Source organism: Bombus terrestris, chromosome 6, assembly GCF_910591885.1.
Source record: "Bombus terrestris chromosome 6, iyBomTerr1.2, whole genome shotgun sequence".
Classification (NCBI taxonomy): domain Eukaryota; kingdom Metazoa; phylum Arthropoda; class Insecta; order Hymenoptera; family Apidae; genus Bombus; species Bombus terrestris.
Window position 1 is genome coordinate 19,314,394 of NC_063274.1, and position 72,089 is coordinate 19,386,482.

The following is a 72,089-nucleotide window of genomic DNA, read 5'->3' on the forward strand; positions in this document are numbered from 1 at the left end:
ATGTATAACGTTATATACGATAACGATATAACGTATAACGTTATGTACTTTAACGATATAACGTATAACGTTATATACGATAACGATATAACGTATAACGTTAAAAACTATATCGTTATAACGTATAACGTTATATACTATATGGATATAATGTATAACGTTATATACTATAACGATATAACGTAAAACGTTATATACGATATCGATATAACGTATAACGTTATATACGATAACGATATAACGTATAACGTTATGTACTATAACGATATAACGTAAAACGTTATATACGATAACGATATAACGTATAACGTTATGTACTATAACGATATAACGTATAACGTTATATATGTTAACGATATAACGTATAACGTTATAAACTATATCGTTATAACGTATAACGTTATGTAGTATTACGATATAACGTATAACGTTATCTACTATAACGATATAACGTAAAACGTTATATACGATAACGATATAACGTATAACGTTATAAAATATATCGTTATAACGTATAACGTTATATACTATAACGATATAACGTATAACGTTATATACGATAACGATATAACGTATAACGTTATATACGATAACGATATAACGTATAACGTTATATACGATAACGATATAACGTATAACGTTATATACGATAACGATATAACGTATAACGTTATGTAGTATTACGATATAACGTATAACGTTATGTAGTATTACGATATAACGTATAACGTTATGTAGTATTACGATATAACGTATAACGTTATGTAGTATTACGATATAACGTATAACGTTATGTAGTATTACGATATAACGTATAACGTTATGTAGTATTACGATATAACGTATAACGTTATATGCTATATCCATATAACGTATAACGTTATATACTATAACGATATAACGTAAAACGTTATATACGATAACGATATAACGTATAATGTTATGTACTATAACGATATAACGTAAAACGTTATATACGATATCGATATAACGTATAACGTTATATACGATAACGATATAACGTATAACGTTATGTACTATAACGATATAACGTAAAACGTTATATACGATAACGATATAACGTATAACGTTATGTACTATAACGATATAACGTATAACGTTATATACGATAGCGATATAACGTATAACGTTATAAACTATATCGTTATAACGTATAACGTTATGTAGTATTACGATATAACGTATAACGTTATGTAGTATTACGATATAACGTATAACGTTATATACTATAACGATATAACGTATAACGTTATGTACTATAACGATATAACGTATAACGTTATATACGATAACGAAATAACGTATAACGTTAAAAACTATATCGTTATAACGTATAACGTTATATACTATATGGATATAATGTATAACGTTATATACTGTAACGATATAACGTATAACGTTATATACTATAACGATATAACGTAAAACGTTATATACTATATCGATATAACATATAACGTTATGTACTATAACGATATAACGTAAAACGTTATATACGATAACGATATAACGTATAACGTTATGTACTATAACGATATAACGTATAACGTTATATAGGTTAACGATATAACGTATAACGTTATGTATGATAACGATATAACGTATAACGTTATATGCTATATCCATATAACGTATAACGTTATATACTATATCGATATAACGTATAACGTTATATGCTATAACGATATAACGTATAACGTTATATACTGTAACGATATAACGTATAACGTTATATACTATAACGATATAACGTAAAACGTTATATACTATATCGATATAACATATAACGTTATATACTATAACGATATAACGTATAACGTTATGTAGTATTACGATATAACGTATAACGTTATGTAGTATTACGATATAACGTAAAACGTTATATACGATATCGATATAACGTATGACGTTATATACGATAACGATATAACGTATAACGTTATGTACTATAACGATATAACGTAAAACGTTATATACGATAACGATATAACGTATAACGTTATGTACTATAACGATATAACGTATAACGTTATATAGGTTAACGATATAACGTATAACGTTATAAACTATATCGTTATAACGTATAACGTTATGTAGTATTACGATATAACGTATAACGTTATGTACTATAACGATATAACGTATAACGTTATATACGATAGCGATATAACGCATAACGTTATATACCATAACGATATAACGTAAAACGTTATATACTATATCGTTATAACGTATAACGTTATGTAGTATTACGATATAACGTATAACGTTATGTAGTATTACGATATAACGTATAACGTTATATACTATAACGATATACCGTATAACGTTATATACTATAACGATATAACGTATAACGTTATGTAGTATTACGATATAACGTATAACGTTATGTAGTATTACGATATAACGTATAACGTTATATACGATAACGATATAACGCATAACGATATATACCATAACGATATAACGTAAAACGTTATATACGATAACGATATAACGTATAACGTTATATACGATAGCGATATAACGCATAACGTTATATACCATAACGATATAACGTAAAACGTTATATACTATAACGATATAACGTATAACGTTATAAACTATATCGTTATAACGTATAACGCTATATACTATATCGATATAATGTATAACGTTATATACGATAACGATATAACGTATAACGTTATGTGCTTTAACGATATAACGTATAACGTTATATACGATAACGATATAACGTATAACGTTAAAAACTATATCGTTATAACGTATAACGTTATATACTATATGGATATAATGTATAACGTTATATACTATAACGATATAACGTAAAACGTTATATACGATATCGATATAACGTATAACGTTATATACGATAACGATATAACGTATAACGTTATGTACTATAACGATATAACGTAAAACGTTATATACGATAACGATATAACGTATAACGTTATGTACTATAACGATATAACGTATAACGTTATATATGTTAACGATATAACGTATAACGTTATAAACTATATCGTTATAACGTATAACGTTATGTAGTATTACGATATAACGTATAACGTTATCTACTATAACGATATAACGTAAAACGTTATATACGATAACGATATAACGTATAACGTTATAAAATATATCGTTATAACGTATAACGTTATATACTATAACGATATAACGTATAACGTTATATACGATAACGATATAACGTATAACGTTATATACGATAACGATATAACGTATAACGTTATATACGATAACGATATAACGTATAACGTTATATACGATAACGATATAACGTATAACGTTATATACGATAACGATATAACGTATAACGTTATGTAGTATTACGATATAACGTATAACGTTATGTAGTATTACGATATAACGTATAACGTTATGTAGTATTACGATATAACGTATAACGTTATGTAGTATTACGATATAACGTATAACGTTATGTAGTATTACGATATAACGTATAACGTTATGTAGTATTACGATATAACGTATAACGTTATGTAGTATTACGATATAACGTATAACGTTATATGCTATATCCATATAACGTATAACGTTATATACTATAACGATATAACGTAAAACGTTATATACGATAACGATATAACGTATAATGTTATGTACTATAACGATATAACGTAAAACGTTATATACGATATCGATATAACGTATAACGTTATATACGATAACGATATAACGTATAACGTTATGTACGATAACGATATAACGTAAAACGTTATATACGATAACGATATAACGTATAACGTTATGTACTATAACGATATAACGTATAACGTTATATACGATAACGATATAACGTATAACGTTATAAACTATATCGTTATAACGTATAACGTTATGCAGTATTACGATATAACGTATAACGTTATGTAGTATTACGATATAACGTATAACGTTATGTAGTATTACGATATAACGTATAACGTTATATACTATAACGATATAACGTATAACGTTATATGCGATAGCGATATAACGTATAACGTTATATACGATAGCGATATAACGTATAACGTTATATACTATATCGATATAACGTATAACGTTAAAAACTATATCGTTATAACGTATAACGTTATATACTATATGGATATAATGTATAACGTTATATACTATAACGATATAACGTAAAACGTTATATACGATATCGATATAACGTATAACGTTATATACGATAACGATATAACGTATAACGTTATGTACTATAACGATATAACGTAAAACGTTATATACGATAACGATATAACGTATAACGTTATGTACTATAACGATATAACGTATAACGTTATATATGTTAACGATATAACGTATAACGTTATAAACTATATCGTTATAACGTATAACGTTATGTAGTATTACGATATAACGTATAACGTTATCTACTATAACGATATAACGTAAAACGTTATATACGATAACGATATAACGTATAACGTTATAAAATATATCGTTATAACGTATAACGTTATATACTATAACGATATAACGTATAACGTTATATACGATAACGATATAACGTATAACGTTATATACGATAACGATATAACGTATAACGTTATATACGATAACGATATAACGTATAACGTTATATACGATAACGATATAACGTATAACGTTATGTAGTATTACGATATAACGTATAACGTTATGTAGTATTACGATATAACGTATAACGTTATGTAGTATTACGATATAACGTATAACGTTATGTAGTATTACGATATAACGTATAACGTTATGTAGTATTACGATATAACGTATAACGTTATGTAGTATTACGATATAACGTATAACGTTATATGCTATATCCATATAACGTATAACGTTATATACTATAACGATATAACGTAAAACGTTATATACGATAACGATATAACGTATAATGTTATGTACTATAACGATATAACGTAAAACGTTATATACGATATCGATATAACGTATAACGTTATATACGATAACGATATAACGTATAACGTTATGTACTATAACGATATAACGTAAAACGTTATATACGATAACGATATAACGTATAACGTTATGTACTATAACGATATAACGTATAACGTTATATACGATAGCGATATAACGTATAACGTTATAAACTATATCGTTATAACGTATAACGTTATGTAGTATTACGATATAACGTATAACGTTATGTAGTATTACGATATAACGTATAACGTTATATACTATAACGATATAACGTATAACGTTATGTACTATAACGATATAACGTATAACGTTATATACGATAACGAAATAACGTATAACGTTAAAAACTATATCGTTATAACGTATAACGTTATATACTATATGGATATAATGTATAACGTTATATACTGTAACGATATAACGTATAACGTTATATACTATAACGATATAACGTAAAACGTTATATACTATATCGATATAACATATAACGTTATGTACTATAACGATATAACGTAAAACGTTATATACGATAACGATATAACGTATAACGTTATGTACTATAACGATATAACGTATAACGTTATATAGGTTAACGATATAACGTATAACGTTATGTATGATAACGATATAACGTATAACGTTATATGCTATATCCATATAACGTATAACGTTATATACTATATCGATATAACGTATAACGTTATATGCTATAACGATATAACGTATAACGTTATATACTGTAACGATATAACGTATAACGTTATATACTATAACGATATAACGTAAAACGTTATATACTATATCGATATAACATATAACGTTATATACTATAACGATATAACGTATATCGTTATGTAGTATTACGATATAACGTATAACGTTATGTAGTATTACGATATAACGTAAAACGTTATATACGATATCGATATAACGTATGACGTTATATACGATAACGATATAACGTATAACGTTATGTACTATAACGATATAACGTAAAACGTTATATACGATAACGATATAACGTATAACGTTATGTACTATAACGATATAACGTATAACGTTATATAGGTTAACGATATAACGTATAACGTTATAAACTATATCGTTATAACGTATAACGTTATGTAGTATTACGATATAACGTATAACGTTATGTACTATAACGATATAACGTATAACGTTATATACGATAGCGATATAACGCATAACGTTATATACCATAACGATATAACGTAAAACGTTATATACTATATCGTTATAACGTATAACGTTATGTAGTATTACGATATAACGTATAACGTTATGTAGTATTACGATATAACGTATAACGTTATATACTATAACGATATACCGTATAACGTTATATACTATAACGATATAACGTATAACGTTATGTAGTATTACGATATAACGTATAACGTTATGTAGTATTACGATATAACGTATAACGTTATATACGATAACGATATAACGCATAACGATATATACCATAACGATATAACGTAAAACGTTATATACGATAACGATATAACGTATAACGTTATATACGATAGCGATATAACGCATAACGTTATATACCATAACGATATAACGTAAAACGTTATATACTATAACGATATAACGTATAACGTTATAAACTATATCGTTATAACGTATAACGCTATATACTATATCGATATAATGTATAACGTTATATACGATAACGATATAACGTATAACGTTATGTGCTTTAACGATATAACGTATAACGTTATATACGATAACGATATAACGTATAACGTTAAAAACTATATCGTTATAACGTATAACGTTATATACTATATGGATATAATGTATAACGTTATATACTATAACGATATAACGTAAAACGTTATATACGATATCGATATAACGTATAACGTTATATACGATAACGATATAACGTATAACGTTATGTACTATAACGATATAACGTAAAACGTTATATACGATAACGATATAACGTATAACGTTATGTACTATGACGATATAACGTATAACGTTATATATGTTAACGATATAACGTATAACGTTATAAACTATATCGTTATAACGTATAACGTTATGTAGTATTACGATATAACGTATAACGTTATCTACTATAACGATATAACGTAAAACGTTATATACGATAACGATATAACGTATAACGTTATAAAATATATCGTTATAACGTATAACGTTATATACTATAACGATATAACGTATAACGTTATATACGATAACGATATAACGTATAACGTTATATACGATAACGATATAACGTATAACGTTATATACGATAACGATATAACGTATAACGTTATATACGATAACGATATAACGTATAACGTTATATACGATAACGATATAACGTATAACGTTATGTAGTATTACGATATAACGTATAACGTTATGTAGTATTACGATATAACGTATAACGTTATGTAGTATTACGATATAACGTATAACGTTATGTAGTATTACGATATAACGTATAACGTTATGTAGTATTACGATATAACGTATAACGTTATGTAGTATTACGATATAACGTATAACGTTATGTAGTATTACGATATAACGTATAACGTTATATGCTATATCCATATAACGTATAACGTTATATACTATAACGATATAACGTAAAACGTTATATACGATAACGATATAACGTATAATGTTATGTACTATAACGATATAACGTAAAACGTTATATACGATATCGATATAACGTATAACGTTATATACGATAACGATATAACGTATAACGTTATGTACGATAACGATATAACGTAAAACGTTATATACGATAACGATATAACGTATAACGTTATGTACTATAACGATATAACGTATAACGTTATATACGATAACGATATAACGTATAACGTTATAAACTATATCGTTATAACGTATAACGTTATGCAGTATTACGATATAACGTATAACGTTATGTAGTATTACGATATAACGTATAACGTTATGTAGTATTACGATATAACGTATAACGTTATATACTATAACGATATAACGTATAACGTTATATGCGATAGCGATATAACGTATAACGTTATATACGATAGCGATATAACGTATAACGTTATATACTATATCGATATAACGTATAACGTTATATACTATATCGATATAACGTATAACGTTATATACTATATCGATATAACGTATAACGTTATATACGATAACGATATAACGTATAACGTTATGTAGTATTACGATATAACGTATAACGTTATGTAGTATTACGATATAACGTATAACGTTATGTAGTATTACGATATAACGTATAACGTTATGTAGTATTACGATATAACGTATAACGTTATGTAGTATTACGATATAACGTATAACGTTATGTAGTATTACGATATAACGTATAACGTTATGTAGTATTACGATATAACGTATAACGTTATGTAGTATTACGATATAACGTATAACGTTATATGCTATATCCATATAACGTATAACGTTATATACTATAACGATATAACGTAAAACGTTATATACTATATCGATATAACATATAACGTTATATACTATAACGATATAACGTATAACGTTATGTAGTATTACGATATAACGTATAACGTTATGTAGTATTACGATATAACGTATAACGTTATGTAGTATTACGATATAACGTATAACGTTGTATACGATAACGATATAACGTATAACGTTATAAACTATATCGTTATAACGTATAACGCTATATACTATATCGATATAATGTATAACGTTATATACGATAACGATATAACGTATAACGTTATGTACTATAACGATATAACGTATAACGTTATATACGATAACGAAATAACGTATAACGTTAAAAACTATATCGTTATAACGTATAACGTTATATACTATATGGATATAATGTATAACGTTATATACTGTAACGATATAACGTATAACGTTATATACTATAACGATATAACGTAAAACGTTATATACTATATCGATATAACATATAACGTTATATACTATAACGATATAACGTATAACGTTATGTAGTATTACGATATAACGTATAACGTTATGTAGTATTACGATATAACGTAAAACGTTATATACGATATCGATATAACGTATAACGTTATATGCGATAACGATATAACGTATAACGTTATGTACTATAACGATATAACGTAAAACGTTATATACGATAACGATATAACGTATAACGTTATGTACTATAACGATATAACGTATAACGTTATATAGGTTAACGATATAACGTATAACGTTATATAGGTTAACGATATAACGTATAACGTTATATATGATAACGATATAACGTATAACGTTATATGCTATATCCATATAACGTATAACGTTATATACTATATCGATATAACGTATAACGTTATATGCTATAACGATATAACGTATAACGTTATATACTGTAACGATATAACGTATAACGTTATATACTATAACGATATAACGTAAAACGTTATATACTATATCGATATAACATATAACGTTATATACTATAACGATATAACGTATAACGTTATGTAGTATTACGATATAACGTATAACGTTATGTAGTATTACGATATAACGTAAAACGTTATATACGATATCGATATAACGTATAACGTTATATACGATAACGATATAACGTATAACGTTATGTACTATAACGATATAACGTAAAACGTTATATACGATAACGATATAACGTATAACGTTATGTACTATAACGATATAACGTATAACGTTATATAGGTTAACGATATAACGTATAACGTTATAAACTATATCGTTATAACGTATAACGTTATGTAGTATTACGATATAACGTATAACGTTATGTACTATAACGATATATTTAAAACGTTATATACGATAACGATATAACGTATAACGTTATAAAATATATCGTTATAACGTATAACGTTATATACTATAACGATATAACGTATAACGTTATATACGATAACGATATAACGTATAACGTTATATACGATAACGATATAACGTATAACGTTATATACGATAACGATATAACGTATAACGTTATATACGATAACGATATAACGTATAACGTTATGTAGTATTACGATATAACGTATAACGTTATGTAGTATTACGATATAACGTATAACGTTATGTAGTATTACGATATAACGTATAACGTTATGTAGTATTACGATATAACGTATAACGATATGTAGTATTACGATATAACGTATAACGTTATGTAGTATTACGATATCACGTATAACGTTATATGCTATATCCATATAACGTATAACGTTATATACTATAACGATATAACGTAAAACGTTATATACGATAACGATATAACGTATAATGTTATGTACTATAACGATATAACGTAAAACGTTATATACGATATCGATATAACGTATAACGTTATATACGATAACGATATAACGTATAACGTTATGTACTATAACGATATAACGTAAAACGTTATATACGATAACGATATAACGTATAACGTTATGTACTATAACGATATAACGTATAACGCTATATACGATAACGATATAACGTATAACGTTATATACTATATCGTTATAACGTATAACGTTATGTAGTATTACGATATAACGTATAACGTTATGTAGTATTACGATATAACGTATAACGTTATATACTATAACGATATACCGTATAACGTTATATACGATATCGATATAACGTATAACGTTATATACGATAGCGATATAACGTATAACGTTATATACTATATCGATATAACGTATAACGTTATATACTATATCGATATAACGTATAACGTTATATACTATATCGATATAACGTATAACGTTATATACGATAACGATATAACGTATAACGTTATATACGATAGCGATATAACGCATAACGTTATATACCATAACGATATAACGTAAAACGTTATATACTATAACGATATAACGTATAACGTTATGTAGTATTACGATATAACGTATAACGTTATGTAGTATTACGATATAACGTATAACGTTATATACGATAACGATATAACGCTTAACGATATATACCATAACGATATAACGTAAAACGTTATATACTATAACGATATAACGTAAAACGTTATATACGATAACGATATAACGTATAACGTTATATATGATAACGATATAACGTATAACGTTATATGCTATAACGATATAACGTATAACGTTATGTAGTATTACGATATAACGTATAACGTTATGTAGTATTACGATATAACGTATAACGTTATATACGATAACGATATAACGCATAACGATATATACCATAACGATATAACGTAAAACGTTATATACGATAACGATATAACGTATAACGTTATATACGATAGCGATATAACGCATAACGTTATATACCATAACGATATAACGTAAAACGTTATATACTATAACGATATAACGTATAACGTTATGTAGTATTACGATATAACGTATAACGTTATGTAGTATTACGATATAACGTATAACGTTATATACGATAACGATATAACGCATAACGATATATACCATAACGATATAACGTAAAACGTTATATACTATAACGATATAACGTAAAACGTTATATACGATAACGATATAACGTATAACGTTATATATGATAACGATATAACGTATAACGTTATATGCTATATCCATATAACGTATAACGTTATATACTATATCGATATAACGTATAACGTTATATGCTATAACGATATAACGTATAACGTTAAAAACTATATCGTTATAACGTATAACGTTATATACGATAACGATATAACGTATAACGTTATATACTATATCGTTATAACGTATAACGTTATGTAGTATTACGATATAACGTATAACGTTATGTAGTATTACGATATAACGTATAACGTTATATACTATAACGATATACCGTATATCGTTATATACTATAACGATATAACGTATAACGTTATGTAGTATTACGATATAACGTATAACGTTATGTAGTATTACGATATAACGTATAACGTTATATACGATAACGATATAACGCATAACGATATATACCATAACGATATAACGTAAAACGTTATATACGATAACGATATAACGTATAACGTTATATACGATAGCGATATAACGCATAACGTTATATACCATAACGATATAACGTAAAACGTTATATACTATAACGATATAACGTATAACGTTATGTAGTATTACGATATAACGTATAACGTTATGTAGTATTACGATATAACGTATAACGTTATATACGATAACGATATAACGCATAACGATATATACCATAACGATATAACGTAAAACGTTATATGCGATAGCGATATAACGTATAACGTTATGTACGATAACGATATAACGTATAACGTTATGTACTATAACGATATAACGTAAAACGTTATATACGATAACGATATAACGTATAACGTTATAAACTATATCGTTATAACGTATAACGTTATATACTATAACGATATAACGTATAACGTTATGTAGTATTACGATATAACGTATAACGTTATGTAGTATCACGATATAACGTATAACGTTATGTAGTATTACGATATAACGTATAACGTTATGTAGTATTACGATATAACGTATAACGTTATGTAGTATTACGATATAACGTATAACGTTATGTAGTATTACGATATAACGTATAACGTTATGTAGTATTACGATATAACGTATAACGTTATGTAGTATTACGATATAACGTATAACGTTATATGCTATATCCATATAACGTATAACGTTATATACTATAACGATATAACGTAAAACGTTATATACTATATCGATATAACATATAACGTTATATACTATAACGATATAACGTATAACGTTATGTAGTATTACGATATAGCGTATAACGTTATGTAGTATTACGATATAACGTATAACGTTATATACGATAACGATATAACGCATAACGTTATATACTATAACGATATAACGCATAACGTTATATACTATATCGATATAACGTATAACGTTATATGCTATAACGATATAAAGTATAACGTTATATACTGTAACGATATAACGTATAACGTTATATACTATAATGATATAACGTATAACGTTATATACGATAACGATATAACGTATAACGTTATGTAGTATTACGATATAACGTATAACGTTATATGCTATATCCATATAACGTATAACGTTATATACTATAACGATATAACGTAAAACGTTATATACGATAACGATATAACGTATAATGTTATGTACTATAACGATATAACGTAAAACGTTATATACGATATCGATATAACGTATAACGTTATATACGATAACGATATAACGTATAACGTTATGTACTATAACGATATAACGTAAAACGTTATATACGATAACGATATAACGTATAACGTTAAAAACTATATCGTTATAACGTATAACGTTATATACTATATGGATATAATGTATAACGTTATATACTGTAACGATATAACGTATAACGTTATATACTATAACGATATAACGTAAAACGTTATATACTATATCGATATAACATATAACGTTATATACTATAACGATATAACGTATAACGTTATGTAGTATTACGATATAACGTATAACGTTATGTAGTATTACGATATAACGTTATACGTTATATACGATATCGATATAACGTATAACGTTATATACGATAACGATATAACGTATAACGTTATGTACTATAACGATATAACGTAAAACGTTATATACGATAACGATATAACGTATAACGTTATGTACTATAACGATATAACGTATAACGTTATATAGGTTAACGATATAACGTATAACGTTATATATGATAACGATATAACGTATAACGTTATATGCTATATCCATATAACGTATAACGTTATATACTATATCGATATAACGTATAACGTTATATGCTATAACGATATAACGTATAACGTTATATACTGTAACGATATAACGTATAACGTTATATACTATAACGATATAACGTAAAACGTTATATACTATATCGATATAACATATAACGTTATATACTAAAACGATATAACGTATAACGTTATGTAGTATTACGATATAACGTATAACGTTATGTAGTATTACGATATAACGTAAAACGTTATATACGATATCGATATAACGTATAACGTTATATACGATAACGATATAACGTATAACGTTATGTACTATAACGATATAACGTAAAACGTTATATACGATAACGATATAACGTATAACGTTATGTACTATAACGATATAACGTATAACGTTATATAGGTTAACGATATAACGTATAACGTTATAAACTATATCGTTATAACGTATAACGTTATGTAGTATTACGATATAACGTATAACGTTATGTACTATAACGATATATTTAAAACGTTATATACGATAACGATATAACGTATAACGTTATAAAATATATCGTTATAACGTATAACGTTATATACTATAACGATATAACGTATAACGTTATATACGATAACGATATAACGTATAACGTTATATACGATAACGATATAACGTATAACGTTATATACGATAACGATATAACGTATAACGTTATATACGATAACGATATAACGTATAACGTTATGTACTATAACGATATAACGTAAAACGTTATATACGATAACGATATAACGTATAACGTTATGTACTATAACGATATAACGTATAACGCTATATACGATAACGATATAACGTATAACGTTATATACTATATCGTTATAACGTATAACGTTATGTAGTATTACGATATAACGTATAACGTTATGTAGTATTACGATATAACGTATAACGTTATATACTATAACGATATACCGTATAACGTTATATACGATATCGATATAACGTATAACGTTATATACGATAGCGATATAACGTATAACGTTATATACTATATCGATATAACGTATAACGTTATATACTATATCGATATAACGTATAACGTTATATACTATATCGATATAACGTATAACGTTATATACGATAACGATATAACGTATAACGTTATATACGATAGCGATATAACGCATAACGTTATATACCATAACGATATAACGTAAAACGTTATATACTATAACGATATAACGTATAACGTTATGTAGTATTACGATATAACGTATAACGTTATGTAGTATTACGATATAACGTATAACGTTATGTAGTATTACGATATAACGTATAACGTTATATACGATAACGATATAACGCATAACGATATATACCATAACGATATAACGTAAAACGTTATATACTATAACGATATAACGTAAAACGTTATATACGATAACGATATAACGTATAACGTTATATATGATAACGATATAACGTATAACGTTATATGCTATAACGATATAACGTATAACGTTATGTAGTATTACGATATAACGTATAACGTTATGTAGTATTACGATATAACGTATAACGTTATATACGATAACGATATAACGCATAACGATATATACCATAACGATATAACGTTATACGTTATATACGATAACGATATAACGTATAACGTTATATACGATAGCGATATAATGCATAACGTTATATACCATAACGATATAACGTAAAACGTTATATACTATAACGATATAACGTATAACGTTATGTAGTATTACGATATAACGTATAACGTTATGTAGTATTACGATATAACGTATAACGTTATATACGATAACGATATAACGCATAACGATATATACCATAACGATATAACGTAAAACGTTATATACTATAACGTTATAACGTAAAACGTTATATACGATAACGATATAACGTATAACGTTATATATGATAACGATATAACGTATAACGTTATATGCTATATCCATATAACGTATAACGTTATATACTATATCGATATAACGTATAACGTTATATACTATATCGTTATAACGTATAACGTTATATACGATAACGATATAACGTATAACGTTATATACTATATCGTTATAACGTATAACGTTATGTAGTATTACGATATAACGTATAACGTTATGTAGTATTACGATATAACGTATAACGTTATATACTATAACGATATACCGTATAACGTTATATACTATAACGATATAACGTATAACGTTATGTAGTATTACGATATAACGTATAACGTTATGTAGTATTACGATATAACGTATAACGTTATATACGATAACGATATAACGCATAACGATATATACCATAACGATATAACGTAAAACGTTATATACGATAACGATATAACGTATAACGTTATATACGATAGCGATATAACGCATAACGTTATATACCATAACGATATAACGTAAAACGTTATATACTATAACGATATAACGTATAACGTTATGTAGTATTACGATATAACGTATAACGTTATGTAGTATTACGATATAACGTATAACGTTATATACGATAACGATATAACGCATAACGATATATACCATAACGATATAACGTAAAACGTTATATACTATAACGATATAACGTATAACGTTATATGCTATAACGATATAACGTATAACGTTATGTAGTATTACGATATAACGTATAACGTTATGTAGTATTACGATATAACGTATAACGTTATATACGATAACGATATAACGCATAACGATATATACCATAACGATATAACGTAAAACGTTATATACTATAACGATATAACGTAAAACGTTATATACGATAACGATATAACGTACAACGTTATATATGATAACGATATAACGTATAACGTTATATGCTATATCCATATAACGTATAACGTTATATACTATATCGATATAACGTATAACGTTATATGCTATAACGATATAACGTATAACGTTATATACTGTAACGATATAACGTATAACGTTATATACGATAACGATATAACGTATAACGTTATATACTATATCGTTATAACGTATAACGTTATGTAGTATTACGATATAACGTATAACGTTATGTAGTATTACGATATAACGTATAACGTTATATACTATAACGATATACCGTATAACGTTATATACGATATCGATATAACGTATAACGTTATATACGATAGCGATATAACGTATAACGTTATATACTATATCGATATAACGTATAACGTTATATACTATATCGATATAACGTATAACGTTATATACTATATCGATATAACGTATAACGTTATATACGATAACGATATAACGTATAACGTTATATACGATAACGATATAACGCATAACGTTATATACCATAACGATATAACGTAAAACGTTATATACTATAACGATATAACGTATAACGTTATGTAGTATTACGATATAACGTATAACGTTATGTAGTATTACGATATAACGTATAACGTTATATACGATAACGATATAACGCATAACGATATATACCATAACGATATAACGTAAAACGTTATATACTATAACGATATAACGTAAAACGTTATATACGATAACGATATAACGTATAACGTTATATATGATAACGATATAACGTATAACGTTATATGCTATAACGATATAACGTATAACGTTATGTAGTATTACGATATAACGTATAACGTTATGTAGTATTACGATATAACGTATAACGTTATATACGATAACGATATAACGCATAACGATATATACCATAACGATATAACGTAAAACGTTATATACGATAACGATATAACGTATAACGTTATATACGATAGCGATATAACGCATAACGTTATATACCATAACGATATAACGTAAAACGTTATATACTATAACGATATAACGTATAACGTTATGTAGTATTACGATATAACGTATAACGTTATGTAGTATTACGATATAACGTATAACGTTATATACGATAACGATATAACGCATAACGATATATACCATAACGATATAACGTAAAACGTTATATACTATAACGATATAACGTAAAACGTTATATACGATAACGATATAACGTATAACGTTATATATGATAACGATATAACGTATAACGTTATATGCTATATCCATATAACGTATAACGTTATATACTATATCGATATAAGGTATAACGTTATATACTATATCGTTATAACGTATAACGTTATATACGATAACGATATAACGTATAACGTTATATACTATATCGTTATAACGTATAACGTTATGTAGTATTACGATATAACGTATAACGTTATGTAGTATTACGATATAACGTATAACGTTATATACTATAACGATATACCGTATAACGTTATATACTATAACGATATAACGTATAACGTTATGTAGTATTACGATATAACGTATAACGTTATGTAGTATTACGATATAACGTATAACGTTATATACGATAACGATATAACGCATAACGATATATACCATAACGATATAACGTAAAACGTTATATACGATAACGATATAACGTATAACGTTATATACGATAGCGATATAACGCATAACGTTATATACCATAACGATATAACGTAAAACGTTATATGCTATATCCATATAACGTATAACGTTATATACTATATCGATATAACGTATAACGTTATATACTATATCGTTATAACGTATAACGTTATATACGATAACGATATAACGTATAACGTTATATACTATATCGTTATAACGTATAACGTTATGTAGTATTACGATATAACGTATAACGTTATGTAGTATTACGATATAACGTATAACGTTATATACTATAACGATATACCGTATAACGTTATATACTATAACGATATAACGTATAACGTTATGTAGTATTACGATATAACGTATAACGTTATATACTATATCGTTATAACGTATAACGTTATATACGATAACGATATAACGTATAACGTTATATACTATATCGTTATAACGTATAACGTTATGTAGTATTACGATATAACGTATAACGTTATGTAGTATTACGATATAACGTATAACGTTATATACTATAACGATATACCGTATAACGTTATATACTATAACGATATAACGTATAACGTTATGTAGTATTACGATATAACGTATAACGTTATGTAGTATTACGATATAACGTATAACGTTATATACGATAACGATATAACGCATAACGATATATACCATAACGATATAACGTAAAACGTTATATACGATAACGATATAACGTATAACGTTATATACGATAGCGATATAACGCATAACGTTATATACCATAACGATATAACGTAAAACGTTATATACTATAACGATATAACGTATAACGTTATGTAGTATTACGATATAACGTATAACGTTATGTAGTATTACGATATAACGTATAACGTTATATACGATAACGATATAACGCATAACGATATATACCATAACGATATAACGTAAAACGTTATATACTATAACGATATAACGTATAACGTTATATGCTATAACGATATAACGTATAACGTTATGTAGTATTACGATATAACGTATAACGTTATGTAGTATTACGATATAACGTATAACGTTATATACGATAACGATATAACGCATAACGATATATACCATAACGATATAACGTAAAACGTTATATACTATAACGATATAACGTAAAACGTTATATACGATAACGATATAACGTACAACGTTATATATGATAACGATATAACGTATAACGTTATATGCTATATCCATATAACGTATAACGTTATATACTATATCGATATAACGTATAACGTTATATGCTATAACGATATAACGTATAACGTTATATACTGTAACGATATAACGTATAACGTTATATACTATAACGATATAACGTATAACGTTATACGATAACGGTATAACGTATAACGTTATATACTATATCGATATAATGTATAACGTTATATACGATAACGATATAACGTATAACATTATGTACTATAACGATATAACGTATAACGTTATATACGATAACGATATAACGTATAACGTTAAAAACTATATCGTTATAACGTATAACGTTATATACGATAACGATATAACGTATAACGTTATATACGATAGCGATATAACGCATAACGTTATATACCATAACGATATAACGTAAAACGTTATATACTATATCGTTATAACGTATAACGTTATGTAGTATTACGATATAACGTATAACGTTATGTAGTATTACGATATAACGTATAACGTTATATACTATAACGATATACCGTATAACGTTATATACGATATCGATATAACGTATAACGTTATATACGATAGCGATATAACGTATAACGTTATATACTATATCGATATAACGTATAACGTTATATACTATATCGATATAACGTATAACGTTATATACTATATCGATATAACGTTTTACGTTATATACGATAACGATATAACGTATAACGTTATATACGATAGCGATATAACGCATAACGTTATATACCATAACGATATAACGTAAAACGTTATATACTATAACGATATAACGTATAACGTTATGTAGTATTACGATATAACGTATAACGTTATGTAGTATTACGATATAACGTATAACGTTATATACGATAACGATATAACGCATAACGATATATACCATAACGATATAACGTAAAACGTTATATACTATAACGATATAACGTAAAACGTTATATACGATAACGATATAACGTATAACGTTATATATGATAACGATATAACGTATAACGTTATATGCTATAACGATATAACGTATAACGTTATGTAGTATTACGATATAACGTATAACGTTATGTAGTATTACGATATAACGTATAACGTTATATACGATAACGATATAACGCATAACGATATATACCATAACGATATAACGTAAAACGTTATATACGATAACGATATAACGTATAACGTTATATACGATAGCGATATAACGCATAACGTTATATACCATAACGATATAACGTAAAACGTTATATACTATAACGATATAACGTATAACGTTATGTAGTATTACGATATAACGTATAACGTTATGTAGTATTACGATATAACGTATAACGTTATATACTATAACGATATAACGTATAACGTTATATACGATAACGATATAACGCATAACGATATATACCATAACGATATAACGTAAAACGTTATATGCGATAGCGATATAACGTATAACGTTATGTACGATAACGATATAACGTATAACGTTATGTACTATAACGATATAACGTAAAACGTTATATACGATAACGATATAACGTATAACGTTATAAACTATATCGTTATAACGTATAACGTTATATACTATAACGATATAACGTATAACGTTATGTAGTATTACGATATAACGTATAACGTTATGTAGTATCACGATATAACGTATAACGTTATGTAGTATTACGATATAACGTATAACGTTATGTAGTATTACGATATAACGTATAACGTTATGTAGTATTACGATATAACGTATAACGTTATGTAGTATTACGATATAACGTATAACGTTATGTAGTATTACGATATAACGTATAACGTTATGTAGTATTACGATATAACGTATAACGTTATATGCTATATCCATATAACGTATAACGTTATATACTATAACGATATAACGTAAAACGTTATATACTATATCGATATAACATATAACGTTATATACTATAACGATATAACGTATAACGTTATGTAGTATTACGATATAGCGTATAACGTTATGTAGTATTACGATATAACGTATAACGTTATATACGATAACGATATAACGCATAACGTTATATACTATAACGATATAACGCATAACGTTATATACTATATCGATATAACGTATAACGTTATATGCTATAACGATATAAAGTATAACGTTATATACTGTAACGATATAACGTATAACGTTATATACTATAATGATATAACGTATAACGTTATATACGATAACGATATAACGTATAACGTTATGTAGTATTACGATATAACGTATAACGTTATATGCTATATCCATATAACGTATAACGTTATATACTATAACGATATAACGTAAAACGTTATATACGATAACGATATAACGTATAATGTTATGTACTATAACGATATAACGTAAAACGTTATATACGATATCGATATAACGTATAACGTTATATACGATAACGATATAACGTATAACGTTATATACGATAACGATATAACGTATAACGTTATGTACGATAACGATATAACGTATAACGTTAAAAACTATATCGTTATAACGTATAACGTTATATACTATATGGATATAATGTATAACGTTATATACTGTAACGATATAACGTATAACGTTATATACTATAACGATATAACGTAAAACGTTATATACTATATCGATATAACATATAACGTTATATACTATAACGATATAACGTATAACGTTATGTAGTATTACGATATAACGTATAACGTTATGTAGTATTACGATATAACGTAAAACGTTATATACGATATCGATATAACGTATAACGATATATACCATAACGATATAACGTAAAACGTTATATACTATAACGATATAACGTAAAACGTTATATACGATAACGATATAACGTATAACGTTATATATGATAACGATATAACGTATAACGTTATATGCTATAACGATATAACGTATAACGTTATGTAGTATTACGATATAACGTATAACGTTATGTAGTATTACGATATAACGTATAACGTTATATACGATAACGATATAACGCATAACGATATATACCATAACGATATAACGTAAAACGTTATATACGATAACGATATAACGTATAACGTTATATACGATAGCGATATAACGCATAACGTTATATACCATAACGATATAACGTAAAACGTTATATACTATAACGATATAACGTATAACGTTATGTAGTATTACGATATAACGTATAACGTTATGTAGTATTACGATATAACGTTATACGTTATATACTATAACGATATAACGTATAACGTTATATACGATAACGATATAACGCATAACGATATATACCATAACGATATAACGTAAAACGTTATATGCGATAGCGATATAACGTATAACGTTATGTACGATAACGATATAACGTATAACGTTATGTACTATAACGATATAACGTAAAACGTTATATACGATAACGATATAACGTATAACGTTATAAACTATATCGTTATAACGTATAACGTTATATACTATAACGATATAACGTATAACGTTATGTAGTATTACGATATAACGTATAACGTTATGTAGTATCACGATATAACGTATAACGTTATGTAGTATTACGATATAACGTATAACGTTATGTAGTATTACGATATAACGTATAACGTTATGTAGTATTACGATATAACGTATAACGTTATGTAGTATTACGATATAACGTATAACGTTATGTAGTATTACGATATAACGTATAACGTTATGTAGTATTACGATATAACGTATAACGTTATATGCTATATCCATATAACGTATAACGTTATATACTATAACGATATAACGTAAAACGTTATATACTATATCGATATAACATATAACGTTATATACTATAACGATATAACGTATAACGTTATGTAGTATTACGATATAGCGTATAACGTTATGTAGTATTACGATATAACGTATAACGTTATATACGATAACGATATAACGCATAACGTTATATACTATAACGATATAACGCATAACGTTATATACTATATCGATATAACGTATAACGTTATATGCTATAACGATATAAAGTATAACGTTATATACTGTAACGATATAACGTATAACGTTATATACTATAATGATATAACGTATAACGTTATATACGATAACGATATAACGTATAACGTTATGTAGTATTACGATATAACGTATAACGTTATATGCTATATCCATATAACGTATAACGTTATATACTATAACGATATAACGTAAAACGTTATATACGATAACGATATAACGTATAATGTTATGTACTATAACGATATAACGTAAAACGTTATATACGATATCGATATAACGTATAACGTTATATACGATAACGATATAGCGTATAACGTTATGTACGATAACGATATAACGTAAAACGTTATATACGATAACGATATAACGTATAACGTTAAAAACTATATCGTTATAACGTATAACGTTATATACTATATGGATATAATGTATAACGTTATATACTGTAACGATATAACGTATAACGTTATATACTATAACGATATAACGTAAAACGTTATATACTATATCGATATAACATATAACGTTATATACTATAACGATATAACGTATAACGTTATGTAGTATTACGATATAACGTATAACGTTATGTAGTATTACGATATAACGTAAAACGTTATATACGATATCGATATAACGTATAAAGTTATATACGATAACGATATAACGTATAACGTTATGTACTATAACGATATAACGTAAAACGTTATATACGATAACGATATAACGTATAACGTTATGTACTATAACGATATAACGTATAACGTTATATAGGTTAACGATATAACGTATAACGTTATATATGATAACGATATAACGTATAACGTTATATGCTATATCCATATAACGTATAACGTTATATACTATATCGATATAACGTATAACGTTATATGCTATAACGATATAACGTATAACGTTATATACTGTAACGATATAACGTATAACGTTATATACTATAACGATATAACGTAAAACGTTATATACTATATCGATATAACATATAACGTTATATACTAAAACGATATAACGTATAACGTTATGTAGTATTACGATATAACGTATAACGTTATGTAGTATTACGATATAACGTAAAACGTTATATACGATATCGATATAACGTATAACGTTATATACGATAACGATATAACGTATAACGTTATGTACTATAACGATATAGCGTAAAACGTTATATACGATAACGATATAACGTATAACGTTATGTACTATAACGATATAACGTATAACGTTATATAGGTTAACGATATAACGTATAACGTTATAAACTATATCGTTATAACGTATAACGTTATGTAGTATTACGATATAACGTATAACGTTATGTACTATAACGATATATTTAAAACGTTATATACGATAACGATATAACGTATAACGTTATAAAATATATCGTTATAACGTATAACGTTATATACTATAACGATATAACGTATAACGTTATGTAGTATTACGATATAACGTATAACGTTATGTAGTATTACGATATAACGTAAAACGTTATATACGATATCGATATAACGTATAACGTTATATACGATAACGATATAACGTATAACGTTATGTACTATAACGATATAACGTAAAACGTTATATACGATAACGATATAACGTATAACGTTATGTACTATAACGATATAACGTATAACGTTATATAGGTTAACGATATAACGTATAACGTTATATATGATAACGATATAACGTATAACGTTATATGCTATATCCATATAACGTATAACGTTATATACTATATCGATATAACGTATAACGTTATATGCTATAACGATATAACGTATAACGTTATATACTGTAACGATATAACGTATAACGTTATATACGATAACGATATAACGCATAACGATATATACCATAACGATATAACGTAAAACGTTATATGCGATAGCGATATAACGTATAACGTTATGTACGATAACGATATAACGTATAACGTTATGTACTATAACGATATAACGTAAAACGTTATATACGATAACGATATAACGTATAACGTTATAAACTATATCGTTATAACGTATAACGTTATATACTATAACGATATAACGTATAACGTTATGTAGTATTACGATATAACGTATAACGTTATGTAGTATCACGATATAACGTATAACGTTATGTAGTATTACGATATAACGTATAACGTTATGTAGTATTACGATATAACGTATAACGTTATGTAGTATTACGATATAACGTATAACGTTATGTAGTATTACGATATAACGTATAACGTTATGTAGTATTACGATATAACGTATAACGTTATGTAGTATTACGATATAACGTATAACGTTATATGCTATATCCATATAACGTATAACGTTATATACTATAACGATATAACGTAAAACGTTATATACTATATCGATATAACATATAACGTTATATACTATAACGATATAACGTATAACGTTATGTAGTATTACGATATAGCGTATAACGTTATGTAGTATTACGATATAACGTATAACGTTATATACGATAACGATATAACGCATAACGTTATATACTATAACGATATAACGCATAACGTTATATACTATATCGATATAACGTATAACGTTATATGCTATAACGATATAAAGTATAACGTTATATACTGTAACGATATAACGTATAACGTTATATACTATAATGATATAACGTATAACGTTATATACGATAACGATATAACGTATAACGTTATGTAGTATTACGATATAACGTATAACGTTATATGCTATATCCATATAACGTATAACGTTATATACTATAACGATATAACGTAAAACGTTATATACGATAACGATATAACGTATAATGTTATGTACTATAACGATATAACGTAAAACGTTATATACGATATCGATATAACGTATAACGTTATATACGATAACGATATAACGTATAACGTTATGTACGATAACGATATAACGTAAAACGTTATATACGATAACGATATAACGTATAACGTTAAAAACTATATCGTTATAACGTATAACGTTATATACTATATGGATATAATGTATAACGTTATATACTGTAACGATATAACGTATAACGTTATATACTATAACGATATAACGTAAAACGTTATATACTATATCGATATAACATATAACGTTATATACTATAACGATATAACGTATAACGTTATGTAGTATTACGATATAACGTATAACGTTATGTAGTATTACGATATAACGTAAAACGTTATATACGATATCGATATAACGTATAACGATATATACCATAACGATATAACGTAAAACGTTATATACTATAACGATATAACGTAAAACGTTATATACGATAACGATATAACGTATAACGTTATATATGATAACGATATAACGTATAACGTTATATGCTATAACGATATAACGTATAACGTTATGTAGTATTACGATATAACGTATAACGTTATGTAGTATTACGATATAACGTATAACGTTATATACGATAACGATATAACGCATAACGATATATACCATAACGATATAACGTAAAACGTTATATACGATAACGATATAACGTATAACGTTATATACGATAGCGATATAACGCATAACGTTATATACCATAACGATATAACGTAAAACGTTATATACTATAACGATATAACGTATAACGTTATGTAGTATTACGATATAACGTATAACGTTATGTAGTATTACGATATAACGTTATACGTTATATACTATAACGATATAACGTATAACGTTATATACGATAACGATATAACGCATAACGATATATACCATAACGATATAACGTAAAACGTTATATGCGATAGCGATATAACGTATAACGTTATGTACGATAACGATATAACGTATAACGTTATGTACTATAACGATATAACGTAAAACGTTATATACGATAACGATATAACGTATAACGTTATAAACTATATCGTTATAACGTATAACGTTATATACTATAACGATATAACGTATAACGTTATGTAGTATTACGATATAACGTATAACGTTATGTAGTATCACGATATAACGTATAACGTTATGTAGTATTACGATATAACGTATAACGTTATGTAGTATTACGATATAACGTATAACGTTATGTAGTATTACGATATAACGTATAACGTTATGTAGTATTACGATATAACGTATAACGTTATGTAGTATTACGATATAACGTATAACGTTATGTAGTATTACGATATAACGTATAACGTTATATGCTATATCCATATAACGTATAACGTTATATACTATAACGATATAACGTAAAACGTTATATACTATATCGATATAACATATAACGTTATATACTATAACGATATAACGTATAACGTTATGTAGTATTACGATATAGCGTATAACGTTATGTAGTATTACGATATAACGTATAACGTTATATACGATAACGATATAACGCATAACGTTATATACTATAACGATATAACGCATAACGTTATATACTATATCGATATAACGTATAACGTTATATGCTATAACGATATAAAGTATAACGTTATATACTGTAACGATATAACGTATAACGTTATATACTATAATGATATAACGTATAACGTTATATACGATAACGATATAACGTATAACGTTATGTAGTATTACGATATAACGTATAACGTTATATGCTATATCCATATAACGTATAACGTTATATACGATAACGATATAACGTATAACGTTATGTACGATAACGATATAACGTAAAACGTTATATACGATAACGATATAACGTATAACGTTAAAAACTATATCGTTATAACGTATAACGTTATATACTATATGGATATAATGTATAACGTTATATACTGTAACGATATAACGTATAACGTTATATACTATAACGATATAACGTAAAACGTTATATACTATATCGATATAACATATAACGTTATATACTATAACGATATAACGTATAACGTTATGTAGTATTACGATATAACGTATAACGTTATGTAGTATTACGATATAACGTAAAACGTTATATACGATATCGATATAACGTATAACGTTATATACGATAACGATATAACGTATAACGTTATGTACTATAACGATATAACGTAAAACGTTATATACGATAACGATATAACGTATAACGTTATGTACTATAACGATATAACGTATAACGTTATATAGGTTAACGATATAACGTATAACGTTATATATGATAACGATATAACGTATAACGTTATATGCTATATCCATATAACGTATAACGTTATATACTATATCGATATAACGTATAACGTTATATGCTATAACGATATAACGTATAACGTTATATACTGTAACGATATAACGTATAACGTTATATACTATAACGATATAACGTAAAACGTTATATACTATATCGATATAACATATAACGTTATATACTAAAACGATATAACGTATAACGTTATGTAGTATTACGATATAACGTATAACGTTATGTAGTATTACGATATCACGTAAAACGTTATATACGATATCGATATAACGTATAACGTTATATACGATAACGATATAACGTATAACGTTATGTACTATAACGATATAGCGTAAAACGTTATATACGATAACGATATAACGTATAACGTTATGTACTATAACGATATAACGTATAACGTTATATAGGTTAACGATATAACGTATAACGTTATAAACTATATCGTTATAACGTATAACGTTATGTAGTATTACGATATAACGTATAACGTTATGTACTATAACGATATATTTAAAACGTTATATACGATAACGATATAACGTATAACGTTATAAAATATATCGTTATAACGTATAACGTTATATACTATAACGATATAACGTATAACGTTATGTAGTATTACGATATAACGTATAACGTTATGTAGTATTACGATATAACGTAAAACGTTATATACGATATCGATATAACGTATAACGTTATATACGATAACGATATAACGTATAACGTTATGTACTATAACGATATAACGTAAAACGTTATATACGATAACGATATAACGTATAACGTTATGTACTATAACGATATAACGTATAACGTTATATAGGTTAACGATATAACGTATAACGTTATATATGATAACGATATAACGTATAACGTTATATGCTATATCCATATAACGTATAACGTTATATACTATATCGATATAACGTATAACGTTATATGCTATAACGATATAACGTATAACGTTATATACTGTAACGATATAACGTATAACGTTATATACTATAACGATATAACGTAAAACGTTATATACTATATCGATATAACATATAACGTTATATACTAAAACGATATAACGTATAACGTTATGTAGTATTACGATATAACGTATAACGTTATGTAGTATTACGATATAACGTAAAACGTTATATACGATATCGATATAACGTATAACGTTATATACGATAACGATATAACGTATAACGTTATGTACTATAACGATATAGCGTAAAACGTTATATACGATAACGATATAACGTATAACGTTATGTACTATAACGATATAACGTATAACGTTATATAGGTTAACGATATAACGTATAACGTTATAAACTATATCGTTATAACGTATAACGTTATGTAGTATTACGATATAACGTATAACGTTATGTACTATAACGATATATTTAAAACGTTATATACGATAACGATATAACGTATAACGTTATAAAATATATCGTTATAACGTATAACGTTATATACTATAACGATATAACGTATAACGTTATATACGATAACGATATAACGTATAACGTTATATACGATAACGATATAACGTATAACGTTATATACGATAACGATATAACGTATAACGTTATATACGATAACGATATAACGTATAACGTTATGTACTATAACGATATAACGTAAAACGTTATATACGATAACGATATAACGTATAACGTTATGTACTATAACGATATAACGTATAACGCTATATACGATAACGATATAACGTATAACGTTATATACTATATCGTTATAACGTATAACGTTATGTAGTATTACGATATAACGTATAACGTTATGTAGTATTACGATATAACGTATAACGTTATATACTATAACGATATACCGTATAACGTTATATACGATATCGATATAACGTATAACGTTATATACGATAGCGATATAACGTATAACGTTATATACTATATCGATATAACGTATAACGTTATATACTATATCGATATAACGTATAACGTTATATACTATATCGATATAACGCATAACGTTATATACGATAACGATATAACGTATAACGTTATATACGATAGCGATATAACGCATAACGTTATATACCATAACGATATAACGTAAAACGTTATATACTATAACGATATAACGTATAACGTTATGTAGTATTACGATATAACGTATAACGTTATGTAGTATTACGATATAACGTATAACGTTATATACGATAACGATATAACGCATAACGATATATACCATAACGATATAACGTAAAACGTTATATACTATAACGATATAACGTAAAACGTTATATACGATAACGATATAACGTATAACGTTATATATGATAACGATATAACGTATAACGTTATATGCTATAACGATATAACGTATAACGTTATGTAGTATTACGATATAACGTATAACGTTATGTAGTATTACGATATAACGTATAACGTTATATACGATAACGATATAACGCATAACGATATATACCATAACGATATAACGTAAAACGTTATATACGATAACGATATAACGTATAACGTTATATACGATAGCGATATAACGCATAACGTTATATACCATAACGATATAACGTAAAACGTTATATACTATAACGATATAACGTATAACGTTATGTAGTATTACGATATAACGTATAACGTTATGTAGTATTACGATATAACGTATAACGTTATATACGATAACGATATAACGCATAACGATATATACCATAACGATATAACGTAAAACGTTATATACTATAACGATATAACGTAAAACGTTATATACGATAACGATATAACGTATAACGTTATATATGATAACGATATAACGTATAACGTTATATGCTATATCCATATAACGTATAACGTTATATACTATATCGATATAACGTATAACGTTATATACTATATCGTTATAACGTATAACGTTATATACGATAACGATATAACGTATAACGTTATATACTATATCGTTATAACGTATAACGTTATGTAGTATTACGATATAACGTATAACGTTATGTAGTATTACGATATAACGTATAACGTTATATACTATAACGATATACCGTATAACGTTATATACTATAACGATATAACGTATAACGTTATGTAGTATTACGATATAACGTATAACGTTATGTAGTATTACGCTATAACGTATAACGTTATATACGATAACGATATAACGCATAACGATATATACCATAACGATATAACGTAAAACGTTATATACGATAACGATATAACGTATAACGTTATATACGATAGCGATATAACGCATAACGTTATATACCATAACGATATAACGTAAAACGTTATATACTATAACGATATAACGTATAACGTTATGTAGTATTACGATATAACGTATAACGTTATGTAGTATTACGATATAACGTATAACGTTATATACGATAACGATATAACGCATAACGATATATACCATAACGATATAACGTAAAACGTTATATACTATAACGATATAACGTATAACGTTATATACTATAACGATATAACGTATAACGTTATGTAGTATTACGATATAACGTATAACGTTATATACGATAACGATATAACGCATAACGATATATACCATAACGATATAACGTAAAACGTTATATACTATAACGATATAACGTAAAACGTTATATACGATAACGATATAACGTACAACGTTATATATGATAACGATATAACGTATAACGTTATATGCTATATCCATATAACGTATAACGTTATATACTATATCGATATAACGTATAACGTTATATGCTATAACGATATAACGTATAACGTTATATACTGTAACGATATAACGTATAACGTTATATACGATAACGATATAACGTATAACGTTATATACTATATCGTTATAACGTATAACGTTATGTAGTATTACGATATAACGTATAACGTTATGTAGTATTACGATATAACGTATAACGTTATATACTATAACGATATACCGTATAACGTTATATACGATATCGATATAACGTATAACGTTATATACGATAGCGATATAACGTATAACGTTATATACTATATCGATATAACGTATAACGTTATATACTATATCGATATAACGTATAACGTTATATACTATATCGATATAACGTATAACGTTATATACGATAACGATATAACGTATAACGTTATATACGATAGCGATATAACGCATAACGTTATATACCATAACGATATAACGTAAAACGTTATATACTATAACGATATAACGTATAACGTTATGTAGTATTACGATATAACGTATAACGTTATGTAGTATTACGATATAACGTATAACGTTATATACGATAACGATATAACGCATAACGATATATACCATAACGATATAACGTAAAACGTTATATACTATAACGATATAACGTAAAACGTTATATACGATAACGATATAACGTATAACGTTATATATGATAACGATATAACGTATAACGTTATATGCTATAACGATATAACGTATAACGTTATGTAGTATTACGATATAACGTATAACGTTATGTAGTATTACGATATAACGTATAACGTTATATACGATAACGATATAACGCATAACGATATATACCATAACGATATAACGTAAAACGTTATATACGATAACGATATAACGTATAACGTTATATACGATAGCGATATAACGCATAACGTTATATACCATAACGATATAACGTAAAACGTTATATACTATAACGATATAACGTATAACGTTATGTAGTATTACGATATAACGTATAACGTTATGTAGTATTACGATATAACGTATAACGTTATATACGATAACGATATAACGCATAACGATATATACCATAACGATATAACGTAAAACGTTATATACTATAACGATATAACGTAAAACGTTATATACGATAACGATATAACGTATAACGTTATATATGATAACGATATAACGTATAACGTTATATGCTATATCCATATAACGTATAACGTTATATACTATATCGATATAACGTATAACGTTATATACTATATCGTTATAACGTATAACGTTATATACGATAACGATATAACGTATAACGTTATATACTATATCGTTATAACGTATAACGTTATGTAGTATTACGATATAACGTGTAACGTTATGTAGTATTACGATATAACGTATAACGTTATATACTATAACGATATACCGTATAACGTTATATACTATAACGATATAACGTATAACGTTATGTAGTATTACGATATAACGTATAACGTTATGTAGTATTACGATATAACGTATAACGTTATATACGATAACGATATAACGCATAACGATATATACCATAACGATATAACGTAAAACGTTATATACGATAACGATATAACGTATAACGTTATATACGATAGCGATATAACGCATAACGTTATATACCATAACGATATAACGTAAAACGTTATATACTATAACGATATAACGTATAACGTTATGTAGTATTACGATATAACGTATAACGTTATGTAGTATTACGATATAACGTATAACGTTATATACGATAACGATATAACGCATAACGATATATACCATAACGATATAACGTAAAACGTTATATACTATAACGATATAACGTATAACGTTATATGCTATAACGATATAACGTATAACGTTATGTAGTATTACGATATAACGTATAACGTTATGTAGTATTACGATATAACGTATAACGTTATATACGATAACGATATAACGCATAACGATATATACCATAACGATATAACGTAAAACGTTATATACTATAACGATATAACGTAAAACGTTATATACGATAACGATATAACGTACAACGTTATATATGATAACGATATAACGTATAACGTTATATGCTATATCCATATAACGTATAACGTTATATACTATATCGATATAACGTATAACGTTATATGCTATAACGATATAACGTATAACGTTATATACTGTAACGATATAACGTATAACGTTATATACTATAACGATATAACGTATAACGTTATACGATAACGGTATAACGTATAACGTTATATACTATATCGATATAATGTATAACGTTATATACGATAACGATATAACGTATAACATTATGTACTATAACGATATAACGTATAACGTTATATACGATAACGATATAACGTATAACGTTAAAAAACTATATCGTTATAACGTATAACGTTATATACGATAACGATATAACGTATAACGTTATATACGATAGCGATATAACGCATAACGTTATATACCATAACGATATAACGTAAAACGTTATATACTATATCGTTATAACGTATAACGTTATGTAGTATTACGATATAACGTATAACGTTATGTAGTATTACGATATAACGTATAACGTTATATACTATAACGATATACCGTATAACGTTATATACGATATCGATATAACGTATAACGTTATATACGATAGCGATATAACGTATAACGTTATATACTATATCGATATAACGTATAACGTTATATACTATATCGATATAACGTATAACGTTATATACGATAACGATATAACATATAACGTTATATACGATAGCGATATAACGCATAACGTTATATACCATAACGATATAACGTAAAACGTTATATACTATAACGATATAACGTATAACGTTATGTAGTATTACGATATAACGTATAACGTTATGTAGTATTACGATATAACGTATAACGTTATATACGATAACGATATAACGCATAACGATATATACCATAACGATATAACGTAAAACGTTATATACTATAACGATATAACGTAAAACGTTATATACGATAACGATATAACGTATAACGTTATATATGATAACGATATAACGTATAACGTTATATGCTATAACGATATAACGTATAACGTTATGTAGTATTACGATATAACGTATAACGTTATGTAGTATTACGATATAACGTATAACGTTATATACGATAACGATATAACGCATAACGATATATACCATAACGATGTAACGTAAAACGTTATATACGATAACGATATAACGTATAACGTTATATACGATAGCGATATAACGCATAACGTTATATACCATAACGATATAACGTAAAACGTTATATACTATAACGATATAACGTATAACGTTATGTAGTATTACGATATAACGTATAACGTTATGTAGTATTACGATATAACGTATAACGTTATATACGATAACGATATAACGCATAACGATATATACCATAACGATATAACGTAAAACGTTATATACTATAACGATATAACGTAAAACGTTATATACGATAACGATATAACGTATAACGTTATATATGATAACGATATAACGTATAACGTTATATGCTATAACGATATAACGTATAACGTTATGTAGTATTACGATATAACGTATAACGTTATGTAGTATTACGATATAACGTATAACGTTATATACGATAACGATATAACGCATAACGATATATACCATAACGATATAACGTAAAACGTTATATACGATAACGATATAACGTATAACGTTATATACGATAGCGATATAACGCATAACGTTATATACCATAACGATATAACGTAAAACGTTATATACTATAACGATATAACGTATAACGTTATGTAGTATTACGATATAACGTATAACGTTATGTAGTATTACGATATAACGTATAACGTTATATACGATAACGATATAACGCATAACGATATATACCATAACGATATAACGTAAAACGTTATATACTATAACGATATAACGTAAAACGTTATATACGATAACGATATAACGTATAACGTTATATATGATAACGATATAACGTATAACGTTATATGCTATATCCATATAACGTATAACGTTATATACTATATCGATATAACGTATAACGTTATATACTATATCGTTATAACGTATAACGTTATATACGATAACGATATAACGTATAACGTTATATACTATATCGTTATAACGTATAACGTTATGTAGTATTACGATATAACGTATAACGTTATGTAGTATTACGATATAACGTATAACGTTATATACTATAACGATATACCGTATAACGTTATATACTATAACGATATAACGTATAACGTTATGTAGTATTACGATATAACGTATAACGTTATGTAGTATTACGCTATAACGTATAACGTTATATACGATAACGATATAACGCATAACGATATATACCATAACGATATAACGTAAAACGTTATATACGATAACGATATAACGTATAACGTTATATACGATAGCGATATAACGCATAACGTTATATACCATAACGATATAACGTAAAACGTTATATACTATAACGATATAACGTATAACGTTATGTAGTATTACGATATAACGTATAACGTTATGTAGTATTACGATATAACGTATAACGTTATATACGATAACGATATAACGCATAACGATATATACCATAACGATATAACGTAAAACGTTATATACTATAACGATATAACGTATAACGTTATATGCTATAACGATATAACGTATAACGTTATGTAGTATTACGATATAACGTATAACGTTATATACGATAACGATATAACGCATAACGATATATACCATAACGATATAACGTAAAACGTTATATACTATAACGATATAACGTAAAACGTTATATACGATAACGATATAACGTACAACGTTATATATGATAACGATATAACGTATAACGTTATATGCTATATCCATATAACGTATAACGTTATATACTATATCGATATAACGTATAACGTTATATGCTATAACGATATAACGTATAACGTTATATACTGTAACGATATAACGTATAACGTTATATACGATAACGATATAACGTATAACGTTATATACTATATCGTTATAACGTATAACGTTATGTAGTATTACGATATAACGTATAACGTTATGTAGTATTACGATATAACGTATAACGTTATATACTATAACGATATACCGTATAACGTTATATACGATATCGATATAACGTATAACGTTATATACGATAGCGATATAACGTATAACGTTATATACTATATCGATATAACGTATAACGTTATATACTATATCGATATAACGTATAACGTTATATACTATATCGATATAACGTATAACGTTATATACGATAACGATATAACGTATAACGTTATATACGATAGCGATATAACGCATAACGTTATATACCATAACGATATAACGTAAAACGTTATATACTATAACGATATAACGTATAACGTTATGTAGTATTACGATATAACGTATAACGTTATGTAGTATTACGATATAACGTATAACGTTATATACGATAACGATATAACGCATAACGATATATACCATAACGATATAACGTAAAACGTTATATACTATAACGATATAACGTAAAACGTTATATACGATAACGATATAACGTATAACGTTATATATGATAACGATATAACGTATAACGTTATATGCTATAACGATATAACGTATAACGTTATGTAGTATTACGATATAACGTATAACGTTATGTAGTATTACGATATAACGTATAACGTTATATACGATAACGATATAACGCATAACGATATATACCATAACGATATAACGTAAAACGTTATATACGATAACGATATAACGTATAACGTTATATACGATAGCGATATAACGCATAACGTTATATACCATAACGATATAACGTAAAACGTTATATACTATAACGATATAACGTATAACGTTATGTAGTATTACGATATAACGTATAACGTTATGTAGTATTACGATATAACGTATAACGTTATATACGATAACGATATAACGCATAACGATATATACCATAACGATATAACGTAAAACGTTATATACTATAACGATATAACGTAAAACGTTATATACGATAACGATATAACGTATAACGTTATATATGATAACGATATAACGTATAACGTTATATGCTATATCCATATAACGTATAACGTTATATACTATATCGATATAACGTATAACGTTATATACTATATCGTTATAACGTATAACGTTATATACGATAACGATATAACGTATAACGTTATATACTATATCGTTATAACGTATAACGTTATGTAGTATTACGATATAACGTGTAACGTTATGTAGTATTACGATATAACGTATAACGTTATATACTATAACGATATACCGTATAACGTTATATACTATAACGATATAACGTATAACGTTATGTAGTATTACGATATAACGTATAACGTTATGTAGTATTACGATATAACGTATAACGTTATATACGATAACGATATAACGCATAACGTTATATACTATATCGATATAACGTATAACGTTATATACGATAACGATATAACGTATAACGTTATATACGATAGCGATATAACGCATAACGTTATATACCATAACGATATAACGTAAAACGTTATATACTATAACGATATAACGTATAACGTTATGTAGTATTACGATATAACGTATAACGTTATGTAGTATTACGATATAACGTATAACGTTATATACGATAACGATATAACGCATAACGATATATACCATAACGATATAACGTAAAACGTTATATACTATAACGATATAACGTAAAACGTTATATACGATAACGATATAACGTATAACGTTATATATGATAACGATATAACGTATAACGTTATATGCTATAACGATATAACGTATAACGTTATGTAGTATTACGATATAACGTATAACGTTATGTAGTATTACGATATAACGTATAACGTTATATACGATAACGATATAACGCATAACGATATATACCATAACGATATAACGTAAAACGTTATATACGATAACGATATAACGTATAACGTTATATACGATAGCGATATAACGCATAACGTTATATACCATAACGATATAACGTAAAACGTTATATACTATAACGATATAACGTATAACGTTATGTAGTATTACGATATAACGTATAACGTTATGTAGTATTACGATATAACGTATAACGTTATATACGATAACGATATAACGCATAACGATATATACCATAACGATATAACGTAAAACGTTATATACTATAACGATATAACGTAAAACGTTATATACGATAACGATATAACGTATAACGTTATATATGATAACGATATAACGTATAACGTTATATGCTATATCCATATAACGTATAACGTTATATACTATATCGATATAACGTATAACGTTATATACTATATCGTTATAACGTATAACGTTATATACGATAACGATATAACGTATAACGTTATATACTATATCGTTATAACGTATAACGTTATGTAGTATTACGATATAACGTGTAACGTTATGTAGTATTACGATATAACGTATAACGTTATATACTATAACGATATACCGTATAACGTTATATACTATAACGATATAACGTATAACGTTATGTAGTATTACGATATAACGTATAACGTTATGTAGTATTACGATATAACGTATAACGTTATATACGATAACGATATAACGCATAACGATATATACCATAACGATATAACGTAAAACGTTATATACGATAACGATATAACGTATAACGTTATATACGATAGCGATATAACGCATAACGTTATATACCATAACGATATAACGTAAAACGTTATATACTATAACGATATAACGTATAACGTTATGTAGTATTACGATATAACGTATAACGTTATGTAGTATTACGATATAACGTATAACGTTATATACGATAACGATATAACGCATAACGATATATACCATAACGATATAACGTAAAACGTTATATACTATAACGATATAACGTATAACGTTATATGCTATAACGATATAACGTATAACGTTATGTAGTATTACGATATAACGTATAACGTTATGTAGTATTACGATATAACGTATAACGTTATATACGATAACGATATAACGCATAACGATATATACCATAACGATATAACGTAAAACGTTATATACTATAACGATATAACGTAAAACGTTATATACGATAACGATATAACGTACAACGTTATATATGATAACGATATAACGTATAACGTTATATGCTATATCCATATAACGTATAACGTTATATACTATATCGATATAACGTATAACGTTATATGCTATAACGATATAACGTATAACGTTATATACTGTAACGATATAACGTATAACGTTATATACTATAACGATATAACGTATAACGTTATACGATAACGATATAATGTATAACGTTATATATTATATCGATATAATGTATAACGTTATATACGATAACGATATAACGTATAACATTATGTACTATAACGATATAACGTATAACGTTATATACGATAACGATATAACGTATAACGTTAAAAACTATATCGTTATAACGTATAACGTTATATACGATAACGATATAACGTATAACGTTATATACGATAGCGATATAACGCATAACGTTATATACCATAACGATATAACGAAAAACGTTATATACTATATCGTTATAACGTATAACGTTATGTAGTATTACGATATAACGTATAACGTTATGTAGTATTACGATATAACGTATAACGTTATATACTATAACGATATACCGTATAACGTTATATACGATATCGATATAACGTATAACGTTATATACGATAGCGATATAACGTATAACGTTATATACTATATCGATATAACGTATAACGTTATATACTATATCGATATAACGTATAACGTTATATACGATAACGATATAACATATAACGTTATATACGATAGCGATATAACGCATAACGTTATATACCATAACGATATAACGTAAAACGTTATATACTATAACGATATAACGTATAACGTTATGTAGTATTACGATATAACGTATAACGTTATGTAGTATTACGATATAACGTATAACGTTATATACGATAACGATATAACGCATAACGATATATACCATAACGATATAACGTAAAACGTTATATACTATAACGATATAACGTAAAACGTTATATACGATAACGATATAACGTATAACGTTATATATGATAACGATATAACTTATAACGTTATATGCTATAACGATATAACGTATAACGTTATGTAGTATTACGATATAACGTATAACGTTATGTAGTATTACGATATAACGTATAACGTTATATACGATAACGATATAACGCATAACGATATATACCATAACGATGTAACGTAAAACGTTATATACGATAACGATATAACGTATAACGTTATATACGATAGCGATATAACGCATAACGTTATATACCATAACGATATAACGTAAAACGTTATATACTATAACGATATAACGTATAACGTTATGTAGTATTACGATATAACGTATAACGTTATGTAGTATTACGATATAACGTATAACGTTATATACGATAACGATATAACGCATAACGATATATACCATAACGATATAACGTAAAACGTTATATACTATAACGATATAACGTAAAACGTTATATACGATAACGATATAACGTATAACGTTATATATGATAACGATATAACGTATAACGTTATATGCTATATTCATATAACGTATAACGTTATATACTATATCGATATAACGTATAACGTTATATACTATATCGTTATAACGTATAACGTTATATACGATAACGATATAACGTATAACGTTATATACTATATCGTTATAACGTATAACGTTATGTAGTATTACGATATAACGTATAACGTTATGTAGTATTACGATATAACGTATAACGTTATATACTATAACGATATACCGTATAACGTTATATACTATAACGATATAACGTATAACGTTATGTAGTATTACGATATAACGTATAACGTTATGTAGTATTACGATATAACGTATAACGTTATATACGATAACGATATAACGCATAACGATATATACCATAACGATATAACGTAAAACGTTATATACGATAACGATATAACGTATAACGTTATATACGATAGCGATATAACGCATAACGTTATATACCATAACGATATAACGTAAAACGTTATATACTATAACGATATAACGTATAACGTTATGTAGTATTACGATATAACGTATAACGTTATGTAGTATTACGATATAACGTATAACGTTATATACGATAACGATATAACGCATAACGATATATACCATAACGATATAACGTAAAACGTTATATACTATAACGATATAACGTATAACGTTATATGCTATAACGATATAACGTATAACGTTATGTAGTATTACGATATAACGTATAACGTTATGTAGTATTACGATATAACGTATAACGTTATATACGATAACGATATAACGCATAACGATATATACCATAACGATATAACGTAAAACGTTATATACTATAACGATATAACGTAAAACGTTATATACGATAACGATATAACGTATAACGTTATATACGATAGCGATATAACGCATAACGTTATATACCATAACGATATAACGTAAAACGTTATATACTATAACGATATAACGTATAACGTTATGTAGTATTACGATATAACGTATAACGTTATGTAGTATTACGATATAACGTATAACGTTATGTAGTATTACGATATAACGTATAACGTTATATACGATAACGATATAACGCATAACGATATATACCATAACGATATAACGTAAAACGTTATATACGATAACGATATAACGTATAACGTTATATACGATAGCGATATAACGCATAACGTTATATACCATAACGATATAACGTAAAACGTTATATACTATAACGATATAACGTATAACGTTATGTAGTATTACGATATAACGTATAACGTTATGTAGTATTACGATATAACGTATAACGTTATATACGATAACGATATAACGCATAACGATATATACCATAACGATATAACGTAAAACGTTATATACTATAACGATATAACGTAAAACGTTATATACGATAACGATATAACGTATAACGTTATATATGATAACGATATAACGTATAACGTTATATGCTATATCCATATAACGTATAACGTTATATACTATATCGATATAACGTATAACGTTATATACTATATCGATATAACGTATAACGTTATATACGATAACGATATAACGTATAACGTTATATACTATATCGTTATAACGTATAACGTTATGTAGTATTACGATATAACGTATAACGTTATGTAGTATTACGATATAACGTATAACGTTATATACTATAACGATATACCGTATAACGTTATATACTATAACGATATAACGTATAACGTTATGTAGTATTACGATATAACGTATAACGTTATGTAGTATTACGATATAACGTATAACGTTATATACGATAACGATATAACGCATAACGATATATACCATAACGATATAACGTAAAACGTTATATACGATAACGATATAACGTATAACGTTATATACGATAGCGATATAACGCATAACGTTATATACCATAACGATATAACGTAAAACGTTATATACTATAACGATATAACGTATAACGTTATGTAGTATTACGATATAACGTATAACGTTATGTAGTATTACGATATAACGTATAACGTTATATACGATAACGATATAACGCATAACGATATATACCATAACGATATAACGTAAAACGTTATATACTATAACGATATAACGTAAAACGTTATATACGATAACGATATAACGTACAACGTTATATATGATAACGATATAACGTATAACGTTATATGCTATATCCATATAACGTATAACGTTATATACTATATCGATATAACGTATAACGTTATATGCTATAACGATATAACGTATAACGTTATATACTGTAACGATATAACGTATAACGTTATATACTATAACGATATAACGTATAACGTTATACGATAACGGTATAACGTATAACGTTATATACTATATCGATATAATGTATAACGTTATATACGATAACGATATAACGTATAACATTATGTACTATAACGATATAACGTATAACGTTATATACGATAACGATATAACGTATAACGTTAAAAACTATATCGTTATAACGTATAACGTTATATACGATAACGATATAACGTATAACGTTATATACGATAGCGATATAACGCATAACGTTATATACCATAACGATATAACGTAAAACGTTATATACTATATCGTTATAACGTATAACGTTATGTAGTATTACGATATAACGTATAACGTTATGTAGTATTACGATATAACGTATAACGTTATATACTATAACGATATACCGTATAACGTTATATACGATATCGATATAACGTATAACGTTATATACGATAGCGATATAACGTATAACGTTATATACTATATCGATATAACGTATAACGTTATATACTATATCGATATAACGTATAACGTTATATACGATAACGATATAACATATAACGTTATATACGATAGCGATATAACGCATAACGTTATATACCATAACGATATAACGTAAAACGTTATATACTATAACGATATAACGTATAACGTTATGTAGTATTACGATATAACGTATAACGTTATGTAGTATTACGATATAACGTATAACGTTATATACGATAACGATATAACGCATAACGATATATACCATAACGATATAACGTAAAACGTTATATACTATAACGATATAACGTAAAACGTTATATACGATAACGATATAACGTATAACGTTATATATGATAACGATATAACGTATAACGTTATATGCTATAACGATATAACGTATAACGTTATGTAGTATTACGATATAACGTATAACGTTATGTAGTATTACGATATAACGTATAACGTTATATACGATAACGATATAACGCATAACGATATATACCATAACGATGTAACGTAAAACGTTATATACGATAACGATATAACGTATAACGTTATATACGATAGCGATATAACGCATAACGTTATATACCATAACGATATAACGTAAAACGTTATATACTATAACGATATAACGTATAACGTTATGTAGTATTACGATATAACGTATAACGTTATGTAGTATTACGATATAACGTATAACGTTATATACGATAACGATATAACGCATAACGTTATATACCATAACGATATAACGTAAAACGTTATATACTATAACGATATAACGTAAAACGTTATATACGATAACGATATAACGTATAACGTTATATATGATAACGATATAACGTATAACGTTATATGCTATATTCATATAACGTATAACGTTATATACTATATCGATATAACGTATAACGTTATATACTATATCGTTATAACGTATAACGTTATATACGATAACGATATAACGTATAACGTTATATACTATATCGTTATAACGTATAACGTTATGTAGTATTACGATATAACGTATAACGTTATGTAGGATTACGATATAACGTATAACGTTATATACTATAACGATATACCGTATAACGTTATATACTATAACGATATAACGTATAACGTTATGTAGTATTACGATATAACGTATAACGTTATGTAGTATTACGATATAACGTATAACGTTATATACGATAACGATATAACGCATAACGATATATACCATAACGATATAACGTAAAACGTTATATACGATAACGATATAACGTATAACGTTATATACGATAGCGATATAACGCATAACGTTATATACCATAACGATATAACGTAAAACGTTATATACTATAACGATATAACGTATAACGTTATGTAGTATTACGATATAACGTATAACGTTATGTAGTATTACGATATAACGTATAACGTTATATACGATAACGATATAACGCATAACGATATATACCATAACGATATAACGTAAAACGTTATATACTATAACGATATAACGTATAACGTTATATGCTATAACGATATAACGTATAACGTTATGTAGTATTACGATATAACGTATAACGTTATGTAGTATTACGATATAACGTATAACGTTATATACGATAACGATATAACGCATAACGATATATACCATAACGATATAACGTAAAACGTTATATACTATAACGATATAACGTAAAACGTTATATACGATAACGATATAACGTATAACGTTATATACGATAGCGATATAACGCATAACGTTATATACCATAACGATATAACGTAAAACGTTATATACTATAACGATATAACGTATAACGTTATGTAGTATTACGATATAACGTATAACGTTATGTAGTATTACGATATAACGTATAACGTTATGTAGTATTACGATATAACGTATAACGTTATATACGATAACGATATAACGCATAACGATATATACCATAACGATATAACGTAAAACGTTATATACTATAACGATATAACGTATAACGTTATATACGATAGCGATATAACGCATAACGTTATATACCATAACGATATAACGTAAAACGTTATATACTATAACGATATAACGTATAACGTTATGTAGTATTACGATATAACGTATAACGTTATGTAGTATTACGATATAACGTATAACGTTATATACGATAACGATATAACGCATAACGATATATACCATAACGATATAACGTAAAACGTTATATACTATAACGATATAACGTAAAACGTTATATACGATAACGATATAACGTATAACGTTATATACGATAGCGATATAACGCATAACGTTATATACCATAACGATATAACGTAAAACGTTATATACTATAACGATATAACGTATAACGTTATGTAGTATTACGATATAACGTATAACGTTATGTAGTATTACGATATAACGTATAACGTTATGTAGTATTACGATATAACGTATAACGTTATATACGATAACGATATAACGCATAACGATATATACCATAACGATATAACGTAAAACGTTATATACGATAACGATATAACGTATAACGTTATATACGATAGCGATATAACGCATAACGTTATATACCATAACGATATAACGTAAAACGTTATATACTATAACGATATAACGTATAACGTTATGTAGTATTACGATATAACGTATAACGTTATGTAGTATTACGATATAACGTATAACGTTATATACGATAACGATATAACGCATAACGATATATACCATAACGATATAACGTAAAACGTTATATACTATAACGATATAACGTAAAACGTTATATACGATAACGATATAACGTATAACGTTATATATGATAACGATATAACGTATAACGTTATATGCTATATCCATATAACGTATAACGTTATATACTATATCGATATAACGTATAACGTTATATACTATATCGTTATAACGTATAACGTTATATACGATAACGATATAACGTATAACGTTATATACTATATCGTTATAACGTATAACGTTATGTAGTATTACGATATAACGTATAACGTTATGTAGTATTACGATATAACGTATAACGTTATATACTATAACGATATACCGTATAACGTTATATACTATAACGATATAACGTATAACGTTATGTAGTATTACGATATAACGTATAACGTTATGTAGTATTACGATATAACGTATAACGTTATATACGATAACGATATAACGCATAACGATATATACCATAACGATATAACGTAAAACGTTATATACGATAACGATATAACGTATAACGTTATATACGATAGCGATATAACGCATAACGTTATATACCATAACGATATAACGTAAAACGTTATATACTATAACGATATAACGTATAACGTTATGTAGTATTACGATATAACGTATAACGTTATGTAGTATTACGATATAACGTATAACGTTATATACGATAACGATATAACGCATAACGATATATACCATAACGATATAACGTAAAACGTTATATACTATAACGATATAACGTAAAACGTTATATACGATAACGATATAACGTACAACGTTATATATGATAACGATATAACGTATAACGTTATATGCTATATCCATATAACGTATAACGTTATATACTATATCGATATAACGTATAACGTTATATGCTATAACGATATAACGTATAACGTTATATACTGTAACGATATAACGTATAACGTTATATACTATAACGATATAACGTATAACGTTATACGATAACGGTATAACGTATAACGTTATATACTATATCGATATAATGTATAACGTTATATACGATAACGATATAACGTATAACATTATGTACTATAACGATATAACGTATAACGTTATATACGATAACGATATAACGTATAACGTTAAAAACTATATCGTTATAACGTATAACGTTATATACGATAACGATATAACGTATAACGTTATATACGATAGCGATATAACGCATAACGTTATATACCATAACGATATAACGTAAAACGTTATATACTATATCGTTATAACGTATAACGTTATGTAGTATTACGATATAACGTATAACGTTATGTAGTATTACGATATAACGTATAACGTTATATACTATAACGATATACCGTATAACGTTATATACGATATCGATATAACGTATAACGTTATATACGATAGCGATATAACGTATAACGTTATATACTATATCGATATAACGTATAACGTTATATACTATATCGATATAACGTATAACGTTATATACGATAACGATATAACATATAACGTTATATACGATAGCGATATAACGCATAACGTTATATACCATAACGATATAACGTAAAACGTTATATACTATAACGATATAACGTATAACGTTATGTAGTATTACGATATAACGTATAACGTTATGTTTTATTACGATATAACGTATAACGTTATATACGATAACGATATAACGCATAACGATATATACCATAACGATATAACGTAAAACGTTATATACTATAACGATATAACGTAAAACGTTATATACGATAACGATATAACGTATAACGTTATATATGATAACGATATAACGTATAACGTTATATGCTATAACGATATAACGTATAACGTTATGTAGTATTACGATATAACGTATAACGTTATGTAGTATTACGATATAACGTATAACGTTATATACGATAACGATATAACGCATAACGATATATACCATAACGATGTAACGTAAAACGTTATATACGATAACGATATAACGTATAACGTTATATACGATAGCGATATAACGCATAACGTTATATACCATAACGATATAACGTAAAACGTTATATACTATAACGATATAACGTATAACGTTATGTAGTATTACGATATAACGTATAACGTTATGTAGTATTACGATATAACGTATAACGTTATATACGATAACGATATAACGCATAACGATATATACCATAACGATATAACGTAAAACGTTATATACTATAACGATATAACGTAAAACGTTATATACGATAACGATATAACGTATAACGTTATATATGATAACGATATAACGTATAACGTTATATGCTATATTCATATAACGTATAACGTTATATACTATATCGATATAACGTATAACGTTATATACTATATCGTTATAACGTATAACGTTATATACGATAACGATATAACGTATAACGTTATATACTATATCGTTATAACGTATAACGTTATGTAGTATTACGATATAACGTATAACGTTATGTAGTATTACGATATAACGTATAACGTTATATACTATAACGATATACCGTATAACGTTATATACTATAACGATATAACGTATAACGTTATGTAGTATTACGATATAACGTATAACGTTATGTAGTATTACGATATAACGTATAACGTTATATACGATAACGATATAACGCATAACGATATATACCATAACGATATAACGTAAAACGTTATATACGATAACGATATAACGTATAACGTTATATACGATAGCGATATAACGCATAACGTTATATACCATAACGATATAACGTAAAACGTTATATACTATAACGATATAACGTATAACGTTATGTAGTATTACGATATAACGTATAACGTTATGTAGTATTACGATATAACGTATAACGTTATATACGATAACGATATAACGCATAACGATATATACCATAACGATATAACGTAAAACGTTATATACTATAACGATATAACGTATAACGTTATATGCTATAACGATATAACGTATAACGTTATGTAGTATTACGATATAACGTATAACGTTATGTAGTATTACGATATAACGTATAACGTTATATACGATAACGATATAACGCATAACGATATATACCATAACGATATAACGTAAAACGTTATATACTATAACGATATAACGTAAAACGTTATATACGATAACGATATAACGTATAACGTTATATACGATAGCGATATAACGCATAACGTTATATACCATAACGATATAACGTAAAACGTTATATACTATAACGATATAACGTATAACGTTATGTAGTATTACGATATAACGTATAACGTTATGTAGTATTACGATATAACGTATAACGTTATGTAGTATTACGATATAACGTATAACGTTATATACGATAACGATATAACGCATAACGATATATACCATAACGATATAACGTAAAACGTTATATACGATAACGATATAACGTATAACGTTATATACGATAGCGATATAACGCATAACGTTATATACCATAACGATATAACGTAAAACGTTATATACTATAACGATATAACGTATAACGTTATGTAGTATTACGATATAACGTATAACGTTATGTAGTATTACGATATAACGTATAACGTTATATACGATAACGATATAACGCATAACGTTATATACCATAACGATATAACGTAAAACGTTATATACTATAACGATATAACGTAAAACGTTATATACGATAACGATATAACGTATAACGTTATATATGATAACGATATAACGTATAACGTTATATGCTATATCCATATAACGTATAACGTTATATACTATATCGATATAACGTATAACGTTATATACTATATCGTTATAACGTATAACGTTATATACGATAACGATATAACGTATAACGTTATATACTATATCGTTATAACGTATAACGTTATGTAGTATTACGATATAACGTATAACGTTATGTAGTATTACGATATAACGTATAACGTTATATACTATAACGATATACCGTATAACGTTATATACGATAACGATATAACGTATAACGTTATGTAGTATTACGATATAACGTATAACGTTATGTAGTATTACGATATAACGTATAACGTTATATACGATAACGATATAACGCATAACGATATATACCATAACGATATAACGTAAAACGTTATATACGATAACGATATAACGTATAACGTTATATACGATAGCGATATAACGCATAACGTTATATACCATAACGATATAACGTAAAACGTTATATACTATAACGATATAACGTATAACGTTATGTAGTATTACGATATAACGTATAACGTTATGTAGTATTACGATATAACGTATAACGTTATATACGATAACGATATAACGCATAACGATATATACCATAACGATATAACGTAAAACGTTATATGCGATAGCGATATAACGTATAACGTTATGTACGATAACGATATAACGTATAACGTTATGTACTATAACGATATAACGTAAAACGTTATATACGATAACGATATAACGTATAACGTTATAAACTATATCGTTATAACGTATAACGTTATATACTATAACGATATAACGTATAACGTTATGTAGTATTACGATATAACGTATAACGTTATGTAGTATCACGATATAACGTATAACGTTATGTAGTATTACGATATAACGTATAACGTTATATACGATAACGATATAACGCATAACGATATATACCATAACGATATAACGTAAAACGTTATATACGATAACGATATAACGTATAACGTTATATACGATAGCGATATAACGCATAACGTTATATACCATAACGATATAACGTAAAACGTTATATACTATAACGATATAACGTATAACGTTATGTAGTATTACGATATAACGTATAACGTTATGTAGTATTACGATATAACGTATAACGTTATATACGATAACGATATAACGCATAACGATATATACCATAACGATATAACGTAAAACGTTATATACTATAACGATATAACGTAAAACGTTATATACGATAACGATATAACGTATAACGTTATATATGATAACGATATAACGTATAACGTTATATGCTATATCCATATAACGTATAACGTTATATACTATATCGATATAACGTATAACGTTATATGCTATAACGATATAACGTATAACGTTAAAAACTATATCGTTATAACGTATAACGTTATATACGATAACGATATAACGTATAACGTTATATACTATATCGTTATAACGTATAACGTTATGTAGTATTACGATATAACGTATAACGTTATGTAGTATTACGATATAACGTATAACGTTATATACTATAACGATATACCGTATAACGTTATATACTATAACGATATAACGTATAACGTTATGTAGTATTACGATATAACGTATAACGTTATGTAGTATTACGATATAACGTATAACGTTATATACGATAACGATATAACGCATAACGATATATACCATAACGATATAACGTAAAACGTTATATACGATAACGATATAACGTATAACGTTATATACGATAGCGATATAACGCATAACGTTATATACAATAACGATATAACGTAAAACGTTATATACTATAACGATATAACGTATAACGTTATGTAGTATTACGATATAACGTATAACGTTATGTAGTATTACGATATAACGTATAACGTTATATACGATAACGATATAACGCATAACGATATATACCATAACGATATAACGTAAAACGTTATATGCGATAGCGATATAACGTATAACGTTATGTACGATAACGATATAACGTATAACGTTATGTACTATAACGATATAACGTAAAACGTTATATACGATAACGATATAACGTATAACGTTATAAACTATATCGTTATAACGTATAACGTTATATACTATAACGATATAACGTATAACGTTATGTAGTATTACGATATAACGTATAACGTTATGTAGTATCACGATATAACGTATAACGTTATGTAGTATTACGATATAACGTATAACGTTATGTAGTATTACGATATAACGTATAACGTTATGTAGTATTACGATATAACGTATAACGTTATGTAGTATTACGATATAACGTATAACGTTATGTAGTATTACGATATAACGTATAACGTTATGTAGTATTACGATATAACGTATAACGTTATATGCTATATCCATATAACGTATAACGTTATATACTATAACGATATAACGTAAAACGTTATATACTATATCGATATAACATATAACGTTATATACTATAACGATATAACGTATAACGTTATTTAGTATTACGATATAGCGTATAACGTTATGTAGTATTACGATATAACGTATAACGTTATATACGATAACGATATAACGCATAACGTTATATACGATAACGATATAACGCATAACGTTATATACTATATCGATATAACGTATAACGTTATATGCTATAACGATATAAAGTATAACGTTATATACTGTAACGATATAACGTATAACGTTATATACTATAATGATATAACGTATAACGTTATATACGATAACGATATAACGTATAACGTTATGTAGTATTACGATATAACGTATAACGTTATATGCTATATCCATATAACGTATAACGTTATATACTATAACGATATAACGTAAAACGTTATATACGATAACGATATAACGTATAATGTTATGTACTATAACGATATAACGTAAAACGTTATATACGATATCGATATAACGAATAACGTTATATACGATAACGATATAACGTATAACGTTATGTACGATAACGATATAACGTAAAACGTTATATACGATAACGATATAACGTATAACGTTAAAAACTATATCGTTATAACGTATAACGTTATATACTATATGGATATAATGTATAACGTTATATACTGTAACGATATAACGTATAACGTTATATACTATAACGATATAACGTAAAACGTTATATACTATATCGATATAACATATAACGTTATATACTATAACGATATAACGTGTAACGTTATGTAGTATTACGATATAACGTATAACGTTATGTAGTATTACGATATAACGTAAAACGTTATATACGATATCGATATAACGTATAACGTTATATACGATAACGATATAACGTATAACGTTATGTACTATAACGATATAACGTAAAACGTTATATACGATAACGATATAACGTATAACGTTATGTACTATAACGATATAACGTATAACGTTATATAGGTTAACGATATAACGTATAACGTTATATATGATAACGATATAACGTATAACGTTATATGCTATATCCATATAACGTATAACGTTATATACTATATCGATATAACGTATAACGTTATATGCTATAACGATATAACGTATAACGTTATATACTGTAACGATATAACGTATAACGTTATATACTATAACGATATAACGTAAAACGTTATATACTATATCGATATAACATATAACGTTATATACTAAAACGATATAACGTAAAACGTTATATACGATAACGATATAACGTATAACGTTATATACGATCGCGATATAACGCATAACGTTATATACCATAACGATATAACGTAAAACGTTATATACTATAACGATATAACGTATAACGTTATGTAGTATTACGATATAACGTATAACGTTATGTAGTATTACGATATAACGTATAACGTTATGTAGTATTACGATATAACGTATAACGTTATATACGATAACGATATAACGCATAACGATATATACCATAACGATATAACGTAAAACGTTATATACGATAACGATATAACGTATAACGTTATATACGATAGCGATATAACGCATAACGTTATATACCATAACGATATAACGTAAAACGTTATATACTATAACGATATAACGTATAACGTTATGTAGTATTACGATATAACGTATAACGTTATGTAGTATTACGATATAACGTATAACGTTATATACGATAACGATATAACGCATAACGATATATACCATAACGATATAACGTAAAACGTTATATACTATAACGATATAACGTTATACGTTATATACGATAACGATATAACGTATAACGTTATATATGATAACGATATAACGTATAACGTTATATGCTATATCCATATAACGTATAACGTTATATACTATATCGATATAACGTATAACGTTATATACTATATCGTTATAACGTATAACGTTATATACGATAACGATATAACGTATAACGTTATATACTATATCGTTATAACGTATAACGTTATGTAGTATTACGATATAACGTATAACGTTATGTAGTATTACGATATAACGTATAACGTTATATACTATAACGATATACCGTATAACGTTATATACTATAACGATATAACGTATAACGTTATGTAGTATTACGATATAACGTATAACGTTATGTAGTATTACGATATAACGTATAACGTTATATACGATAACGATATAACGCATAACGATATATACCATAACGATATAACGTAAAACGTTATATACGATAACGATATAACGTATAACGTTATATACGATAGCGATATAACGCATAACGTTATATACCATAACGATATAACGTAAAACGTTATATACTATAACGATATAACGTATAACGTTATGTAGTATTACGATATAACGTATAACGTTATGTAGTATTACGATATAACGTATAACGTTATATACGATAACGATATAACGCATAACGATATATACCATAACGATATAACGTAAAACGTTATATGCGATAGCGATATAACGTATAACGTTATGTACGATAACGATATAACGTATAACGTTATGTACTATAACGATATAACGTAAAACGTTATATACGATAACGATATAACGTATAACGTTATAAACTATATCGTTATAACGTATAACGTTATATACTATAACGATATAACGTATAACGTTATGTAGTATTACGATATAACGTATAACGTTATGTAGTATCACGATATAACGTATAACGTTATGTAGTATTACGATATAACGTATAACGTTATATACGATAACGATATAACGCATAACGATATATACCATAACGATATAACGTAAAACGTTATATACGATAACGATATAACGTATAACGTTATATACGATAGCGATATAACGCATAACGTTATATACCATAACGATATAACGTAAAACGTTATATACTATAACGATATAACGTATAACGTTATGTAGTATTACGATATAACGTATAACGTTATGTAGTATTACGATATAACGTATAACGTTATATACGATAACGATATAACGCATAACGATATATACCATAACGATATAACGTAAAACGTTATATACTATAACGATATAACGTAAAACGTTATATACGATAACGATATAACGTATAACGTTATATATGATAACGATATAACGTATAACGTTATATGCTATATCCATATAACGTATAACGTTATATACTATATCGATATAACGTATAACGTTATATGCTATAACGATATAACGTATAACGTTAAAAACTATATCGTTATAACGTATAACGTTATATACGATAACGATATAACGTATAACGTTATATACTATATCGTTATAACGTATAACGTTATGTAGTATTACGATATAACGTATAACGTTATGTAGTATTACGATATAACGTATAACGTTATATACTATAACGATATACCGTATAACGTTATATACTATAACGATATAACGTATAACGTTATGTAGTATTACGATATAACGTATAACGTTATGTAGTATTACGATATAACGTATAACGTTATATACGATAACGATATAACGCATAACGATATATACCATAACGATATAACGTAAAACGTTATATACGATAACGATATAACGTATAACGTTATATACGATAGCGATATAACGCATAACGTTATATACCATAACGATATAACGTAAAACGTTATATACTATAACGATATAACGTATAACGTTATGTAGTATTACGATATAACGTATAACGTTATGTAGTATTACGATATAACGTATAACGTTATATACGATAACGATATAACGCATAACGATATATACCATAACGATATAACGTAAAACGTTATATGCGATAGCGATATAACGTATAACGTTATGTACGATAACGATATAACGTATAACGTTATGTACTATAACGATATAACGTAAAACGTTATATACGATAACGATATAACGTATAACGTTATAAACTATATCGTTATAACGTATAACGTTATATACTATAACGATATAACGTATAACGTTATGTAGTATTACGATATAACGTATAACGTTATGTAGTATCACGATATAACGTATAACGTTATGTAGTATTACGATATAACGTATAACGTTATGTAGTATTACGATATAACGTATAACGTTATGTAGTATTACGATATAACGTATAACGTTATGTAGTATTACGATATAACGTATAACGTTATGTAGTATTACGATATAACGTATAACGTTATGTAGTATTACGATATAACGTATAACGTTATATGCTATATCCATATAACGTATAACGTTATATACTATAACGATATAACGTAAAACGTTATATACTATATCGATATAACATATAACGTTATATACTATAACGATATAACGTATAACGTTATGTAGTATTACGATATAGCGTATAACGTTATGTAGTATTACGATATAACGTATAACGTTATATACGATAACGATATAACGCATAACGTTATATACGATAACGATATAACGCATAACGTTATATACTATATCGATATAACGTATAACGTTATATGCTATAACGATATAAAGTATAACGTTATATACTGTAACGATATAACGTATAACGTTATATACTATAATGATATAACGTATAACGTTATATACGATAACGATATAACGTATAACGTTATGTAGTATTACGATATAACGTATAACGTTATATGCTATATCCATATAACGTATAACGTTATATACTATAACGATATAACGTAAAACGTTATATACGATAACGATATAACGTATAATGTTATGTACTATAACGATATAACGTAAAACGTTATATACGATATCGATATAACGAATAACGTTATATACGATAACGATATAACGTATAACGTTATGTACGATAACGATATAACGTAAAACGTTATATACGATAACGATATAACGTATAACGTTAAAAACTATATCGTTATAACGTATAACGTTATATACTATATGGATATAATGTATAACGTTATATACTGTAACGATATAACGTATAACGTTATATACTATAACGATATAACGTAAAACGTTATATACTATATCGATATAACATATAACGTTATATACTATAACGATATAACGTGTAACGTTATGTAGTATTACGATATAACGTATAACGTTATGTAGTATTACGATATAACGTAAAACGTTATATACGATATCGATATAACGTATAACGTTATATACGATAACGATATAACGTATAACGTTATGTACTATAACGATATAACGTAAAACGTTATATACGATAACGATATAACGTATAACGTTATGTACTATAACGATATAACGTATAACGTTATATAGGTTAACGATATAACGTATAACGTTATATATGATAACGATATAACGTATAACGTTATATGCTATATCCATATAACGTATAACGTTATATACTATATCGATATAACGTATAACGTTATATGCTATAACGATATAACGTATAACGTTATATACTGTAACGATATAACGTATAACGTTATATACTATAACGATATAACGTAAAACGTTATATACTATATCGATATAACATATAACGTTATATACTAAAACGATATAACGTATAACGTTATGTATTATTACGATATAACGTATAACGTTATGTAGTATTACGATATAACGTAAAACGTTATATACGATATCGATATAACGTATAACGTTATATACGATAACGATATAACGTATAACGTTATGTACTATAACGATATAACGTAAAACGTTATATACGATAACGATATAACGTATAACGTTATGTACTATAACGATATAACGTATAACGTTATATAGGTTAACGATATAACGTATAACGTTATAAACTATATCGTTATAACGTATAACGTTATGTAGTATTACGATATAACGTATAACGTTATGTACTATAACGATATATTTAAAACGTTATATACGATAACGATATAACGTATAACGTTATAAAATATATCGTTATAACGTATAACGTTATATACTATAACGATATAACGTATAACGTTATATACGATAACGATATAACGTATAACGTTATATACGATAACGATATAACGTATAACGTTATATACGATAACGATATAACGTATAACGTTATATACGATAACGATATAACGTATAACGTTATGTACTATAACGATATAACGTAAAACGTTATATACGATAACGATATAACGTATAACGTTATGTACTATAACGATATAACGTATAACGCTATATACGATAACGATATAACGTATAACGTTATATACTATATCGTTATAACGTATAACGTTATGTAGTATTACGATATAACGTATAACGTTATGTAGTATTACGATATAACGTATAACGTTATATACTATAACGATATACCGTATAACGTTATATACGATATCGATATAACGTATAACGTTATATACGATAGCGATATAACGTATAACGTTATATACTATATCGATATAACGTATAACGTTATATACTATATCGATATAACGTATAACGTTATATACTATATCGATATAACGTATAACGTTATATACGATAACGATATAACGTATAACGTTATATACGATAGCGATATAACGCATAACGTTATATACCATAACGATATAACGTAAAACGTTATATACTATAACGATATAACGTATAACGTTATGTAGTATTACGATATAACGTATAACGTTATGTAGTATTACGATATAACGTATAACGTTATATACGATAACGATATAACGCATAACGATATATACCATAACGATATAACGTAAAACGTTATATACTATAACGATATAACGTAAAACGTTATATACGATAACGATATAACGTATAACGTTATATATGATAACGATATAACGTATAACGTTATATGCTATAACGATATAACGTATAACGTTATGTAGTATTACGATATAACGTATAACGTTATGTAGTATTACGATATAACGTATAACGTTATATACGATAACGATATAACGCATAACGATATATACCATAACGATATAACGTAAAACGTTATATACGATAACGATATAACGTATAACGTTATATACGATAGCGATATAACGCAAAACGTTATATACCATAACGATATAACGTAAAACGTTATATACTATAACGATATAACGTAGAACGTTATGTAGTATTACGATATAACGTATAACGTTATGTAGTATTACGATATAACGTATAACGTTATATACGATAACGATATAACGCATAACGATATATACCATAACGATATAACGTAAAACGTTATATACTATAACGATATAACGTAAAACGTTATATACGATAACGATATAACGTATAACGTTATATATGATAACGATATAACGTATAACGTTATATGCTATATCCATATAACGCATAACGATATATACCATAACGATATAACGTAAAACGTTATATACGATAACGATATAACGTATAACGTTATATACGATAGCGATATAACGCATAACGTTATATACCATAACGATATAACGTAAAACGTTATATACTATAACGATATAACGTATAACGTTATGTAGTATTACGATATAACGTATAACGTTATGTAGTATTACGATATAACGTATAACGTTATATACGATAACGATATAACGCATAACGATATATACCATAACGATATAACGTAAAACGTTATATGCGATAGCGATATAACGTATAACGTTATGTACGATAACGATATAACGTATAACGTTATGTACTATAACGATATAACGTAAAACGTTATATACGATAACGATATAACGTATAACGTTATAAACTATATCGTTATAACGTATAACGTTATATACTATAACGATATAACGTATAACGTTATGTAGTATTACGATATAACGTATAACGTTATGTAGTATCACGATATAACGTATAACGTTATATACTATAACGATATACCGTATAACGTTATATACTATAACGATATAACGTATAACGTTATGTAGTATTACGATATAACGTATAACGTTATGTAGTATTACGATATAACGTATAACGTTATGTAGTATTACGATATAACGTATAACGTTATGTAGTATTACGATATAACGTATAACGTTATATGCTATATCCATATAACGTATAACGTTATATACTATAACGATATAACGTAAAACGTTATATACTATATCGATATAACATATAACGTTATATACTATAACGATATAACGTATAACGTTATGTAGTATTACGATATAGCGTATAACGTTATGTAGTATTACGATATAACGTATAACGTTATATACGATAACGATATAACGCATAACGTTATATACGATAACGATATAACGCATAACGTTATATACTATATCGATATAACGTATAACGTTATATGCTATAACGATATAAAGTATAACGTTATATACTGTAACGATATAACGTATAACGTTATATACTATAATGATATAACGTATAACGTTATATACGATAACGATATAACGTATAACGTTATGTAGTATTACGATATAACGTATAACGTTATATGCTATATCCATATATCGTATAACGTTATATACTATAACGATATAACGTAAAACGTTATATACGATAACGATATAACGTATAATGTTATGTACTATAACGATATAACGTAAAACGTTATATACGATATCGATATAACGTATAACGTTATATACGATAACGATATAACGTATAACGTTATGTACGATAACGATATAACGTAAAACGTTATATACGATAACGATATAACGTATAACGTTAAAAACTATATCGTTATAACGTATAACGTTATATACTATATGGATATAATGTATAACGTTATATACTGTAACGATATAACGTATAACGTTATATACTATAACGATATAACGTAAAACGTTATATACTATATCGATATAACATATAACGTTATATACTATAACGATATAACGTATAACGTTATGTAGTATTACGATATAACGTATAACGTTATGTAGTATTACGATATAACGTAAAACGTTATATACGATATCGATATAACGTATAACGTTATATACGATAACGATATAACGTATAACGTTATGTAGTATTACGATATAACGTATAACGTTATATACGATAACGATATAACGCATAACGATATATACCATAACGATATAACGTAAAACGTTATATACGATAACGATATAACGTATAACGTTATATACGATAGCGATATAACGCATAACGTTATATACCATAACGATATAACGTAAAACGTTATATACTATAACGATATAACGTATAACGTTATGTAGTATTACGATATAACGTATAACGTTATGTAGTATTACGATATAACGTATAACGTTATATACGATAACGATATAACGCATAACGATATATACCATAACGATATAACGTAAAACGTTATATGCGATAGCGATATAACGTATAACGTTATGTACGATAACGATATAACGTATAACGTTATGTACTATAACGATATAACGTAAAACGTTATATACGATAACGATATAACGTATAACGTTATAAACTATATCGTTATAACGTATAACGTTATATACTATAACGATATAACGTATAACGTTATGTAGTATTACGATATAACGTATAACGTTATGTAGTATCACGATATAACGTATAACGTTATGTAGTATTACGATATAACGTATAACGTTATGTAGTATTACGATATAACGTATAACGTTATGTAGTATTACGATATAACGTATAACGTTATGTAGTATTACGATATAACGTATAACGTTATGTAGTATTACGATATAACGTATAACGTTATGTAGTATTACGATATAACGTATAACGTTATATGCTATATCCATATAACGTATAACGTTATATACTATACCGATATAACGTAAAACGTTATATACTATATCGATATAACATATAACGTTATATACTATAACGATATAACGTATAACGTTATGTAGTATTACGATATAACGTATAACGTTATGTAGTATTACGATATAACGTATAACGTTATATACGATAACGATATAACGCATAACGTTATATACGATAACGATATAACGCATAACGTTATATACTATATCGATATAACGTATAACGTTATATGCTATAACGATATAAAGTATAACGTTATATACTGTAACGATATAACGTATAACGTTATATACTATAATGATATAACGTATAACGTTATATACGATAACGATATAACGTATAACGTTATGTAGTATTACGATATAACGTATAACGTTATATGCTATATCCATATAACGTATAACGTTATATACTATAACGATATAACGTAAAACGTTATATACGATAACGATATAACGTATAATGTTATGTACTATAACGATATAACGTAAAACGTTATATACGATATCGATATAACGAATAACGTTATATACGATAACGATATAACGTATAACGTTATGTACGATAACGATATAACGTAAAACGTTATATACGATAACGATATAACGTATAACGTTAAAAACTATATCGTTATAACGTATAACGTTATATACTATATGGATATAATGTATAACGTTATATACTGTAACGATATAACGTATAACGTTATATACTATAACGATATAACGTAAAACGTTATATACTATATCGATATAACATATAACGTTATATACTATAACGATATAACGTGTAACGTTATGTAGTATTACGATATAACGTATAACGTTATGTAGTATTACGATATAACGTAAAACGTTATATACGATATCGATATAACGTATAACGTTATATACGATAACGATATAACGTATAACGTTATGTACTATAACGATATAACGTAAAACGTTATATACGATAACGATATAACGTATAACGTTATGTACTATAACGATATAACGTATAACGTTATATACGATAACGATATAACGTATAACGTTATATATGATAACGATATAACGTATAACGTTATATGCTATATCCATATAACGTATAACGTTATATACTATATCGATATAACGTATAACGTTATATGCTATAACGATATAACGTATAACGTTATATACTGTAACGATATAACGTATAACGTTATATACTATAACGATATAACGTAAAACGTTATATACTATATCGATATAACATATAACGTTATATACTAAAACGATATAACGTATAACGTTATGTAGTATTACGATATAACGTATAACGTTATGTAGTATTACGATATAACGTAAAACGTTATATACGATATCGATATAACGTATAACGTTATATACGATAACGATATAACGTATAACGTTATGTACTATAACGATATAACGTAAAACGTTATATACGATAACGATATAACGTATAACGTTATGTACTATAACGATATAACGTATAACGTTATATAGGTTAACGATATAACGTATAACGTTATAAACTATATCGTTATAACGTATAACGTTATGTAGTATTACGATATAACGTATAACGTTATGTACTATAACGATATATTTAAAACGTTATATACGATAACGATATAACGTATAACGTTATAAAATATATCGTTATAACGTATAACGTTATATACTATAACGATATAACGTATAACGTTATATACGATAACGATATAACGTATAACGTTATATACTATAACGATATAACGTATAACGTTATATACGATAACGATATAACGTATAACGTTATATACGATAACGATATAACGTATAACGTTATGTACTATAACGATATAACGTAAAACGTTATATACGATAACGATATAACGTATAACGTTATGTACTATAACGATATAACGTATAACGCTATATACGATAACGATATAACGTATAACGTTATATACTATATCGTTATAACGTATAACGTTATGTAGTATTACGATATAACGTATAACGTTATGTAGTATTACGATATAACGTATAACGTTATATACTATAACGATATACCGTATAACGTTATATACGATATCGATATAACGTATAACGTTATATACGATAGCGATATAACGTATAACGTTATATACTATATCGATATAACGTATAACGTTATATACTATATCGATATAACGTATAACGTTATATACTATATCGATATAACGTATAACGTTATATACGATAACGATATAACGTATAACGTTATATACGATAGCGATATAACGCATAACGTTATATACCATAACGATATAACGTAAAACGTTATATACTATAACGATATAACGTATAACGTTATGTAGTATTACGATATAACGTATAACGTTATGTAGTATTACGATATAACGTATAACGTTATATACGATAACGATATAACGCATAACGATATATACCATAACGATATAACGTAAAACGTTATATACTATAACGATATAACGTAAAACGTTATATACGATAACGATATAACGTATAACGTTATATATGATAACGATATAACGTATAACGTTATATGCTATAACGATATAACGTATAACGTTATGTAGTATTACGATATAACGTATAACGTTATGTAGTATTACGATATAACGTATAACGTTATATACGATAACGATATAACGCATAACGATATATACCATAACGATATAACGTAAAACGTTATATACGATAACGATATAACGTATAACGTTATATACGATAGCGATATAACGCATAACGTTATATACCATAACGATATAACGTAAAACGTTATATACTATAACGATATAACGTATAACGTTATGTAGTATTACGATATAACGTATAACGTTATGTAGTATTACGATATAACGTATAACGTTATATACGATAACGATATAACGCATAACGATATATACCATAACGATATAACGTAAAACGTTATATACTATAACGATATAACGTAAAACGTTATATACGATAACGATATAACGTATAACGTTATATATGATAACGATATAACGTATAACGTTATATGCTATATCCATATAACGCATAACGATATATACCATAACGATATAACGTAAAACGTTATATACGATAACGATATAACGTATAACGTTATATACGATAGCGATATAACGCATAACGTTATATACCATAACGATATAACGTAAAACGTTATATACTATAACGATATAACGTATAACGTTATGTAGTATTACGATATAACGTATAACGTTATGTAGTATTACGATATAACGTATAACGTTATATACGATAACGATATAACGCATAACGATATATACCATAACGATATAACGTAAAACGTTATATGCGATAGCGATATAACGTATAACGTTATGTACGATAACGATATAACGTATAACGTTATGTACTATAACGATATAACGTAAAACGTTATATACGATAACGATATAACGTATAACGTTATAAACTATATCGTTATAACGTATAACGTTATATACTATAACGATATAACGTATAACGTTATGTAGTATTACGATATAACGTATAACGTTATGTAGTATCACGATATAACGTATAACGTTATATACTATAACGATATACCGTATAACGTTATATACTATAACGATATAACGTATAACGTTATGTAGTATTACGATATAACGTATAACGTTATGTAGTATTACGATATAACGTATAACGTTATGTAGTATTACGATATAACGTATAACGTTATGTAGTATTACGATATAACGTATAACGTTATATGCTATATCCATATAACGTATAACGTTATATACTATAACGATATAACGTTATACGTTATATACTATATCGATATAACATATAACGTTATATACTATAACGATATAACGTATAACGTTATGTAGTATTACGATATAGCGTATAACGTTATGTAGTATTACGATATAACGTATAACGTTATATACGATAACGATATAACGCATAACGTTATATACGATAACGATATAACGCATAACGTTATATACTATATCGATATAACGTATAACGTTATATGCTATAACGATATAAAGTATAACGTTATATACTGTAACGATATAACGTATAACGTTATATACTATAATGATATAACGTATAACGTTATATACGATAACGATATAACGTATAACGTTATGTAGTATTACGATATAACGTATAACGTTATATGCTATATCCATATATCGTATAACGTTATATACTATAACGATATAACGTAAAACGTTATATACGATAACGATATAACGTATAATGTTATGTACTATAACGATATAACGTAAAACGTTATATACGATATCGATATAACGTATAACGTTATATACGATAACGATATAACGTATAACGTTATGTACGATAACGATATAACGTAAAACGTTATATACGATAACGATATAACGTATAACGTTAAAAACTATATCGTTATAACGTATAACGTTATATACTATATGGATATAATGTATAACGTTATATACTGTAACGATATAACGTATAACGTTATATACTATAACGATATAACGTAAAACGTTATATACTATATCGATATAACATATAACGTTATATACTATAACGATATAACGTATAACGTTATGTAGTATTACGATATAACGTATAACGTTATGTAGTATTACGATATAACGTAAAACGTTATATACGATATCGATATAACGTATAACGTTATATACGATAACGATATAACGTATAACGTTATGTACTATAACGATATAACGTAAAACGTTATATACGATAACGATATAACGTATAACGTTATGTACTATAACGATATAACGTATAACGTTATATAGGTTAACGATATAACGTATAACGTTATATATGATAACGATATAACGTATAACGTTATATGCTATATCCATATAACGTTTTACGTTATATACTATATCGATATAACGTATAACGTTATATGCTATAACGATATAACGTATAACGTTATATACTGTAACGATATAACGTATAACGTTATATACTATAACGATATAACGTAAAACGTTATATACTATATCGATATAACATATAACGTTATATACTAAAACGATATAACGTATAACGTTATGTAGTATTACGATATAACGTATAACGTTATGTAGTATTACGATATAACGTAAAACGTTATATACGATATCGATATAACGTATAACGTTATATACGATAACGATATAACGTATAACGTTATGTACTATAACGATATAACGTAAAACGTTATATACGATAACGATATAACGTATAACGTTATGTACTATAACGATATAACGTATAACGTTATATAGGTTAACGATATAACGTATAACGTTATAAACTATATCGTTATAACGTATAACGTTATGTAGTATTACGATATAACGTATAACGTTATGTACTATAACGATATATTTAAAACGTTATATACGATAACGATATAACGTATAACGTTATAAAATATATCGTTATAACGTATAACGTTATATACTATAACGATATAACGTATAACGTTATATACGATAACGATATAACGTATAACGTTATATACGATAACGATATAACGTATAACGTTATATAGGTTAACGATATAACGTATAACGTTATATACGATAACGATATAACGTATAACGTTATGTACTATAACGATATAACGTAAAACGTTATATACGATAACGATATAACGTATAACGTTATGTACTATAACGATATAACGTATAACGCTATATACGATAACGATATAACGTATAACGTTATATACTATATCGTTATAACGTATAACGTTATGTAGTATTACGATATAACGTATAACGTTATGTAGTATTACGATATAATGTATAACGTTATATACTATAACGATATACCGTATAACGTTATATACGATATCGATATAACGTATAACGTTATATACGATAGCGATATAACGTATAACGTTATATACTATATCGATATAACGTATAACGTTATATACTATATCGATATAACGTATAACGTTATATACTATATCGATATAACGTATAACGTTATATACGATAACGATATAACGTATAACGTTATATACGATAGCGATATAACGCATAACGTTATATACCATAACGATATAACGTAAAACGTTATATACTATAACGATATAACGTATAACGTTATGTAGTATTACGATATAACGTATAACGTTATGTAGTATTACGATATAACGTATAACGTTATATACGATAACGATATAACGCATAACGATATATACCATAACGATATAACGTAAAACGTTATATACTATAACGATATAACGTAAAACGTTATATACGATAACGATATAACGTATAACGTTATATATGATAACGATATAACGTATAACGTTATATGCTATAACGATATAACGTATAACGTTATGTAGTATTACGATATAACGTATAACGTTATGTAGTATTACGATATAACGTATAACGTTATATACGATAACGATATAACGCATAACGATATATACCATAACGATATAACGTAAAACGTTATATACGATAACGATATAACGTATAACGTTATATACGATAGCGATATAACGCATAACGTTATATACCATAACGATATAACGTAAAACGTTATATACTATAACGATATAACGTATAACGTTATGTAGTATTACGATATAACGTATAACGTTATGTAGTATTACGATATAACGTATAACGTTATATACGATAACGATATAACGCATAACGATATATACCATAACGATATAACGTAAAACGTTATATACTATAACGATATAACGTAAAACGTTATATACGATAACGATATAACGTATAACGTTATATATGATAACGATATAACGTATAACGTTATATGCTATATCCATATAACGCATAACGATATATACCATAACGATATAACGTAAAACGTTATATACGATAACGATATAACGTATAACGTTATATACGATAGCGATATAACGCATAACGTTATATACCATAACGATATAACGTAAAACGTTATATACTATAACGATATAACGTATAACGTTATGTAGTATTACGATATAACGTATAACGTTATGTAGTATTACGATATAACGTATAACGTTATATACGATAACGATATAACGCATAACGATATATACCATAACGATATAACGTAAAACGTTATATGCGATAGCGATATAACGTATAACGTTATGTACGATAACGATATAACGTATAACGTTATGTACTATAACGATATAACGTAAAACGTTATATACGATAACGATATAACGTATAACGTTATAAACTATATCGTTATAACGTATAACGTTATATACTATAACGATATAACGTATAACGTTATGTAGTATTACGATATAACGTATAACGTTATGTAGTATTACGATATAACGTATAACGTTATGTAGTATTACGATATAACGTATAACGTTATGTAGTATTACGATATAACGTATAACGTTATGTAGTATTACGATATAACGTATAACGTTATGAAGTATTACGATATAACGTATAACGTTATGTAGTATTACGATATAACGTATAACGTTATGTAGTATTACGATATAACGTATAACGTTATATGCTATATCCATATAACGTATAACGTTATATACTATAACGATATAACGTAAAACGTTATATACTATATCGATATAACATATAACGTTATATACTATAACGATATAACGTATAACGTTATGTAGTATTACGATATAGCGTATAACGTTATGTAGTATTACGATATAACGTATAACGTTATATACGATAACGATATAACGCATAACGTTATATACGATAACGATATAACGCATAACGTTATATACTATATCGATATAACGTATAACGTTATATGCTATAACGATATAAAGTATAACGTTATATACTGTAACGATATAACGTATAACGTTATATACTATAATGATATAACGTATAACGTTATATACGATAACGATATAACGTATAACGTTATGTAGTATTACGATATAACGTATAACGTTATATGCTATATCCATATAACGTATAACGTTATATACTATAACGATATAACGTAAAACGTTATATACGATAACGATATAACGTATAATGTTATGTACTATAACGATATAACGTAAAACGTTATATACGATATCGATATAACGTATAACGTTATATACGATAACGATATAACGTATAACGTTATGTACGATAACGATATAACGTAAAACGTTATATACGATAACGATATAACGTATAACGTTAAAAACTATATCGTTATAACGTATAACGTTATATACTATATGGATATAATGTATAACGTTATATCCTGTAACGATATAACGTATAACGTTATATACTATAACGATATAACGTAAAACGTTATATACTATATCGATATAACATATAACGTTATATACTATAACGATATAACGTATAACGTTATGTAGTATTACGATATAACGTATAACGTTATGT